The sequence below is a fragment of the Giraffa tippelskirchi genome, chromosome 4 (genome assembly GCF_054371585.1).
Source record: "Giraffa tippelskirchi isolate mGirTip1 chromosome 4, T2T-mGirTip1v1.2.pri, whole genome shotgun sequence".
NCBI classification, from domain to species: domain Eukaryota; kingdom Metazoa; phylum Chordata; class Mammalia; order Artiodactyla; family Giraffidae; genus Giraffa; species Giraffa tippelskirchi.
Window position 1 is genome coordinate 193,349,721 of NC_137278.1, and position 60,948 is coordinate 193,410,668.

Sequence of the window (60,948 nt, forward strand, 5' to 3'; positions counted from 1 at the left end):
AGAATGATCTCAGTTTGTTTCCAAGGCAAACCGTTCAAAAGCACAATATTCTAAGTCTCTACCCCAGCCACTGATGCTGAAGACATTGAAGTTGGCCAGTTCTGTATAGACCTTCGAGAAGAAACATCAAAAAATGATGTCCTTTTTAACATAGGGGATTAGAATGCAAAAGTAGGAAGCCTGAGTCCTAGGAAACTAGATCTATTTTTATATCTAATTACAATGAATCACATAAAATTTTTTGATATTTAAACACTTCCCAAACTTTCAGAAGTCTCAGAAGAATTTTTCAAACTACATATCTAGTTCATATATATATCCCATTCTATACTATCCTTTCTACTTCTTCCTTATCTCTAATTGACCACTGGCAATATTTTCCTTAGTTTTAGACATAATTACACTCTATATTTCCATAGTTAAATATCTGTTGCAAGATAAATATTCCATTGAAATAATTACATCCCTATGTTTTAAATTTGTGATAATCAAATTTTGCTAAAGAATGACTTTCTAAAATAAATATATTCTCTGATGCAGGGATTTCCAGAATTCAAATGGAAAATGTGGATGCCTCAAGTCAACACATATTATTCCTGATGTTTGTACTAGGCAGTTTCATTATATTTCTGAAAAAAAAAAGGTTAATTGCCTTAATAATTAAAGGAATTATTGTGATCAATGTCTTAATATATTCATCCTTTAATAGATATTGGGGAACAAACTTTAATTATTTACTAACTTAAATTACAAGCTTAAATCACTCAACTCTGTATGATTTAAAAAGCATTATGCTATCCCAACATCTGTGAGAAAGGATAAATAAGTTTTGTATATAGAAAATGATAAATCCAAAATTTGTTGTTTTTTTTTAAATTTCAAGAATCAGTACATCAGAGAACATGAAACCAACTCATTAAACTGAATAATGATTTTATATTTATTTTTCTTAATCATTTAAATGAATTTATTTGAATAGATAATTGATGCATTCAGATTGCTCAAACTATGAGCTATGGAATAATGAGCAAAGTCTCTTTACTTATCTTATTTCCTGTTCCCGTAGTTTCCTTGTTAGAGGTAAATACATAACTAGTTTCCTGGATAACTATGAATAATGGTTCTGTTTCTTTATATTTTAATGTAAAAAGTATCTTGCTGATTGTTCCATATCAGTACTTAAAGAGCTGTCTCATTTTTTGTAAAAGATTGCAAGTATTGCACTACGTCCCTGGAGAAGGAAATGACAACCACTCCAGTACTCTTGCTTGGAGAATCCCACGGACCAGAGGAGCCTGGTAGGCTACAGTTCACAGGGTTGCAAAGAGTCGACATGACTGAGCGACTTCAATTTCACTTTCATTTTTTCATTGCACTAAATGGATGTGCCAAAATTTATTAAACCAGTATATTTCAATGAGTATTTAGGTTTGCCCCAGAGTTTTGTAATTATAGAAAAACTTTGCAGTGAGAAGAACTTAATGTATTAAGGGTTATTTGCCATACATCTCACCTATATGGGAAATATCCATGAATGTAATTTCTGTGTCAACAGATGTATATATTACATTTTAATTGATATTTATTGTTTAAATAGAGATTATACACTTATTATATCCAAATAGCAATGTTAAAGGGTGACACTTTCTCACATATTTGCCATAGAAACATGTTAGCAATCTTTTTGATTTTACCAATAAAATATGTACTGAAAAAACTTCTGTTTTGTGTCATTAAATTACAATTCTCTATTATCCGAGCATCTCTTGAAGGCATCTATTTTATTTAAATTATTTGTTCACATCTTTGTGGATTAATATCACAAACAATTCTGAGCAAAAGAAAGCAGACACATAATAGTTTATCCTATAAAATTCCACTTATTTATATAGAGTGAAATGAGATAAATCAAAACTCTGATATTAGAAATTAGGACAAGAATTATACAGTGTGAACTTGCTCCCAGAAGGAATAGTAATTGATAATAAATATTAGTTCCCATGATGAGGAATTATTCCTGGAGATAATGTACAAGGGGCATTTCTCAGTTGATGATAACATTTTATTTGATAATCTGAGTGTGAGTTACAAGGGTGTTGTATTTATTTCTTGGGGATGGCATAATAAAGTGTCACAGCTTAGTTGCCTTAAAAAAACAGAATTTTTTTTTATAGTTTTATGGATAGCAGTTCAAAATAAATCAGGTGTTGGCAGGAACAAGTTTTGTGAGACTCTGATAAACCCTTCATTGCTTCTTCCCAGCTTTTGACATTTCTTGTCACTTCTTGGTTTGTCCGTGTGTCACTATGGTCTTTTCCCTTGATACTATACAACATTTTTCTTTTGTGTCACTGTACATATACACCTCTTTTAATAAATATCCCCATCATATTTGATTAGGCCTTTCCTTAATGGCATCTACAAAAATTCTAATTCCAAATAGGACTCTTTGACCTATTTTATCTTGAATACAGAGAGCATCACTACGTAAAAAGCTAGTGGAGGTGATGGAATTCCAGTTGAGCTATTTCAAATCCTCAAAGATGATGCTGTGAAAGTGCTGCACTCGATATGCCAGCAAATCTTGAAAACTCAGCAGTGGCCACAGGACTGGAAAAGATCAGTTTTCATCCCAATCCCAAAGAAAGGCAATGCCAAAGAATGCTCAAACTACCGCACAATTGCACTCATCTCACATGCTAGTAAAGTAATGCTCAAAATTCCCCAAGACAGGGTTCAGCAATACGTGAACCGTGAACTTCCAGATGTTCAAGCTGGTTTTAGAAAAGGCAGAGGAACCAGAAATCAAATTGCCAACATCTGCTGGATCATCGAAAAAGCAAGAGAGTTCCAGAAAAGCATCTATATCTGCTTTATTGACTACGGCAAAGCCTTTGACTGTGTGGATCACAATAAACTGTGGAAAATTCTGAAAGAGATGGGAATACCAGACCATCTGATCTGTCTCTTGAGAAACCTGTATGCAGGTCAGGAAGCAACAGTTAGAACTGGTCATGGAACAACAGACTGTTTCCAAATAGGAAAAGGAGTACGTCAAGGCTGTATATTGTCACCCTGCTTATTTAACCTATATGCAGAATACATCATGAGAAATGCCGGGCTGGAAGAAGCACAAGCTGGAATCAAGATTGCCAGAAGAAATATCAATAACCTCAGATGTGCAGATGACACCCCTCTTATGGCAGAAACTGACAAAGAACTAAAGAACCTCTTGATGAAAGTGAAAGAGGAGAGTGAAAAAGTTGGCTTGAAGCTCAACGTTCAGAAAACTAATTTCATGGCATCTGGTCCCATCACTTCATGGCAAATAGGTGGGGAAACAGTGGAAACAGTGTCAGACTTTAATTTTGTGGCCTCCAAAATCAATGCTGATGGTGATTGCAGCCATGAAATTGAAAGACGCTTACTCCTTGGAAGGAAGGTTATGACCAACCCAGATAGCATATTTAAAAGCAGAGACATTACTTTGCCAACAAAGTCCTTCTAGTCAAGGCTATGGTTTTTCCAGTGGTCATGTACGGATGTGAGAGTTGGACGGTGAAGAATGGATGCTTTTGAACTGTGGTGATGGAGAAGACTCTTGAGAGCCCCTTGGACTGCAAGGAGATCCAGCCGCTCCATCCTAAAGGAGATCACTCCTAGGTGTTCTTTGGAAGGACTGATGTTGAAGCTGAAACTCCAATACTTTGGCCACCTCATGCGAAGAGCTGACTCATTGGAAAAGACCCTAATTCTGGGAAGGATTGGGGGCCGGAGGAGAAGGGGACGACAGAGGATGAGATGGTTGGATGGCATCACTAACTCAATGGACATGGGTTTGGGTAAACTCCGAGAGTTGGCGATGGACAGGAAAGCCTGACTGCTGTGATTCATGGGGTCGTAAACAATGGGACACGGCTGAGTGACTGAACTGAGCTGAACTGAATGATTTATTTGGATTTCTTTATGAGTGCTGTATTTGCATAAAATTTTGTTTACGAAAAGACACCATTTAAATTAGAAAAATTAAATATTAGGAGTAAATACAATAAAAAATGAAAATGCTATGTAGAAAATTATAAAAATTTCATAAATATTGAAAAAGATCTAAATTACTAGAGGCATAGCTCTTAACAAAGCATAGAAAGATTTAATAATGTTAATTATGTTGCCTCTCCCTAAAGGGTTTGGAAGTTTAGAGAAACTAAAACAAATCCTAACTTTATTTTTTTCCTGGAACTTAATCATTTAATTCTAAAATATCTATGGTAAGACAAAGAGCCAACAAGAGCCATGGTATTTCCAAAGTTAAAGAATAAGAGAATTTGGAATGATAAATGCTAAGCTACATAGTATGAAAATAATAATTTAGACCGTTTGATATTGAATCAGGGAGAGGTGAATTGACCACTGGAACAAAAGAGAAGCATGGCAATGCATAGTGAGACTCACCGAATATGTAAAATTAGAAGAGAACTGCTATTGATCAAGCAACGTCAAAACCAGAAATAGCTGGAGCTTGCATGCTCCCTCTGAAAGGACATACTTTTTGAAAATTAGCTTTATTGAGGAATACTTGACACCCAATACATTGTGGATATTTAAACTGTAGAATGAGCTACCCTGGAGGCTCAAATGGTAAAGAATCGGCCTGTAATGCAGAAGACCTGGGTCCGATCCCTGGGTTGAGATGGTCCCCTGGAGGAGGGCATGGAAACCCACTCCAATATTCTTGCCTGGAGAATCCCCATGGACAGAGGAGCCTGTGGGCTACAGTCCAGGGTCACCAAGAGTCAGACATGACTGAGCAACTAAGCACAGCACAAACTGTAGTATATTACGTATGACACATATTCATACCTGTGAAATTATTGAAACAAGGATGGTATGAATATTTCTGTTACTCCAAAAAATTTGCTTGTGTCTCTTCACAAACCCCTCCTTGCCACTCGTTGCCCACCTTCAACACCACATAACCACTGATATGCTTTCTGTCACTTTAGATTGGTTTGCATTTTCTAGAAATTTATAAATGGAGAAGTATACAGTATGTACTTTTTCTGACTTCTTTCGCTCAGCATCATTATTTAGATGTTCATTCATGTTATTGGATATCAATAGTTCATTCCTTTTCATGGCTGAGTAACATTTCACTGTACAGTTATACCATCTTTGGTTTATCCATACACCTGCTGTTGGAGTATTGGGGGAGGTCTTCAAGAGGTCGTAACTACTAGTTGACTCACAAACAGCATCATGCAACTGGAAGCTCCTCTGTCCTTGGAATGTACACCGGCACACTGTTCCTAAAGTAGGAACCATTTCATTTTCAAGGATGCAGATCTGAGAGAGCAATGGGTTGTTGAGAGCATCTTGACAGTATACATGCCTGAACCCAGTTAGAGCCTATTAATACATTTTTGAAATTTTTTGGAGTGATAGCAAGAAACACCAACATTAAGAAGAAACAAATAGATCAAATGAACAACCTGATCTTCCACTTTACAGAACCTCTAAAAGAAGAACAAAGGCCAAAGGTTATCAATGGAAGGAAATAACAAATTGAAGGAGAAATAAATGGAGATAGAAAAACAATATAAAAGATCAAGAAAACTAAGAGCAAACAGAAACCTTCAAAAAATACAGTATAAATCATATTTCTAAGCATATTCATATAGCATATAGTAGTGGTGTCCCTGCATTAGCCTGTAGGCACGTTGACAACTGGGCCCTTGAAAGGTGGTTGCTGTACTGTGCTGTTCATAGTCGTTCAGTCATGTCCGACTCTTTGTGACCCCAGAGACTGTGGCTTGCCAGGCTCCTCTGTCCATGGCGATTCTCCAAGCAAGAATAATAGAGTGGGTTTCCATACCCTCCTCTATGGGATCTTCCTAATCTAGAGAGCGAACCCAGGTCTCCCACATTTTAGGCAGATTCTTTACCATCTGAGCCACCAGGGAAGCCCTGAAATGTGGGTATTCAAATTTGACTTTTAATTAGTTAAAAATAAGGAATATTTTAATATTGGTTCCTAATTCACACCACATAGAACAGATGTGGAACATATCTAGCATCACTGAAAATTCTCTAACCAAATAGAACTCTCTTTGCCATGAGTAGAAGTCAATAAGCAAAGATTTGAAAATCCTTATATGGTTTTAAATTTGGTCATAAATGTCTGAATAACAGATTAATCATAGAAACGACCACAATGAATGTTCAAAAATTTTACAAGAATTACAAGATAAATATAAAACCAAATGTCTGTCTTGTGAAGTATTGACTGCCTTACACGCTTACCTTACAAATGAAATAAAACAAAACAAAGTAGAAATCCAAGCTTACATCACAAGAAAGTAAAAATAAAAAGCTAAAGTTAGGTGAAATTAAAACCAAATGAAGTAGAAGGAAGAAAACAATAATTAGTGCCAAATCAAGACAAAGGACTAAATTGCAATAGGAAGAAACAACAGGACCACATGTAAGCGTCTGCCTGCAATGCAAGAGACCTGGGTTCAATCCCTGGGTTGGGAAGATCCCCTGGAGAAGGAAATGGCAACCCACTCCAGTATTCTTGCCTGGAGAATCACATGGAAGGAGGAGCCTGGTGGGCTACAGTCCACGGGGTCGCAAAGAGTCGGCCACGACTGAGCGACTTCGCTTTCGCATTAACTTTTCAATCTTATTGAAAGTATTTAATAAGATTGATAAAATACTACTGAAAAAAATTGAAAAGGGCGAATTTCCAGGTGATTCAGTGGTAAGGACTCCATCCTCTCACTGCTGATGGCCAAAGTTCATTACCTGTTCGGGGAAGTAAGACCCACAAGACATGAGGTGAGGCAAAAAGACTTTTTTTTGAGAGGAATCAAATCCTTTACTTGTATAATAAATAAAGGGATAATGTGTAGTTTTTGCAGATATTAAACAGATAAAAAGCAATATTATGAATACATTTTAGTGTCTACATAAAATAGAAAAATCCTAAAATACAAATTACCAAAATAAAGCACAGCAAATAGAAATCTGAGTAAACCTAACATATATTGTAAAGACATTAAGTTCATTATATAAACCTTTCTACAAAATAGTTCTAGATGCTCAGTTGGCATTGGTAGTGAATAATAATACTTAAAAATGTAGCAGTACACTTTCACAAAGTTTCAGGTAAAAGAAAGAGAGACATATTTCCTAATAATAGCTTTTGTAACAACCTGTCAAGTACATAACATAACTGAAAACTCAGTTAAATCTCTTTGTGAATGTAGATGAAGAAAACTAGCTTAATCTAGATATAGCATATGCATTGATTTTTGAAAAAAATGGACAACACAGTTGATCACTGTAATTTTATTTCAGAAGTGCAAGATTGGTTTAATATTGGTTTAATGGAAGAAATAAACGCAATTTACTTGATAATCGTTATACAAAGAAAACATTTACAATTCCAACTGATGGAAAATAATACACATGTAACATCAACATCAATTAATTATAAAATTTGTTTGAAAAGTGAGAATATTATGGTTTCAAATGAGAAACATATGACAAACAAAACCTTAAGATAAAACTCATATTAAAGGATGAAATATTGAAATCTCTTCCTTGACTAAGAAGAGTTAGATACAGAACCTTTACTCTACCTTCTATTCAACATTGGAAATTAAATTGTAGCTTATGAAAATAGTCAAGAAAAAAAATAATTGCATCCAGAAAAAAGACATGAACAGCTGCTGTATAAAAATATACAAATCTCATATAAAATCCATAAGAATAAATATTTGAAATGATGGAATTAATACAAAAAGTCAGAGAAATTATTGACTATACGACCAACATGTAAACCTCAATATATTACTCTTTACTGCACCAAAAATTACTAAAATGTTTAAAATAAGAGTGCCATTTACAAAATCATGAGTATGAAACACCCATGTATATTTAATATCTCAAAATGGAGAAACACAAAATCTGACAGGGAAAAGTTAAAGAAAACCTAAGTCATGGAAGCATAAAGCATATTGACTGAAACAGCCAATATTGTAAAGATGACTCTCTTCACAAATTATTTTAAAGATTAAATGCATTCCCAAGAAGTTTCTTTTAAACAGATTTATTGAGGTACAATTTACACACCATAAAATCCATCTTTTTAAACTGTATAAATCAGTGATTTTAAATATGTTCACAGTTTACAACCATCACCACTATCAAAATCTAGAAAATATTCATCACTGATCAAGTAGCAGCCATCTCCTTTCTCATCTCCCCATACCTCTTGGTAATTGCTAAACTACTTTTGTCTTTGTTCTCACATGTCAAATTTTTTTGGTATTTCATGTACAGAGACTCAGAAGACGTGACATTTTAGAAAGTTTGAATGCCATAAACATATTGTCGAGTAAAAAAGGCTAGACACAAAAGGAGTGATGTCTATACTTTTTGGTGTGCCTATTACATTTCAACAGTTTTAAAATTAATTTATTTTTTATTGAAGGATAATTGCTTTACAGAATTTTGCTGTTTTCTTTCAACAGTTTTTGAAAACAATATTAGAACAAATAACATAATTCATTTCAAAATTTATGTAATCATACCATTATTTCCTTTTCATAAAAGATAAAGTTATTCAACAGCATCCAAACTCACTTTTTAATTCTCAAGCTTATGCTTGCAATTATATGGATTTGGAATCTGACAGCCTTCTGCTTTTATGCCCCATTCGGACAGTACAGCACAGTTATGTTCACCAGGTGAAGAGTCTATTATCCTGTTATGAAGAAAAAAAGCACAATTCTGTTATAGTCTATGAAGACAACACATGAAACAATAGTATTTCTATGTAACTGTAATAAAAGATATTTAGAAAATGGATAATGATGTTTTTAATAAAATTTCAGCAAGAGTTTGTTATTAGGAAAATGGGGTACAGTGTAGCCTATTATTGAACATTTATATCAACATTTTATTTACATTCAACATCTTCTTCAGCTTTCTATAATTCAATGAAAACAAATGTATTCATATATTAATATTTCTTTTTTGTATTTTTCCTCCTCTATATAGCATTCTTTTTAAAAACTTACTGTAGTTTGAAAGTTGAACCATTTAGCCACATCCATGGATGACCACGGCGTTCACGAAAGACTGGAATCCATGATAGAATTTGCAGGGACATCAGAAATTTCTAGCCCAAAATAAAGAATTTTCACTTAAATATCATTATGAAATATTTTTATTAATTTAAAAAATGCAAGTCAGAAGATGCATTCTTTCATAGGATCTTTAGTTCTTTGAACAAAATGAGTATGTTAGATTCTACATCTAGCACTATAATACATAAAAGTTGATTACATCAAAGCCTTTGACTGTGTGGATCACAGCTGTGAAAAATTCTTAAAGAGATTGGAATACCAGAGAAATTGGTATTTCTTACCCTCATTACCTGCCTCCTGAGAAATCTGTATGCAGGTCAAGTAGTGACAGTTACAACCAGACATGGAACAATGGACTGGTTCCAAACTGAGGAATGAGAACATCAAGGCTGTATATTGTCACCCTGCTTATTTAACTTATATACAGAGTACATCATGTGAAATGGCAAGCTGGATGAAGCACAAGGTGGAATCAAGATTGCTGGGAGAAATCTCAATAACCTCAGATATGCAGATGACACCACCCTTATGGCAGAAAGCGAAGAAGAACTGAATAGCCTCCTGATGAAAGTGAAAGAGGAGAGTGAAAAAGCTGTCTTGAAACTCAACATTTGAAAAACAGAGATCATGGCATCTGGTCCTATCACTTCATGGCAAATAGTGGGGAAAACAATAGGAACAGTTACAGCCTTTTTTTTGTGGGGGCTCCAAAATCACTGCAGATGGTGGCTGCAGCCCTGAAATTAAAAGATACTTACTCCTTGGAAGAAAAGCTATGACTGACATAGACAGCATATTAAAAGCAGAGACATTGCCGACAAAGGTGTGTCTAGTCAAAGCTATGATTTTTCCAGAAGGCATGTATGGATGTGAGAGTTGAACCATAAGGAAAGCTGAGTGTGAAGAACTGATGCTTTTGATCTGTGATGTTGGAGAAGGCTCTTGAGAATCCCCTGGACTAAAAGGAGGTCAAACCAGGCAATCTTAAAGGAAATCAGTCCTGAATATTCATTGGAAGGACTGATGCTGAAACTGAAACTCCAATACTTTGGCCACCTGATGCAAAGAAGTGACTCATTTGCAAAGACCCTGATGCTGGGAAAGATTGAAGGCAGGAGGAGAAGGGGATGACAGAGGATGAGATGGTTGCATGGCATCACCAACTCAAAGTACATGAGTTTGAGCAAGCTCCGGGCGTTGGTGATGGACAGGGAAGCCTGGCGTACTGCCGTCCATGAGGTCTCAGGGTTGAACATGACTGAGCGACTGAACTGAACTGAACTTAGTTCTTTGAATAGAACGCGTATGTTAAACTCTAAATGTAATACTAAAATCATTAAAGTTGGAAGTGGGAATCTTTAATATTGGCATAAATATTAACCATGTCTATACTTCTGATTCAAGATTAATTCAAACATTTATACTTAACAGTTTCACTGTTTTCTAATGTTAATAAGCAAAATTCTTTTTTTTTTTTTTTGAGGACCATTTAATAAAGGGAGTATTTAAAAAGACATGAATTAGTTGTAGAGATCCCACAAAGGAATACACTTGATATACCATCTTGGGGATATTGACAGCTGTGAATTGTATCTAACATTAAGCCTGAGGGATAAGAAGGTGGAGTAATTAAATAGAATACGTGCAGTAAGGAAAATTCTGACTCATGTAATTTAGTTTTTACTCATGTCAAAACTAACATAACAAAACTTTAAATAAGTTTTAAGATTCTGTGAAGTTCTTTTTTCTGTATACTGTGAGTATATCATTGCGTTTCTCTACTATTATATGTTCCTCAGAATTTCGGTTTTAGAAGAAAATTAAGGGAATGAAGTTGAGAAAATAAGTGACATGAGAGTCGAACATTTGGTGTACTGAGTCTGACACCATTCTTTGACTAGATACACCCCAAAGCTATCGATTTCTGTGGAATCCAGTGGATGAGACAAGGGGTCAGAGAATCATTTCTCTCTGTGACTCCCTGCTCAGTTCAGCTGTAGACACGGGAACTAATGAAAGACACAGGAAAGGAGAACCCTACATGGCGGGAAGAGAAAAGTGAAGAGGTTTGAGACTCTCCAGCAGCCCCAATCCTCTGTAATCTCTAACCACTTCTCCATGATGAGAGAACCAGGTGGGAGGTGCGGGAACAATGATTACCAGCATCCTGTATCCTCCCCACGAACAGATGAAAGTGACCTAGGCCTCTTACTTCCCAACGCCCAATACCTAACCTAACTGTTGGAGGTGGCACGGGTAAAGCATTCCTCCTGTGTTGGGAGAATCCTGTAGGTAACACAGGTGAGCCTTACAAGGTGATCCATCAGAACACCTGCTATCAAGGAGCAGAAGAACTGGAATTTACCAAACGTGCATCAATGGGTTTAAAATGAAAATAAGGTATCATAAAGTCATATTCCAATGTTTAATGGAATATTAACAGAACTTAAAATAAGCAAACTACAAATATGTACAAAAACACAAGTGAGTTCTAACAAATATAACATCGACTGAATCAAGCCTTAATAAAGTGTTGGAAACATTTAATATCTTACCATTTCCTCTTCATTATCTATGTAAAGCAGAGTAGAATTCTTAGTAGTGCAGGACATCAAACTCCCATTCAATGTTTCTTTTTCCAAACTAATAGAATAGCAATTGTTGTAATATGCAAACCACTCTTTTGGACAATGACCCCAGTGAAATTCTGGAGAATGATTATGAATTAGTATTCAAAGGCAATTTGAATTTTAAAAAACAAAAGTTAACTTACATGTATGCATAGCTATAAAAATGTATGTGTATATATATATGCATATATATACATATATATATACACACACACACATATATATATATAAAACAAAGCTATGCACTCTCAAGGCTGGTACATATGAAACAAATCTCACTCATACATTCACAGCATTAGTCTCTCATACCCCAATTTATGTCTCCATATAAAACAAACATATAAAAATATCTCCTCTTTACACATCCTAAAAATCAAGAAATGAAACTTCTATTTTAGAGAAGCCAAATTATTTCTTTTACCATATCACAGCATCCGAAAATTGGAGTCAATTTCCAAAAATGGATATGGTGATCATATTGTTGCATAGGGGAAAGCATTCTCCCATAATCATTATTTAGGCGTGTTTGTTGCCTGATTTTGTAATTTATCTTCTACCTCTAAATCTTTTCTTATTTTCACTAGTCTAAGATAGAGACAAAATACAAATTCTATTTATATCAGAGCTTTAAAATCATTATGTACCTTTCTGGAGTCTTGCTATTTGAGAGGAGTTATTCTGTTCCCGTTTTCCAGTAGCTACAAAATCAATCATTATAAAAATTACCATTGTTCTATATAAATCAAAATGATTTCAGTTTGTGAGTTTGAAATTCAGTTTATTTTTTAGGATTAGAGTAGTCTGGAATAGAGCTGATTTTACCAAGAAAAATTAATTAGGTAATGAAGATTTGATGGAAAAAATATTTTAAAAACCTAAAGGAACAGATTTTATCACCTCTTGCCAATCTCAAAAATTAATTTGTGTTTCTCAATAAGATCTTTCAATCTCCTAAAGCATGCTTTTGAGTTCTAAAATCAGAATATACATAGACATACACTCTGTAATTATCCTGTGTTGTATATATTTCACAAATTCCCAATAACATTCTGCATTTAATCTAATTGCATGTATTTTAATGATAGGCACATTCTATAATATTATGAAATGTTTAGAGGACTGACCATCATCAAAGTGAAAAGTTCCCTTAGAGTTTTTCAAAAGTGTACTTACAGGAATTAACAGCGATCATTGTCACCATAGTGGACATCAAGACAAGGCAGATGATTCCCAGGATCCCAGCAATGAACTTTTCTGGAGGTGATGGTGAACCTGCAGGGAGAGAAAAGGCAACAGTGAGAAAGGAGTGTAGGAGTGATGGGGACAGTTGGTTAGATTTTACATACATGAGAACCCATATGAACAGGGATTTATGGATATAAACTTGGATCCCAACCCATTTCTACCACTGTAGTCTTTCTCTAATATATGTTGCATTTTCAGCAAATATAATGCTGAATGAGTTGTTGATCAAAGGCTTCAAATTATAGCAATGCCAGGATAAAAGTAGTCTTCCGATTTCACATTAGAATACCATAACCAACTTTAAGCTCCCTTTCTCAAAATTAAAATTATGCGAGCTTTTCCCCTGATCTTCCTCCACACCTCTGCACCCCAACCGCACATCCCAGAACAGTTCAATTGTGTGACTAGTAAGTATTTCACCTTTGGAATGGTAGTTCTTGTCATTCTCATGAAGATTCGGAGAAGCATTTTGAAGAGTTAGCTCTGCATACGTTAATGCCTGCTCAGTTATTGGACTGGAACTTTTAGAAATCTTAGGTTTCATTTGCTGTCTCTTTGAGCTCTTGACTGCCTTCAGTTCTGCATAGGTTACTCCTTGGTTATTCATCTCTGCAGGTTGAGTGAGGTCAAGGACCATGCTCTAAGTGAACTGAGGAATCAGTGGTGTATGTGAGATAAGAACCTTAGTATAATAAGATGGGTGGGGCAAAGAGTTTAGTGCTCACTTTGCAGCTGAACAAACGTAAAGCCTGCTTCTAAATTCCTTAGTACTTTAAACAAGCCTTTCGTGATAGAATATTTTTTTAAAAGAGATATTATGTATTTGACAACACATTATTGGTTGAAACAATGAAAAGCAATAATGTAGGGAGCAATAAAGAAGTTCGTGGCTAATAATATCATCATTGAAGATTCCACAGAAATATTTTAATATCATCATAGTGCTTGTATTAAAATTAAGATGTTCTATTAACAAGAGAGATTCACCTATATTTATAATAATTTTGAAATTTAATAATGATTAAAAACTGAGTTCTTTAAAGATGAGGCGAGAGTAATGTTGGCATATACGACAATCTCCTGCACTAAATTACATTATTTGGTGACTTACATTGATCAATGGAAAGGGGTACCAAATGGTCTTTATTTTGAATGGTTGAAGAGTTCTGAGAAATCAATAAAAATTGAGGAAATGTTTCATATATTGTAAAATGTTACATGACACACTAATCATATATAAACTAAACAATATGAAAAATAAAACAACAGAAAAAGAGTGAAAAATACTTATTGTACACAAGTTGTTGATGAGTGGTTTAACGGCTAATATTTGACCCCACAAAATAATAAACAGGTATATGTCATTTATGGAAGACACCATTGATTCAAACTTCTAGAAAGATCCTATAGATGTTAAAATTAGTAAAGGTCATTTTAGTTGTATAACTTATGAAAAATCCAGATAACATAACAATAATTCAGACAGTTGATGCGGTAGTCAGAAATATCTGGAAATTTATTGCAGCTTTTAAATTTATACAATGTGACCTTCAAAAAGTTATTTAGTATCTAGTAATATATTATAATCTAAAATGGAAATAAGGTCATGTAATATATAATGCATGTAACACTGAGCACTCAAGCTGGCACTTACAAGTTCTCAATAATTGTCAGTTTTATTTATTATTTTAGTCATCATTTCTATGGTACTATTTCTGATTTATATCAGTTAGTGTCTTTAATTAGTTTAGCATATCATTTATGCAATGTTTGATTTTTTAAAAAATACTTTCATTACTTAAAGTTAAGTTTAAATTAGCCTTTAAGAAGTTACCTCAACCTGATTTTTATTACAAATTTGGGTTGTTGTATTCAGTCTAATACAGCAATGAGAAATTATGTTTGGCCTTTGCTATACAAAGAATTCCTTTCCAAGAATCTATTTATAAAGGTTGAGCAAAAAGATATTAACATATTATTATACAAAAAACTTACTTTCTACTGATCATAAAATCCCAAACTAATTGTTCCCTGTCATGAGGTCTTTGGGTCTCACTTAATATCATATACAAACCCATATATGCCTGTGTGTATGCACTTGAGTAACATTCTACAGACAATAATTTGAATACTTGGAGAAATGGTCCATCATATTTGATATTTTATGATTGCTTTTGACTTCAAATTATTTAAAAAAAATGATGTTCTACTCTGATTTTGCCATATATACACTGTACTTCAGTTGCATCACATTTAATATTCGTTAGTTCCCACTAAGTGAGATGGACTAACAGAGAGACAGGAGAGGAGAGACACATACCTTCTGTTGGCCAGAAAGTCGTGCGTCCTTTAGTGGGGAGGTCAGGTTACTCTCATAAAAGAGGCCTGCTATAGCTGGGGAAGAAAAGGAGAAACTTAAAAACATAAGTCCAGGATAAGAATAAGCAATGTCTGCGACCTTCACAGACTGCCCTGTGAAGGCTCAGAGTGAAGCAAGAATGGAAAAAGTTGATTTGTCATCAATGTGTCACTTCAGGTTTGAACAGGAAATCCTCACACTTAGGCTAGTTGAAGAGAGTTTAGCTCATCACACACCTCCAGAAAATAGGAGACTTTGGACTGCATTTAAAAGCACAAATGGATCTCTAAGTGTGCTATTTAGATTTTCCATTTTGAAATGCCTCTGAGAAATTGTTACCATATTCTATAAGATCTGAGGAAGTGGAGGTTTAATCACCTATGCAGGTATCTTGTTTCCATCTCAGTCACATACACCACAAAGTTAGAACACCTCGTTTTACTTTAAAACTAGGTAGAGAAATCTTAGCAGTAAATACACCTTTCCTACACATCCATTGTTATTTCATTTCTATTGCCATAGAAAATTTTCTAAAAATCATAATCCCATTTTCAATGGGCATTTAAGGATATTTGTTACTAACTATTCTGCAGACTTGCTACATTTCCAGCCATATTGTACCTGGCACAAAGACTATCATTTTCAAAATACCATTTCTTTTCTCTGCCCTACTTCTTTTATTCAGTTTTATTCTTATTAAATAAAAAATTTAATCTTCAGACTTTTTCGGACAAAAACACATGCCCTTGAAAGAATAAATAAGAATACCATATTAATAAAATATACTTCCATGACAAAGGTTGAAATATTAAATAAATAATCATTATGGCATTCATGAATTCATCATCTAATCATGACTAGTTGGATTTTACTAGAAATATCTGATGTAACAACATAGATTCAAGTACTATGTACAGTTTAAGAAAAGATAATTTTTAAAAATATCACCTAATTAAACAATGGCAGGGAGATGAAGAGAAGACGTCAACCACAAGATAAACAGAACATTCAAATGAAAATGACAAGAAAGGACATGTAATAATGCTCATGTAAGACAAAATAGTCTTTAAAGGAAAGTTCATAATGAAACATAAAGAAGAGCATTGTATAATGATAAAGGGATCACTACATGAAGAAGATATTACACTTGCTAATATATGACCTCAATATATTAATGGCTTCCTAGGTGGTACCTGTCTAAAGAATCTGCCTATCAATGCGAGAGACACAAGAGGTATGAATTTGATCCCTGGGTCTGGAAGTTCCCCTGGTATAGGAAATGACAACACCTAAATACATAAAACAAACACTAAGGATATAAAAAGAGACATTAAAGGGAACACAATAAGACTAGGAGATCTTAACACCCCATTGACATCAATGGACAGATCTCCCATATATAAAATCAATAAGGTAACCAAGATTCTTAATGACACAATAGAACAGCTGAACTTAATTGATGTCTACAGGACTTTTTGCATACAAAAACCCCAGAACACACATCGTTATTAAGTGCACAGGAAACATTCTCAAGGATAGATCACATTCCAGGACACACAACAGGCCTCAAGAAATGTAACAGATAGAAATTATTTCAAATATCTTTTCTGACTGCAACTGTATGTAACAGAAATCAACCACAGAAAGAAAAAGAAAAATAAAGAGAATTACATGGATACTACAAACATGATACTAAACCAATGGGTAAATGGTGACATGAAAGAGAAAGTCAGAGGATGTGAGGGTGATCTGGTTGTGACATCTGTCACCCCATTGATCTCTGGGGGTGACTCAGCTGATCTGGCTGGCTATCTGGGTGTCCCTTTCCTCCCTCATCATTACATGTGTGTCCCTCTCGAAGCTGCACACTTGATTGAAGAGGACAACCATCCCTGATAGAGGAGGACTTGTCTTCAGTCAAGGGTATCTAGTGGAACAGATCATTTTGATTCTGATGCTTTTAATGGGCAACTTTCAAAACCATTCTACATTTTAAGCTTTTCAATTATAGCTCACATTTTTTATTGGAAGCCAATATCTGTTTCTCCAGTCAATTTAAAGAGAACACAAAGAAGACATAGAAATCTGCCATTATTCAAATCAGTCAACCCAATATTGTATATATTTACTATATTGCATCAATCAGTGTGGCTATCCTCAGTATGTGCTTAAACATATAGGGTGATATTTATGTACAGTTTGATATTTTTTATTTTTATCTATAAATCATCAAGTAATCTATGTTTAGAGATTTTAGATTCAGTTATTGACTCTTCCCTACCCTCATGTGTCTGAAGAGGCTTTGATTTTTCAAGTTTGTGTTGGCTGCTAAAGCTCAAGTTTGGTTTGATCTATGAAATGATGATAAAATTTGGCATTTTAGTTCTCTATGATCCTTGCCTGACAGAGTGTGAAGTAAATGAGATACTGGAACCAGCGGAAACTTTCTGAGTGGGAATATTGAATGTTATTTGATCATTCAGTTCAGTCCCACAATTGTGTCTGACTCTTTGCGACCCAATGAACCGCAGCATGCCAGGCCTCCCTGTCCATCACCAACTCCCGGAATCGACCCAAACCCATGTCATTGAGTCGGTGATGCCATCCAACTATCTCATCCTCTTTCATTCCCTTATTCTCCTGCCCTCAATCTTTCCCAGCGTCAGGGTCTTTCCAAATGAGTCAGCTCTTTGCATCAGGTGGCCAAAGTATTGGAGTTTCAGCTTCAGCATCAGTCCTTCCAATGAACACCCAGGACTGATCTCCTTTAGTATGGACTGGTTGGATCTCCTTGCAGTCCAAAGACTCTCAAGAGTCTTCTCCAGCACTACAGTTTGAAAGCATCAATTCTTCAGAGCTCAGTCTTCCTTATGGACCAACTCTCACATGCTAACATGACTACTGGAAAAACCGATTGTGACCCCATGGACCTCTGTAAGCAGAGTGTTGTCTCTGTCTTTTAATATACTGTCTAGGTTTGTCATAGCTTTGCTTGTCATCAGTTCAGTTCAGTTGTTCAGTCGTGTCCGACTCTTTGTGACCCCATCCACTGCAGCACACCAGGCCTCCCTGTCCATCACCAACTCCCGGAGTTTACCAAACTCATGTCCATTGAGTCGGTGATGCTGTCCAACCATCTCATCTTCTGTCAACCCCTTCTCCCCACGCGTTCAATCTTTCCCAGCATCAGGGTCTTTTCCAGTGAGTCAGTTCTTCCCATCAGGTGGCCAAAGTATTGGAGTTTCAGCTTCAGTATCAGTCCTTCCAACGAATATTCAGGACTGATTTTCATTAGGATGGACTGGTTGGATCTCCTTGCAAGGGACTGTCAAGAGCCTTCTCCAACACCACAGATCAAAAGCATCAATTCTTTGGCACTCAGCTTTCTTTATAGTCCAACTCTCACATCCATACATGACTCCTGGAAAAACCATAACTTTGACTAGATGGACCTCTGTTGGCAAAGTAATGTGTCTGCTTTTTAATATGCTGTCTAGGTTGGTCATATTTTGTCTTCCGAGAAGCAAGCGTCTTTGAATTTCATGGCTGCAATCACCATCTGCAGTGATTTTTGAGCCCAGAAAAGTAAAGTCAGCCACTGTTTCCACTGTTTCCCCATCTATTTCCCATGAAGTGATGGGACCAGATTCCATGATCTTAGTTTTCTGAATGTTGTCTTTTAAGCCAACTTTTTCATTCTCTTCTTTCACTTTCATTAAGAAGCTCTTTAGCTCTTCTTAATTTCCTGCCATAAGAGGGGTGTCATCTGCATATTTGAGGTAATTAATATTTCTCCTGGCAATCTTGATTCCAGCTTGTGCTTCCTCCAGTCCAGCATTTCTCATGATGTATTCTGCATATAAGTTAAATAAGCAGGGTGACAATATACAGCTTTGACATACCCTTTTCCTGAATTGGAACCCATCTATTGTTCCATGTCCAGTTCTAACTGTTGCTTCATGATCTGCATACAGACTTCTCAGGAGGCAACTCAGTGGTCTGATATTCCCACCTCTTTCAGAATTTTCCACAGTTTATTGTGATCCACATAGTCAAAGGCTTTGGTATAGTCAACAAAGCAGAAGGAGATGTTTTTCTGGAACTCTCTCACTTTTTTGATGATTCAACAGATGTTGGCAATTTGATTTCTGTTTCCTCTGCCATTTCTAAAACCAGCTTGACAATCTGGAATTTCGTGGTTCACGTACTGTGGAAACCTGGCTTGGAGAATTTTGAACATTATTTTACTAGCATGTGAGATGAGTGCAATTGTGTGGTAGTTTGAGCATTCTTTGGGATTGGAATGAAAAGTGACCTTTTCCAGTCCTGTGGCCACTGCTGAGTTGTCCAAATTTCCTGGCATGTTGAGTGCAGGACTTTTGCAGTATCATCTTTAATGATTTGGAATAGCTCAACTGGAATTCCATCACCTCCACTAACTTTTTTTGTAGTGACGCTTCCTGCCGGACACCTGCTCCAACTGGTCAGGGTTCCCTCAGAATGGACAGCGTCGGCGATAAGAATGAGAAGACACAGCTAGTCGTGGTGTTTCCAAGTGTCTTCTGACTTTATTGTTTTTAAGACAACTTTTAAACTTTTAGTTGTACATAGAAACAAATGTAAAGTGTAGAGTCATGCAAAATGAGATCAATGGGTCAGCAGTTTTTGACCCTTATCGGAACCAGGACACTGTTTGCGTTTCTTAGTTACAAAAAGTTTAAAGTTGTTTACATCATCTTTGGGCCTGGAGGCCTGCTAACATCCTGTGACTCCTTTATTGATAAGGGTTGATCAGCCAGAATAATTTTGTATCAGGCACAGAAAGTACCAGAGTTACATTTTGTAAAGAATACAGGCACAGCAGATTATGACAAAGAAAGAATTTATAAACTCAGAGTTTCAAAGTAAAACCTATTTCTCTGTAATCTATCTTATGCCTTGAGCCTAACAGAAAAGAATGTGGTCCCATAAAGTCATGGCACAGCAAGCTGAGACAATGTAGCACACAGGTCAGTGCTTAGCAAAATCACCAGCTGAATTAACAATTGCCTTATTATTTGTATTAAAGCTAAACTTCTACTTATATAAATTTCTAACTATTATGTTTTTATTATATAGGCTAGATACGTGAAGAATAAAAACATAGTGAGTAAATATAGACTAAGTAAAGTAATATTTTTTATGTTTTCTAATAAGCCCCTTTTTTCACGAAGGGCTCTGTGCCCATTGGGGCTTTCTGTGTGGAGGCTCTCAATGTTGTTTATTGTTAAGGATCAGTCAAGCACATTAATTCCAAGGGCACAGGTACATTTATTAAGCAAACCAATATGCTAGCAAGAAGAATTTAGATTAGCTTACTCTATATCCCAGATAATTTTATTAGGGTGCTACCATTCAGGGGCCTTGTTGATTGAGGTTTCAGAAAGACCTATTTTAGAAGAGAATCAGAATAGGCCTTTTGTCTAAGTCACAGAAAATAAGAAGAGGTTTATTATAATAAACGTCAGAGAAACAGATATCATCTTTAAGGTGAGCGCTGAGGCAGCCTTCCGAGAATCCCTGAGGCCTGAGAAGCCGTGCTCAATCAGTCCTTTTCCTCATGACTCTGTCATGGGAGGGATCTCGTGAGCTGGCTCCCGGCAGAGTCCTAAAGCCCACTTGACTTTGCATTCCAGGATGTTTGGCTCTAGGTGTGTGATCACACCCCCGTGATTATCTTGGTCATGAGGATTTTTTGTATAGTTCTTCTGTGTATTCTTGCCACCTCTTCTTAATATCTTCTGCTTCTGTTACTTGTCATAGCAAGCATCTTTTAATTCCATGGCTGCAGCCAACATCGGCAGTGATTTTGGAGCCCAAGAAAATAAAATCTGTCACTGTTTACACTTTTCTGTTTCTATTTACCATTAAGTGACAGGACTGGATGCCACGATCTTAGCATTTTTAACAATGAGTTTCAAGCCAGCTTTTTCACTTTCTTCTTTCACTCTCATCAAGAGGCTCCTTAGTTCCTCTTTACTTTCTTCCATTAGAATGGTATCATCTGTATTCCTGAGGTTATTGATATTTCTCCTGGCAATCTTGATTCCATCTTGGGATGCATCCAGCCTTGCATTTCACATGATGTACTCTGTGTATAAGCTAAATAAGCAGGGTGACAATATACAGCCTTGACATACTTCTTTCCCAATATTGAACCAGATCATCGTTCCATGTCCAGTTCTAGCTGTTGCTTCTTGACTTGCACACAGGTTTCTCAGGAGGCAGGTAAGGTGGTCAGGTACTCCCATCTTCTTAAGAATTTTCCAAGGTATGCTGTGACCCACACAGTCAAAAGCTTTAATGTAGTCAATGAAGCAGAACTGGATGCTTTTTAGGAATTCCCTTGCTTTCTCCATTATCCAATGAATGTTGGCAATTTTATCTCTGGTTCCTCAGCCTGTTTGAACCTAGCTTGGACATCTGGCAGTTCTTGGTTCATGTACTGCTAAATCCCCGCTTGAAGGATTTTGGGCATAACTTTACCAGCATGTGATGTAAGTGCAATAATACGGTAGTTTGAGGACTTCTCAGATGGCACTAGTGGTAAAGAACTTGACTGCCATAGCAGGAGACATAAGAGACACATGTTACATCCTTGCTTAAGGAAGATACTTTGGAGGAGGGCCAGAATACTGGCCTTCATACTGGCCAGGATACTGGCCTGGAGAATCCTAATGAACAGAGGAGCCTGGCGGGTTGTGGTCCATAGGCTCGCAAAAGTCAAATATGACTGAAGTGACTTAGCAGGCAGCAGACAGGAGTTTGAACATTCTTTGGCATTTCCTTCTTTGGGATTGGAATAAAAACTGACCTTTTCTTGAAGATATCTCTAGTCTTTCCTTTCTATTGTTTCCTCATTTCTTTGCATTGTTCATTTAAGAAGACTTTTCTTTCTTCCCCCTACTTGCTATTCTTTGGAGCTCTGCATTCGTTTGGGAATATTTCCATTTCATCCTTGCCTTTCACTTGTCTTCTTTCTTCAGATATTTGTAAAGCATCCTCAGACACCACTTGGTCTTATTGCATTTCTTTTCCTTGGGGATGATTTTGGTCACTACCTCCCGTACAGTGTTATTAGTTTCCATTCATAGTTGTTCAGGCACTCTATCAGAACTAATCCTTTGAGTTTATTTGTCACCTCTACTATACAATCATAATAAATTTGATTTAGGTCATACCTGAATGGCCTAGTGCTTTTCCCTACTTTCTCCATTTAAGCCTGAATTTTACAATAAGGAGTTCATGATCTGAGCCACAGTCAGTTCCAGGTCTTGATTTTGTTGACTGTGTAGAACTTCTCCTTTTTGAACTGCAGAGAACATCATCAATCTAAATTCAGTATTGACCATCTGGTGATGTCCATGTGTAGAGTCGTCTCTTAGGTTGTTGGAAAAGGGTGTTTGCTATGACTAGCATGTTCACTTGACAGAACTCTGTTAGCCTTTGCTCTGCTTCATTTTGTACTGCAAGGTCAAACTTGCCTGTTATTCAAGTATTCTTGCCCTGAGTATCCCAAGAACCCTAAAAAAAGGCAAAAAAGATATGACACCAGAAGATGAGACCCAAGTTCAGAAGGTGTCCAATATGCTACTGGGGAAAAGTGTAGAGAAATTACTAATAGCTCCAGAAAGAATGAAGCAGCTAGGTCAAAGCAGAAACGATGCTCAGTTGTGGATGTGTCTGGTGGTGAACGTAAAGTCTGATGTTGTATAGAACAATATTACCCAGGAATCTAGAATGTTAGGTCCATGAATCAAGGTAAATTGAACGTGGTCAAGCAGGAGATGTCAAGATTAAATATCGGCATCGTAGGAGTCAGTGAACTAAAATGGACAGGTATGGGTGAATTTTACTTTTGTGTGTTAACTGCTTAGTCATGTCTGACTCTTTGTGATCCCATGGACTATAGCCTACCTGGCTCCTCTCTCCATGGAATTCTCCAGGTAAGAATACTGGAGTGGGTTGCCACTTCCTTCTCCAGGGGATATTCCTGACCCAGGGATCAAACCCATGTCTCCTGCATTGCAGGCACGTTCTTTACTATCTGAGCTGTAGGGAAGTCCTGAATTTAATTTGGCTGACCATTATATCTACTACTGAGGCCAAGAAATGAAGGGGCCCTCACAGTCAAAAAAAGAGTCCAGAAAGTAGTACTTGTGTACAACCTCAAAAATGACAGAATGATCTCAGTTTGTTTCCAAGGCAAACCATTCAAAAGCACAATATTCTAAGTCAATGCCCCAACCACTGATGCTGAAGACATTGAAGTTGGACAGTTCTGTAAAGACCTTCTAGATGTAACACCAAAAAATGATGTCTTTTTTAACATAGGGGATTAGAATGCAAAAGTAGGAAGCCTGATTCCTAGGAAACTAGATCATTTTTATATCTAATTACAATGAACCACACAATAATTTTTTTATATTTAAACACTTCCCAAATTTTCAGAAGTCTCAGAAGAATTTTTCAAACTACATATCTAGTTCATGTATATATCCCATTCTATACTATCCTTTCTACTTCTTCCTTATCTCTAATTGACCACTGGCAATATTTTCCTTAGTTTTAGACATAATTATACTCTATAATTCCATAGGTAAATATCTGTTGCAAGATAAATATTCCATTGAAATAATTATATCCATATGTTTTAAATTTGTGATAATTAAATTTTGCTAAAGAATGACTTTCTAAAATAAATATATTCTCTGATGCAGGGATTTCCAGAATTCAAATGGTAAATGTGGATGCCTCAAGTCAACACATATTACTCCTGATGTTTGTACTAGGCAGTTTCATTATATTTGTGAAAAACGTTTACTTGCCTTAATAATTAAAGGAATTGTTGTGATCAATGTCTTAATACATTCATTCTTTAATAGATATTAGGGAACAAACTTTAATTATTTACTAACTTAATTACAAGTTTAAATCACTCAACTCTGTATGATTTAAAAAGGATTATGATATCCCAACATCTGTGAGAAAAGATAAATAAGTTTTATATATAGAAAATGATAAATCCAAAATTTGTTGTTTTTTTTTAAATTTCAAGAATCAGTAAATCAGAGAACATGAAACCAACACATTGAACTGAATAATGATTTTATATTTATTTTTCTTAATCATTTATTTGAATTTATTTGAAGAGATAATTGATACATTCAGATTGCTCAAACTATGAGATATGAAATAATGAGCAAAATCTCTTTACTTATCTTATTTCCTATTCCCCTAGTTTCCTTGTTAGAGGCAAATACATAACTAGTTTCCTGGATAACTCTAAATAATGGTTCTGTTTCTTTATATTTTAATGTAAAAATATCTTGCAGATTGTTCCATGTCAGTACTTAAAGAGCTATCTCAGTTTTTGTAAAAGATTGCAAGTATTGCAGTAAATCCCTGGAGAAGGAAATGGCAACCCACTTCAGTACTCTTGCTTGGAAAATCCCATGGACGGAGAAGCCTGGTAGGCTATGGTTCACAGGGTTGCAAAGAGTCGGGCATGACTGAGCGACTTCAATTTCACTTTCATTTTTTCATTGCACTAAAAGGATGTGCCAAAATTTATTAAACCAGTATATTTCAATGAGTATTTAGGTTTGCCCCAGAGTTTTGTAATTATAGAAAAACTTTGCAGTGAAAAGAACTTAATATTTTAAGAGTTATTTGCTATACATCTTGTCTATTTGGGAAATATCCATGAATGTAATTTCTGTGTCAACAGATGTATATATTACATTTTAATTGATATTTATTGTTTAAATAGAGATTATACACTTATTATATCCAAATAGCAATGTTCAATGGTGACACTTTCTCACATCGTTGCCATAGAAGCGTGTTAGCAATCTTTTTGATTTTACCAGTAAAATATGTACCAAAAAAACTTCTGTTTTGTGTCATTAAATTACAATTCCCTATTACCTGAGCATCTCTTAATGGCATTTACTTTATTTAAACTATTTGTTCACATCTTTGTGGATTAATATCACAAACAATTCTGTGCAAAAGAAAGCAGACACATAATACTTTATACTCTAAAATTCCACTTATTTATAAAGAATGAAATGAGATAAGTCAAAACTCTGATATTATAAATTTAGGACAAGAATTATACAGTGTGAACTTGCTCCCAGATGGAATAGTAATTGATGATAAATATTAGTTTTCATGATGAGGAATTATTCCTGGAGATGATGTACAAGGGGCATTACTCAGCTGATGGTAACATTTTATTTGACAATCTGAGTGTGAGTTACAGGGGTGTTGTATTTATTTCTTGGGGATGGCATAATAAAGTGTCACAGCTTCTGACATTTCCTGTCATTTCTTGGTTTGTCCCTGTGTCACTCTGGTCTTTTCCCTTGATACTCTACAACATTTTTCTTTTGTATCACTGTAAATATACCCCTCTTTTTATAAATAGCCCCATCATATTTGATTAGGCCTTTCCTTAATGGCATATACAAAAATTCTATTTCCAAATAGGACTCCTTGACTTATTTTAACTTGAATACATCTGCAATGACCCCGATTCCAAAAATGGTCATATTTACAAGCGTGGGAGTTAGGATTTCAGCAAATATATTATTTGGTAACACAATTTAACTGATAATAATTGTAAAAAATAGTAATATGTATGATGAACTATGGACAGAGTTTCGTGACATTGTACAGGAGACAGAGATCAAGACCATCCCCACGGAAAAGAAATGCAAAGAAGCAAAATGGCTGTCTGAGGAGGCCTTACAAATAGCTGGGAAAAGAAGAGAAGCGAAAAGCAAAGGAGAAAAAGAAAGATATTCCCACTGAATGCAGAGTTCCAAAGAATAGCAAGGAGAGATAAGAAAGCCTTCCTCAGCGATCAATGCAAATAAATAGAGGAAAACAACAGATTGGGAAAGACTAGAGATTTCTCCAAGAAAATTAGAGACACCAAGGGAACATTACATGCAAAGATGGGCTCGACAAAGGACAGAAATGGTATGGACCTAACAGAAGCAGAAGATATTAAGAACAGCTGGCAAGAATACACAGAAGAACTGTACAAAAAAGGTTTTTATGACCCAGATAATCATGATGGTGTGATCATTCACCTAGAGCCAGACATCCTGGAATGTGAAGTCAAGTGGGCCTTAGAAAGCATCACTACGAACAAAGCTAGTGGAGGTGATGGAATTCCAGTTGAGCTATTTCAAATCCTGAAAGATGATGCTGTGAAAGTGCTGCACTCGATATACCAGCAAATTTGGAAAACTCAGCAGTGGCCACAGGACTGGAAAAGATCAGTTTTCATTCCAATCCCAAAGAAAGGCAATGCCAAAGAATGCTCAAACTACCGCACAATTGCACTCGTCTCACACGCTAGTAAAGTAGTGCTCAAAATCCTGCAAGCCAGGCTTCAGCAATATGTGAACCGAAAACTTCCAGATGTTCAAGCTGGTTTTAGAAAAGGCAGAGGAACCAGAGATCAAATTGCCAACATCCACTGGGTCATCAAAAAAGCAAGAGAGTTCCAGAAAAACATCTATTTCTGCTTTATTAACTATGCCAAAGCCTTTGACTGTGTGGATCAGAATAAACTGTGGGAAATTCTTCAAGAGATGGGAATACCAGACCATCTGACCTGTCTCTTGAGACACCTGTATGCAGGTCAGGAAGCAACAGTTAGAACTGGACATGGAACAACAGACTGGTTCCAAATAGGAAAAGGAGTACATCAAGGCTGTATATTGTCACCCTGCTTATTTAACCTATATGCGCAGTACATCATGAAAAACGCTGGGCTGGAAGAAGCACAAGCTAGAATCAAGATTTCCAGGAGAAATCTATAACGTCAGAAATGCAGATGACACCCCTCTTATGGCAGAAACTGAAGAAGAACTGAAGAGCCTCTTGTTGAAAGTGAAAGAGGAGAGTGAAAAAGTTGGCTTAAATCTCAACGTTCAGAAAACTAAGATCACGGCATCTTGTCCCATCACTTCATGGGAAATCGATGGGGAAAGAGTGGAAACAGTGTCAGACTTTAATTTTGTGGCCTCCAAAATCAATGCTGATGGTGATTGCAGCCATGAAATTAAAAGACGCTTACTCTTTGGAAGGAAGGTTATGACCAACCTAGATAGCATATTTAAAGGCAGAGACATTACTTTGCCAACAAAGGTCCATCTAGTCATGGATATGGTTTTTCCAGTGGTCATATATGAATGTGAGAGTTGGACAATGGAGAAAGCTGAGTGCTGAAGAATTGATGGTTTTGAACTGTGGTGTTGGAAAAGACTCTTGAGAGTCCCTTGGACTGCAAGGAGATCCAACCAGTCCATCCTAAAGGAGATCAGTCCTGGGTGTTCATTGGAAGGACTGATGTTGAAGGTGAAACTCCAATACTTTGGCCACCTCATGGGAAGAGTTGACTCATTGGAAAAGACCCTAATGCTGGGAAGGACTAGGGGCCGGAGGAGAAGGGGACGATAAAGGATGTGATGGTTGGATGGCATCACTAACTCGATGGACATGGGTTTGGGTAAACTCCACGATTTGGTGATGGAGAGGGAGGCCTGGCTGCTGTGATTCGTGGGGCTGCAAATAGTCGGACACGACTCAATGAATGAACTGAAGTGAAATGAATGATTTATTTGGATTTCTTTATGAGTTCTGTATTTTCATAAAATTTTGTTTAAGAAAAGATAGCATTTATGTTAGAAAAATTAAATATTAGGAGTAAATACAATAAAAAATGAAAATGCCATGTAAAAAATTATAAAAATTCCATAAATATTAAAAAAGGTCTAAATTACTAGAGACCTTTGGTTTATTCATACATCTGCTGTTGGAGTATTGGGGGAGGTCTTCAAGAGATCATAACTACTAGTTGACACACAAACAGCATCATGCAACTGGAAGCTCCTCTGTCCTTGGAATGTACACCGGCACACTGTTCCCAAAGTAGGAGCCATTTCATTTTCAAGGATGCTGATCTGAGAGAGTAATGGGTTGCTGAGAGCATCTTGACAGTATAGATGGCTGAACCCAGTTAGAGCCTATTGATAAATTTTTAGGAATGATAGCAAGAAACACCAACATTAAGAAGAAACAAAGAGATCAAATGAAAAACCTGATCTTCCACTTTACAGAATCTCTAAAAGAAGAACAAAGGCCAAAGGTAATCAATGGAAGGAAATAACAGATTGAAGGAGAAATAAATGGAGATAGAAAGACAATATAAAAGATCAATAAAACTAAGAGCAAACAGAAAACTTCAAAAAATACACTATAAATCATATTTCCAAGCATATTCATATAGCATATAATTGTGGTGTCACTGCATTAGCCTGCAGGCAATTTGACTACTGGGTACTTGAAAGGTAGGTGCTGTACTGTACTGGGCTGTTCTTAGTCGTTCAGTCGTGTCCGACTCCTTGTGACCCCAGGGACTGTGGCTTGCCAGGCTCCTCTGTCCATGGGGTTTCTCCAAGCAAGAATACTAGATTGGGTTGCCATGCCCTCTTCTACGGGATCTTTCTAATCCAGAGTGCGAACCCAGGTCTCCCACATTGTAGGCAGATTCTTTACCATCTGAGCCACCAGGGAAGCCCTGAAATGTGGGTATTCAAATTTGACTTTTAATTAGTTAAAAATATTGAAGCTGAAACTCCAATACTTTGGAAAAGGGTTAATTTCCAGGTGGTTCAGTGATAAGGACTCCATCCTCTCACTGCTGATGGCCCAGGTTCAATACCTGTTTGGGGAAGTAAGACCCACAAGCCATGAGGTGAGGCAAAAACCTTTCTTTTCAGAGGAATCAAATCTCTTACATGTATAATACATAAAGGGATAATGTGTAGTTTTTATAGATATTAAGCAGATAAAAAGCAATATTATGAATACATTTTAGTGTCTGTATAAAATAGAAAAATCCTAAAATACAAATTACCAAAATAAAGCACAGCAAATAGAAATCTGAGTAAACCTAACATATATTGTAAAGACATTAAGTTCATTATATAAACCTTTCTACAAAATAGTTCTAGATGCTCAGATGGTATTGGTAGTGAATAATAATACTTAAAAATGTAGCAGTAGTCTTTCACAAAGTTTCAGGTAAAAGAAAAAGTGAAATATTTCCTAATAATAGCTTTTGTAACAACCTGTCAAGTACATAACATAACTGAAAACTCAGTTAAACCTCTTTGTGAATGTAGATGAAGAAAAATAGCTTAATCTAGATATAACATATGCATTGATTTTTTTAAAAAATGGACAACGCAGATGATCACTGTAATTTTATTTAAGAAGTGCAAGATTGGTTTTATATTGGTTTAATGGAAGAAATAAAGGTAATTTACTTGATAATCATTATACGATGATAACATTTACCATTCCGACGGAGGGAAAATAATACAAATGTAACATCAACATCAATTCATTATAAAATTTGTTTGAAAAGTGAGATTATTATGGTTTCACATGAGAAACATATGATGAAAAAAACCTTAAGATAAATCTCATATTTAAGGATGAAATATTGAAATCTCTTCCTTGACTAAGAAGAGTTAGATACAGAACCTTACTCTACCTTCTATTCAACTTACGAAACTAAATTGTAGCTTATGAAAATAGTCAAGAAAAAATATAATTGAACCTAGAAAAAAGACATGAACAGCTGTTGTATAAAAATATACAAATCTCATATAAAATCCATAGGAATAAATATTTGAAATGATGGAATTAATACAAAAAGTCAGAGAAATTATTGACTATATGACCAACATGTAAACCTCAATATATTACTCTTTAATGCACCAAAAATTACTAAAAATTTTAAAATAAGAGTGTCATTTACAAAATCATGAGTATGAAACAACCATGTATATTTAATATCTCAAAATGGAGAAACACAAAATCTGACAGGGAAAAGTTAAAGAAAACCTAAGTCACGGAAGGATAAAGCATATTGACTGGAATAGTCAATATTGCAAAGATGACTCGCTTTACAAATTATTTTAGATATTAAATGCAGTCCCAAGAAGTTTTTTTTAAACAGATTTATTGAGGTACAATTTACACACCATAAAATCCATCCTTTTAAACTGTACAAATCAGTGATTTTAAATATGTGCACAGTTTCCACCCAACACCAGTATCAAAATCTAGCAAATATTCATCACTGATCAAGTAGCAGCAATCTCCTTCTTCATCTCCCCATACCTCTTGGTAATTGCTAAACTACTTTTGTCTTTGTTCTCACATATCAAATTTTTTTGATATTTCATGTAAAGAGACTCAGAAAACATGACATTTTAGAAAGTTTGAATGCCATAAACATATTGACAGGTAAAAAAGGTTAGACACAAAAGGAGTGATGTCTATAGTTTTTGGTGTGCCTATTATATTTCAACAGTTTTAAAATTAATTAATTTTTTATAGAAGGATAATTGCTTTATAGAATTTTGCTGTTTTCTTTCAACAATTTTTGAAAACAATATTAGAAAAAATAACATAATTCATTTCAAAATTTATGTAATCATAACATTATTTCCTTTTCATAAGAGATAAATTTACCCAACAGCATCCAAACTCACTTTTTAATTCTCAAGCTTATGCTTGCAATTATATGGATTTGGAATCTGACAGCCTTCTGCTTTTATGCCCCATTTGGATAGTACAGCACAGTTATGTTCACCAGGTGAAGAGTCTATTATCCTATTATGAAGAAAAAAAGCACAATTCTGTTATAGTCTATGAAGACAACACATGAAACAATAGTATTTCTATGTAACTGTAATAAAAGATATTTAGAAAATGGATAATGATGTTTTTAATAAAATTTCAGTAAGAGTTTGTTATTAGGAAAATGGGCTACAGTGTAGCCTGTTTTTGAACATTTATATCAACATTTTATTAACTTTCAACATCTTCTTCAGCTTTCTATAATTCAAAGAAAACAAATGTATTCATATATTAATATTTCTTTTTTGTATTTTTCCTCCTCTATATAGAATTTATTTTAAAAACTTACTGTAGTTTGAAAGTTGAACCATTTAGCCACATCCATGGATGACCACGGCCTTTACGAAAGACTGGAATCCATGATAGAATTTGCAGGGACATCAGAAATTTCTAGCCCAAAATAAAGAATTTTCACTTAAATATCATTATGAAATATTTTTATTAATTTAAAAAATGCAAGTCAGAGGAGGCATTCTTTCATAGGATCTTTAGTTCTTTGAACAAAATGAGTATGTTAGATTCTACATCTAACACTATAATACATAAAAGTTGATTACAACAAAGCCTTTGACTGTGTGGATCACAGCTGTGAAAAATTCTTAAAGAGATTGGAATACCAGAGAAAGTTTTATTTCTTACCTGCCTTACCTGCCTCCTGAGAAACTGTATGCAGGTCAAGTAGTGACAATTAGAACCAGACATGGAACAATGAACTGGTTCCAAACTGGGGAAGGAGTACATCAAGCCTGTATATTGTCACCCTGCTTATTTAACTTATATACAGAGTACATCATGTGAAATGGCAAGCTGGATGAAGCACAAGGTGGAATCAAGATTGCTGGGAGAAATCTCAATAACCTCAGATATGCAGATGACACCACCCTTATGGCAGAAAGCGAAGAAGAACTGAATAGTCTCCTGATGAAAGTGAAAGAGGAGAGTGAAAAAGCTGTCTTGAAACTCAACATTTGAAAAACAAAGATCATGGCATCTGGTCCTATCACTTCATGGCAAATAGTGGGGAAAACAATAGGAACAGTTACAGCCTTGTTTTTTGTGGGGGCTCCAAAATCACTGTAGATGGTGGCTGCAGCCCTGAAATTAAAAGATACTTACTCCTTGGAAGAAAAGCTATGACCAACCTAGACAGCCTATTAAAAGCAGAGACATTGCCGACAAAGGTCCGTCTAGTCAAAGCTATGATTTTGTCAGTAGGCATGTATGGATGTGAGAGTTGAACCATAAGGAAAGCTGAGTGTGGAGAACTGATGCTTTTGATCTGTGATGTTGGAGAAGGCTCTTGAGAATCCCCTGGACTAAAAGGAGGTCAAACCAGGCACTCCTAAAGGAAATCAGTCCTGAATATTCATTGGAAGGACTGATGCTGAAACTGAAACTCCAATACTTTGGCCACCTGATGCAAAGAACCGACTCATTTGAAAAGACCCTGATGCTGGGAAAGATTGAAGGCAGGAGGAGAAGGGGATGACAGAGGATGTGATGGTTGGATGGCATCACCAGCTAAATGTACATGAGTTTGAGCAAGCTCCGGGCGTTGGTGATGGACAGGGAAGCCTGGCGTACTGCAGTCCATGGGGTCTCAGAGTTGAACATGACTGAGCGACTGAACTGAACTTAGTTCTTTGAATAGAATGACCATGTTAAACTCTAAATGTAATAATAAAATCATAAAAGTTGAAAGTTGGAATTTTTAATATTGCCATAAATATTAACCATGTCTGTACTTGTGATTCAAAATTAATTCAAACGTTTATACTTATCAGTTTCACTGTTTTCTAATATTAATAAGGAAAATTCTTTTTTTTTGAGGATCATTTAATAAAGGGAGTATTTACAAACACATGAATTAGTTGTAGAAATCCCATAAAGGAATACACTTAGTATACCAACTTGGGGATATTGACAGCTATGAATTGTATCTAACATTAAGCCTGAGGGATAAGAAGGTGGAGTAATTAAATAGAATGCGTGCAGTAAGGAAAATTCTGATTCATGTAATTTAGTTTTTACTCTTGTCAAAACTAACATAACAAGACTTTAAATAAGTTTTAAGATTGTGTGATGTTCTTTTTTCTGGATACTCTGAGTATATCATTGCGTTTCTCTACTATTATATGTTCCTCAGAATTTCAGCTTCAGAAGAAAATTAAGGGAACGAAGTCGAGAAAATAAATGACATGAGAGTCGAAGATTTGGTGTTCTGAGTCTGACACCATTCTTTGACTAGATAAACCCCAAAGCGATTTATTTCTGTGGAATCCAGTGGACGAGACAAGGGGTCAGAGAATCATTTCTCTCTGTGACTCCCTGCTCAGATCACCTGTAGACTCAGGAACTAATGAAAGACACAGGAAAGGAGAACCCTACATGGTGGGAAGAGAAAAGTGAAGAGGTTTGAGACTATCCAGCAGCCCCAGTCCTCTGTAATCTCTAATCACTTCTCCATGATGAGAGAACAAGGTGGGAGGTGCGGGAACAACAATTACTGGCATCTTGTATCTTCCCCACCAACAGATGAAAGTGACCTAGGCCTCTTACTTCCCAACGCCCAATACCTAACCTAACTGTTGGAGGAGGCACGGGTAAAGCATTCCTCCTGTGTTGGGAGAATCCTGTAGGTAACACAGGTGAGCCTTACAAGGTGATCCATCAGAACACCTGCTATCAAGGAGCAGAAGAACTGGAATTTACCAAATGTGCATTAATGGTTTTAAAATGAAAATAAGGTATCATAAAGTCATATTCCATTGTTTAATGGAATATTAACAGAACTTAAAATAAGCAAACTACAAATATGTACAAAACCACAAGTGAATTCTAACAAATATAATATCGACTGAATCAAGCCTTAATAAAGAGTTGGAAACATTTAATATCTTACCATTTCCTCTTCATTATCTATGTAAAGCAGAGTAGAATTCTTAGTAGTGCAGAACATCAAACTCCCATTCAATGTTTCTTTTTCCAAACTGATAGAATAGCAATTGTTGTAATATGCAAACCACTCTTTTGGACAATGACCCCAATGAAATTCTGGAGGATGATTATGAATTAGTATTCAAAGGCAATTTGAATTTAAAAAAAAAAAAGTTAACTTACATGTATGCATAGCTATAAAAATGTATGTGTATATATATATGCCTATATATATATATAGACACATGTATATATATATATATATATAACATAGCTTTGCACTCTCAAGGTTGGTACATATGAAACAAATCTCACTCATACATTCACAGCATTAGTCTCTCATACCCCAATTTATGTCTCCATATAAAGCAAACATATAAAAATATCTCCTCTTAACATGACTTAAAAATCAAGAAATGAAACTTCTATTTTAGAGAAGCCAAATTATTTCTTTTACCATATTACAGCAGCTGAAAATTGGAGTCAATTGCCAAAAATGGATATGGTGATCATATTATTGCATGGGGGGAGGATTCTCCCATAATCATTATTTAGGCATGTTTGTTGCCCGATTTTGTAATTTATCTTCTACCCATAAATCTTTCCTTATTTTCACTAGTCTAACATAGAGACAAAACACAAACTGTATTTATATCAGAGCTTTAAAATCATTATGTACCTTTCTGGAGTCTTGCTGTCAGAGAGGAGTTATTCTGTTCCTGTATTCCAGCAGCTACAAAATTGATCATTACAAAAATTACCATTGCTCTAAATAAATCAAAATGATGTCAGTTTGTGAGTTTGAAATTCAGTTTATTTTTTAGGATTAGAGTAGTCTGGAATCAAGCTGATTTTACCAAGAAAAATTAATTAGGTAATGAAGATTTGGTGGAAAAAATACTTTAAAAACCTAAAGGAACAGATTTTATCACCTCTTGCCAATCTCAAAAATTAATTTGTGTTTCTCAATAAGATCTTTCAATCTCCTAAAGCATGCTTTTGAGTTATGAAATCAGAATATACATATACATACACTCTGTAATTATCCTGTGTTGTATATATTTCACAAATTTCAAATAACATTCTGCATTTAATCTAATTGCATGTATTTTAATGATAGGCACATTCTATAGTATTGTGAAATGTTTAGAGGACTGACCATCATCAAAGTGAAAAGTTCCCTTAGAGTTTTTCAAAAGTGTACTTACAGGGATTAACAACGATCATTGTCACCACAGTGGACATCAAGACAAGGCAGATGATTCCCAGGATCCCAGCAATGAACTTTTCTGGAGGTGATGGTGAACCTGCAGGGAGAGAAAAGGCAACAGTGAGAAAGGAGTGTAGGAGTGATGGGGACAGTTGGTTAGATTTTACATACATGAGAACCCATATGAACAGGGATTTATGGATATAAACTTGGACCCCAACCCATTTCTGCCACTGTAGTCTTTCTCTAATATATGTTGCATTTTCAGCAAATATAATGCTGAATGAGTTGTTGATCAAAGGCTTCAAATTATAGCAATGCCAGAATAAAAGTAGTCTTCCGATTTCACATTAGAATAACATAACCAACTTTCAGCTCCCTTTCTCAAAATGAAAAATATGGGAGCTTTTCCCCTGATCTTCCTCCACACCTCTGCACCCCATGTGCACATCCCAGAACAGTTCAATTGTGTGACTAGTAAGTGTTTCACCTTTGGAGTGGTAGTTGTTGTCATTCTCATGAAGATTCGGAGAAGCATTTTGAAGAGTTAGTTCTGCATACGTTAATGCCTGCTCAGTTATTGAACTGGAACTTTTAGAAATCTTAGGTTTCATTTGCTGTCTCTTTGAGCTCTTGACTGCCTTCAGTTCTGCATAGGTTACTCCTTGGTTATTCATCTCTGCATTTGAGTGAGGTCAAGGACCATGCTCTAAGTGAGCTGAGGAATCAGTGGTGTATGTGAGATAAGAACCTTAGTATAATAAGATGGGTGGGGCAAAGAGTTTAGTGCTCACTTTGCAGCTGAACATACATAAAGCCTGCTTCTAAATTCCTTAGTACTTTAAACAAGCCTTTCAAGATAGAATACTTTTTTAAAAGAGATATTATGTATTTGACAACACATTATTGGTTGAAACAATGAAAAGCAATAAGGTAGGGAGCAATAAAAAAGTTTGTGGCTGATAATATCCTCACTGAAGATTCCACAGAAATATTTTAAAATCCTCACAGTGCTTGTATTAAGATGTTCTATTAACAAGAGAGATTCACCTATATTTATAATAATTTTGGAATTTAATAATCATTAAAAACTGAGTTCTTTAAAGATGAGGCGAGAGTAATGTTGGCATATACAACAATCTCCTGCACTAAATTACATTATTTGGTGACTTACATTGATCAATGGAAAGGGGTACCAAATGGTCTTTATTTTGAATGGTTGAAGAGTTCTGAGAAATCAATAAAAATTGAGGAAATGTTTCATATATTGTAAAATGTTACATGACACAGTAATCATATATAAACTAAAGAATATGAAAAATAAAACAACAGAAAAAGAGTGAAAAATACTTATTGTACACAAGTTGTTGATGAGTGGTTTAACGGCTAATATTTGACCCCACTAAATAATAAACAGGTATATGTCATTTATGGAAGACACCATTGATTCAAACTTCTAGAAAGATCCTATAGATGTTAAAATTAGTAAAGGTCATTTTAGTTGTATAACTTATGAAAAATCCAGATAACATAACAATAATTCAGACAGTTGATGCGGTAGTCAGAAATATCTGGAAATTTATTGCAGCTTTTAAATTTATAAAATGTGACCTTCAAAAAGTTATTTAGTATCTAGTAATGTATTATAATCTAAAATGGAAATAAGGTCATGTAATATATAATGCATGTAACTCTGAGCACTCAACCTGGCACTTACAAGTTCTCAATAATTGTCCGTTTTATTTATTATTTTAGTCATCATTTCTATGGTACTATTTCCGATTTATATCAGTTAGTGTCTTTAATTAGTTTAGCATATCATTTATGTAATATTTGATTTTTTCAAAAATACTTTCATTACTTACAATTAAGTTTAAATTAGCCTTTAAGAAGTTACCTCAACCTGATTTTTATTACAAATTTGGGTTGCTGTATTCAATCTAACACAGCTATGAGGAATTATGTTTGGCCTTTGCTATACAAAGAATTCCTTTCCAAGAATCTATTTATAAAGCTTGAGCAAAAAGATATTAACGTATTATTATACAAAAAACTTACCTTCTACTGATCATAAAATCCCAAACTAATTGTTGCCTGTCATGAGGTCTTTGGGTCTCACTTAGTATTATATACAAACCCATATATGCCTGTGTGTATGCACTTGAGTAACATTCTACAGACAATAATTGGAATACTTGGAGAAATGGTCCATCATATTTGATATTTTATGATTGCTTTTGACTTCAAATTATTTTAAAAAAAACAATGTTCTATTCTGATTTTGCCATATATACACTGTACTTCAGTTGCATCACATTTAATATTCGTTAGTTCCCACTAAGTGAGATGGTCTAACAGAGAGACAGGAGAGGAGAGACACATACCTTCTGTTGGCCAGAAAGTCGTGCGTCCTTTAGTGGGGAGGTCAGGTTACTCTCATAAAAGAGGCCTGCTATAGCTGCGGAAGAAAAGGAGAAACTTAAAAACATAAGTCCAGGATAAGAATAAGCAATGTCTGCGACCTTCACAGACTGCCCTGTGAAGGCTCAGAGTGAAGCAAGAATGGAAAAAGTTGATTTGTCATCAATGTGTCACTTCAGGTTTGAACAGGAAATCCTCACACTTAGGCTAGTTGAAGAGAGTGTAGCTCATCACACACCTCCAGAAAATAGGAGACTTTGGACTGCATTTAAAAGCACAAATGGATCTCTCAGTGTGTTATTTAGATTTTCCATTTTTAAATGCCTCTGAGAAATTGTTACCATATTCTATAAGATCTGAGGAAGTGGAGGTTTAATCACCTATGCAGGTATCTTGTTTCCATCTCAGTCACACACAGCACAAAGTTAGAATACCTCACTTGACTTTAAAACTAGGTAGATAAATCTTGGCAGTAAATACACCCTTCCTTCACATCCATTGATATTTCATTTCTATTGTCATAGAAAATTATCTAAAAATCATAATCCTATTTTCAATGGGTATTTAAGGATATTTGTCACTAACTATTCTGCAGACTTGCTACATTTCCAACCATATTGTACTCTTGAACAATGACCATCATTTTGAAAATACCATTTCTTTTCTCTGCCCTAGTTCTTTTATTCAGTTTTATTCTTATTAAATAAAAAATGTAATCTTCAGACTTTCTCTGAGAAAAACACATGCCCTTGAAATAATAAATAAGAACATTATATTAATAAAGTATACATCCATGACCAAGGTTGAAATATTAAATATATAGTCATTATGGCATTCATGAATTCATCATCCAATCATGACTAGTTGGATTTTACTAGAAATATTTGATGTAACAACATAGATTCAAGTACTACTATACAGATCAAGAAAAGAATTTTTAAAAATATCACCTAATTAAACAATGGCGAGGAGATGAAGAGAAGACATAAACCACAAGATAATATAATGATAAAGGGATCAATACATGAAGAAGATATTACACTTGCTAATATATGACTCCAATATATTAATGGCTTCCTAGATGGTACCTGTCTAAAGAATCTGCCTATCGATGCAAGAGACACAGGAGGCATGAATTTGATCCCTGGGTCTGGAAGTTCCCCTGGTGTAGGAAATGACAACACCTAAATACATAAAACAAACACTAAGGATATAAAAAGAGAAGTTAAAGGGAACACAATAAGAGCAGGAGATCTTAACCCCCCATTGACATCAATGGACAGATCTCTCACATATAAAATCAATAAGGTAACCAAGATTCTTAATGACACAATAGAACAGCTGAACTTAATTGATGTCTACAGGACTTTTTGCGTACAAAAACCCCAGAACACACACTGCTTTTAAGTGCACATGAAACATTCTCAAGGATAGATCACATTCCAGGACACACAGCAGGCCTCAAGAAATGTAGTGGATAGAAATTATTTCAAACATCTTTTCTGACTGCAACAGTATGTAACTAGAAATCAACCACAGAAAGAAAAAGAAAAAGAAAGATAATTACATGGATACTACAAACATGATACTAAACCAATGGATAAACGATGACATGAAAGAGAAAGTCAGAGGATGTGAGGGCGATCTGGTTGTGACATTTGTCACCCCATTGATCTCTGGGGGTGATTCAGCTGATCTGGCTGGCTATGTGGGTGTTTCTTTCCCCCCTCATCATTCCATGTGTGTACCTCTCGAAGCTGCACACTTGATTGAAGAGGACAACCATCCCTGATAGAGGAGGACTTGTCTTCAGTCAAGGGTATCTAGTGGAACAGATCATTTTGATTCTGATGCTTTTAAGGGGCAACTTTCAAAACCATTTGACATTTTAAGCTTTTCAATTATAGCTGACATTTTTTTTATTGGAAGCCAATGTCTGTTTCTCCAGTCAATTTAAAGAGAACACAAAAAATACACAGAAATCTGCCATTATTCCAATCAGTCAACCCAATATTGTATATATTTACTATATTGCATCAATCAGTTTGGCTATCCTCCGTATGTGCTTAAACATATAGTGTGATATTTATGTACAGTTTGATATTTTTTATTTTTATCTATAAATCATCAAGTAATCTATGTTTAGAGATTTTGGATTTAGTTATTGACTCTTTCCCACCCTCATGAGTCTGAAGAGGCTTTGATTTTTCAAGTTTATGCTGGCTGCTAAAGCTCAAGTTTGGTTTGATCTATGAAATGATGATAAAATTTGGCATTTTAGTTCTCTATGATCCTTGCCTGACAGAGTATGAAGTAAATGAGATACTGGAACCAGCGGAAACTTTCTGAGTAGGAATACTGAATGTTACTTGATCATTCAGTTCAGTCACATAGTCGTCTCCGACTCTTTGCGACCCAATGAACCACAGCACGCCAGGCCTCCCTGCCCATCACCAACTCCCGGAATCTACCTAAACCCATGTCATTGAGTCGGTGATGCCATCCAACCATCTCATCCTCTGTCGTCCCCTTCTCCTGCTGCCCTCAATATTTCCCAGCATCAGGGTCTTTTCAAATGAGTCAGCTCTTTGCATCAGGTGGCCAAAGTACTGGAGTTTCAGCTTCAGCATCAGTCCTTCCAATGAACAGCCAGGACTGATCTCCTTTAATATGGACTGGTTGAATCTCCTTGCAGTCCAAGGACTCTCAAGAATCTTCACCAGCAATACAGTTTGAAAGCAACAATTCTTCAGAGCTTAGTCAGCTAATTCCTTGAGTTTATTTGTCACCTCTACTATATAATCATACTAAATTTGATGTAGGTCATACCTGAATGGCGTAGTGGTTTTCCCTACTTTCTCAATTTACGCTTGAATTTTACAATAAGGAGTTCATGCTCTGAGCCACAGTCAGTTCCAGGTCTTGATTTTGTTGACTGTGTAGAGCTTCTCCTTCTTGAACTGCAGAGAACATCATCAATCTAAAAATCAGTATTGACCATCTGGTGATGTCCATGTGTAGAGTCGTGTCTTGGGTTGTTGGAAAAGGGTGTTTGCTATGAATGGCATTTTCTCTTCACAGAACTCTGTTAGCCTTTGCTCTGCTTCATTTTGTACTGCAAGGTCAAACTTGCCTGTTATTCAAGTATTCTTGCCATGAGCATCCAAGAACCCTAAAAAAAGGCAAATAGATATGACACCAGAAGATGAGACCCAAGATCAGAAGGTGTCCAATATGCTACTGGGGAAGAGCATAGAGAAATTACTAATAGCTCCAGAAAGAATGAAGCAGCTAGGTCAAAGCAGAAACGATATTCAGTTGTGGATGTGTATGGTGGTGAACGTAAAGTCTGATGTTGTATAGAACATTATTGCCCAGGAATCGAGAATGTTAGGTCCATGAATCAAGGTAAATTGAACGTGGTTATGTAGGAGATGTCAAGATTAAATATTGACATTGTAGGAGTCAGTGAACTAAAATGGACAGGTATGGGTGAATTTAACTTTTGTGTGTTAATTGCTTAGTCATGTCTGACTCTTTGTGACCCCATGGACTATAGCTCACCAGGCTCCTCTCCCCATGGAATTCTCCATGTAAGACTACTGGAGTGGGTTGCCACTTCCTTCTCCAGGGGATATTCCTGACCCAGGGATCAAACCCATGTCTCCTGCATTGCAGGCAGGTTCTTTACTATCTGAGCTATAGGGAAGTCCTGAGTTTAATTTGGCTGACCATTATATCTACTACTGCAGCCAAGAAATGAAGTATCCCTCATAGTCAACAAAAAAGTCCAGAAAGCAGTACTTGTGTGCAACCTCAAAAATGACAGAATGATCTCAGTTTGTTTCCAAGGCAAACCGTGCAAAAGCACAATATTCTAAGTCAATGCCCCAACCACTGATGCTGAAGACATTGAAGTTGGCCAGTTCTGTAAAGACCTTCTAGAAGTAACACGAAAAAAAGATGTCCTTTTTAACATAGGGGATTAGAATGCAAAAGTAGGAAGCCTGAGTCCTTGGAAACTAGATCTATTTTTATATCTAATTAAAATGAACCTCATAATAATTTTTTTACATTCAAACACTTCCCAAATTTTCAGAGTTCTCAGAAAAATTTTTCAAACTGCGTATCTAGTTCATGTATATATCCCATTCTATACTATCCTTTCTACTTCTTCCTTATCTCTAATTGACCACTGGCAATATTTTCCTTAGTTTTAGACATAATTATACTCTATAATTCCATAGGTAAATATCTGTTGCAACATAAATATTCCATTGAAATAATTACATCCATATGTTTTAAATTTGTGATAATTAAATTTTGCTAAAGAATGACTTTCTAAAATAAATATATTCTCTGATGCAGGGATTTCCAGAATTCAAACGGAAAATGTGGATGCCTCTAGTCAACACATATTATTCCTGATGTTTGTCCTAGGCAGTTTCATTATATTTGTGAAAAAACATTTACTTGCCTTAATAATTAAAGGAATTACTGTGATCAATGTCTTAATACATTCGTCCTATAATAGATACTAGGAAGCAAACTTTAATTATTTACTAACTTAAATTACAAGCTTAAATTACTCAACTCTGTATGATTTAAAAAGGATTATGGTATCCCAACATCTGTGAGAAAAGATAAATAAGTTTTATATATAGCAAATGATAAATCCTAAATATTTTTTTTTAATTTCAAGAATCAGTAAATCAGAGATCATGAAACCAATTCATTGAACTGAATAATGATTTTATATTTATTTTTCTTAATCATTTAATTGAATTTATTTGCATAGATAATTGATGCATTCAGATTACTCAAACTATGAGATAAGAAATAATGAGCAAAGTCTCTTTACTTATCTTATTCCCTATTCCCCTAGTTTCCTTGTTAGAGGCAAATACATAACTAGTTTCCTGGATGACTATAAATAATGCTTCTTGTTGTGGTCCTTTAATGGACCGGAAGAGAAGAGAAGCGAAAAGCAAAGGAGAAAAGGAAAGATATTCTCATCTGAATGCAGAGTTCCAAAGAATAGCAAGGAGAGATAAGAAAGCCTTCCTCAGCGATCAGTGCAAACAAATAGAGGAAAACAACAGATTGGGAAAGACTAGAGACCTCTTCAAGAAAGTTAGAGATACCAAGGGAACATTTCACGCAAAGATAGGCTTGATAAAGGACAGAAATGGTATGGACCTAACAGAAGCAGAACATATTAAGAAGAGGTGGCAAGAATACACAGAAGAACTGTACAAAAAAGATCTTCACGACACAGATAATCACGATGGTGTGATCACTCACCTAGAGCCAGACATCCTGGAATGTGAAGTCAAGTGGGCCTTAGAAAGCATCACTACGAACAAAGCTAGTGCAGGTGATGGAATTCCAGTTGAGCTATTTCAAATCCTCAAAGGTGATGCTGTGAAAGTGCTGCACTCGATATGCCAGCAAATTTGGAAAACTCAGCAGTGGCCACAGGACTGGAAGAGGTCAGTCTTCGTTCCAATCCCAAAGAAAGGCAATGCCAAAGAATGCTCAAACTACCACACAATTGCACTCATCTCACATGCTAGTAAAGTAATGCTCAAAATTCTCCAAGCCAGGCTTCACCAATATGTGAACCGTGAACTTCCAGATGTTCAAGCTGGTTTTAGAAAAGGCAGAGGAACCAGAGATCAAATTGCCAATATCCGCTGGATCATCGAAAAAGCAAGAGAGTTCCAGAAAAACATCTATTTCTGCTTTATTGACTATGCCAAAGCCTTTGACTGTGTAGATCACAATAAACTGTGGAAAATTCTTCAAGAGATGGGAATACCAGATCATCTGACCTGTCTCTTGAGAAACCTGTATGCAGGTCAGGAAGCAACAGTTAGAACTGGACATGGAACAACAGACTGGTTCCAAATAGGAAAAGGAGTCCGTCAAGGCTGTATATTGTCACCCTGCTTATTTAACTTATATGCAGAGTACATCATGAGAAACGCTGGGCTGGAAGAAACACAAGCTGGAATCAAGATTGCTGGGAGAAATATCAATAACCTCAGATATGTGGATGACACCACCCTTATGGCAGAAAGTGAAGAAGAACTAAAGAGCCTCTTGATGAAGGTTAAGGAGGAGAGTGAAAAAGTTGGCTTAAAGCTCAACGTTCAGAAAACTAAGATCATGGCATCTGGTCCCATCACTCCATGGGAAATAGATGGGGAAACAGTGGAAACAGTGTCAGACTTTACTTTTTTGGGCTCCAGAATCACTGCTGATGGTGACTGCAGCCATGAAATTAAAAGACGCTTACTACTTGGAAGGAAGGTTATGGCCAACCTAGATAGCATGTTTAAAAGCAGAGACATTACTTTGCCAACAAAAGTCCATCTAGTCAAGACTATGGTTTTTCCAGTGGTCATGTATGGATGTGAGAGTTGGATGGTGAAGAAAGCTGAGCGCCGCAGAATTGATGCTTTTGAGCTGTGGTGTTGGAGAAGACTCTTGAGAGTTTCTTGGACTGCAAGGAGATCCAATCAATCCATCCTAAAAGAGATCAATCCTGGGTGTTCATTGGAAGGTCTGATGTTGAAGCTGAAGCTCCGATACTTTGGCCACCTCATGCGAGGGGTTGACTCATTGGAAAAGACCCTAATGCTGGGTAGGATTGGGGGCGGGAGGAGAAGGGGACGACAGAGGATGAGATGGTTGGATGGCATCACCGACTCGATGAACATGGGTTTGGGTAAACTCCGGGAGTTGGTGATGGACAGAGAGGCCTGGCGTGCTGCCATTCACGGGGTCGCAGAGAGTCGGACACGACTGAGCGACTGAACTGAACTGAACTGAATGACCGGAACTTGGGGGTACAGAATCGACCGATAAGAAAAGAAGGAAGAAAAGAGGCTGATATTCCCTGGTTTACACAGTATGCCAATCTAACTCTAGGACAAAGAGCTAGCACCGTCTACGTAGGCTCAGGGCGCCCTCTCGAAGAGGTCTTGAAAGCCCGGGCAAATAAGTAGACACGGTGGACACCTGTGCTCCGTGGAAACAGCCTGAAATGGAGAGAGGGAGAGAGTGAGAGGCAGAGAGTGAGAAAGAGAGAGAGAGAGAGAGAATGAGGAAAATGAGGAAAGACCCGGTGACCATTGCTCTAGTGGAACAAAGGCATTTATTAAGCATATTGTAGGCATATATATACTCTTACCAGATAGCCCTTTTTAGCAGAGATAGGGATCAAAAGTCTAACAAGTCATCTAGAAAGCAGGAGGTTAGAATTATTCTCTAGAGTGAGGGTTGTAACAGTTACTTTACATATCAGAAAGGAGGAGACTTGTAAATGGCTGCTGTTCACCATATGGAATTTCCATACGAATGAGATACATGAATTTCTATTATCCCCGAAAGCCAGCTTGCCAGCTCTCTGGCACCTGTATTCAGGTACTGTTAAGGAACATAGAATTCATGCAAGACTGAAAACAGCACACAGGAAGCCTCCTATTAAATGTATCCTGACAGTTCTTTTTCTTTATATTTTAATGTAAAAAGTATCTTGCTGATTGTTCCATATCAGTACTTAAAGAGCTGTCTCATTTTTTGTAAAAGATTGCAAGTGTTGCACTAAATCCCTGGAGAAGGAAATGGCAACCCACTGCAGTACTCTTGCTTGGAAAATCCCATGGACGGAGGAGCCTGCTAGGCTATGGTTCCCAGGGTTGCAGAGAGTCGGACATGACTGAGCGACTTGAATTGCACTTTCACTTTTTCATTGCACTAAATGGATGTGCCAAAATTTATTAAACCAGTTTATTTCAATGAGTATTTAGGTTTGCCCCAGAGTTTTGTAATTACAGAAAAACTTTGCAGTGAAAAGAACTTAATATAAGAAGTGTTATTTGCTATACATCTTACCTATATGGGAAATATCTATGAATGTAATTTCTGTGTCAACAGATGTATATATTACATTTTTGTTGATATTTATTGTTTAAATAGAGATTATACACTTATTATATCCAACTAGCAATGTTCAAGGGTGACACTTTCTCACATCATTGCCATAGAAGCGTGTTAGCAATCTTTTTGATTTTACCAATAAAATATGTACCGAAAAAACTTTTGTTTTGTGTCATTAAATTACAATTCTCTATTACCTGAGCATCTCTTGATGGCATTTACTTTATTTAAACTATTTGTTCACATTTTTGTGGATTAATATCACAAACAATTCTGAGCAAAAGAAAGCAGACACATAATAGTTCATTCTAAAATTCCACTTATGTATAAAGAATGAAATGAGATAAGTCAAAAATCTGATATTAGAAATTTAGGACAAGAATTATACAGTTTGAACTTGCTCTCAGAAGGAATAGTAATTGATAATAAATATTAGTTACCATGATGAGGAATTATTTCTGGAGATAATGTACAAGGGGCATTTCTTAGTTGATGGTAATATTTTATTTGATAATCTGAGTGTGAGTTATAGGGGTGTTGTATTTATTTCTTAGGGATGGCATAACAAAGAGTCACAGCTTAGGTGCCTTAAAACAAAAGATTTTTTTTTTTGTTATACTTTTGTAGGCTAGCAGTTCAAAATAAATCAGGTGTTGGCAGGACCAAGTTTTGTGAGACTCTGGTAAATCCTTCATTGCTTCTTCCCAGCTTCTGATATTTCTTGTCATTTCTTGGTTTGTCCCTGTGTCACTCTAGTCTTTTCCTTTGATACTATACCATATTTTTCTTTTGTGTCACTGTACATATACCCCTCTTTTTATAAATAGCCCCATCATATTTGATTAGCCTTTCCTTAATGGCATATACAAAAATTCTATTTCCAAATAGGACTCCTTGACCGATTTTAACTTCAATACATCTGCAATGACTCCGATTCCAAAAATGGTCATATTCACAAGCATGGGAGTTAGGATTTCAGCAAATATACTTTTTGGTAACACAATTTAACTGATAATAATTGTAAAAATTAATAATATGTATGATGAACTATGGACAGAGGTTCGTGACATTGTACAGGAGACAGGGATGAAGACCATCTCCATGGAAAAGAAATGCAAAAAAGCAAAATGACTGTCTGAGGAGGCCTTACAAATAGCTGGGAAAAGAAGAGAAGCAAAAAGCAAAGGAGAAAAGGAAAGATATTCCCATCTGAATGCAGAGTTCCAAAGAGTAGCAAGGAGAGATAAGAAAGCCTTCCTCAGTGGTCAATGCAAAGAAATAGAGGAAAACAACAGGTTGGGAAAGACTAGAGATCTCTCCAAGAAAATTAGAGATACCAAGGGAACATTTCATGCAAAGATGGGCTCGATAAAGGACAGAAATGGTATGGACCTAACAGAAGCAGAAGATATTAAGAACAGCTGGCAAGAATACACAGAAGAACTGTACAAAAAAGATTTTTATGACCCAGATAATCATGATGGTGGGATCACTCACCTAGAGCCAGACATCCTGGAATGTGAAGTCAAGGGGGCCTTAGAAAGCATCACTACGAACAAAGCGAGTGGAGGTAATGGAATTCCAGTTGAACTATTTCGAATCCTGAAAGATGATGCTGTGAAAGTGCTGCACTCGATATGCCAGCAAATTTGGAAAACTCAGCAGTGGCCACAGGACTGGAAAAGATCCGTTTTCATCCCAATCCCAAAGAAAGGCAATGCCAAAGAATGCTCAAACTACCACACAATTGCACTCATCTCACATGCTAGTAAAGTAATGCTCAAAATTCTCCAAGGCAGGCTTCAGCAATATATGAACCGTGAACTTCCAGATGTTCAAGGTGGTTTTAGAAAAGGCAGAGGAACCAGAGATCAAATTGCCCACATCTGCTGGATCATTGAAAAAGCAAGAGGGTTCCAGACAAACATCTATTTCTGCTTTATTGACTACGCCAAAGCCTTTGACTGTGTGGATCACAATAAACTGTGGAAAATTCTTCAAGAGATGGGAATACCAGGCCATCTGATATGTCTCTTGAGAAACCTGTATGCAGGTCAGGAAGCAACAGTTAGAACTGGACATGGAACAACAGACTGGTTCGAAATAGGAAAAGGAGTCCGTCAAGGCTGTGTATTGTCACCCTGCTTATTTAACCTATATGCAGAGTACATCATGAGAAACGCTGGGCTGGAAGAAACACAAGCTGGAATCAAGATTGCCGAAAGAAATATCAGTAACCTCAGATATGCAGATGACACCCCTCTTATGCAGAAAGTGAAGAAGAACTGAAGAGCCTCTTGATGAAAGTGAAACAGGAGAGTGAAAAAGTTGGCTTAAAAGTCAACGTTCAGAAAACTAAGATCATGGCATCTGGTCCCATCACTTCGTGGGAAATAGATGGAGAAACAGTGGAAACAGTGTCAGACTTTATGTTTTTGGGCTCCAAAATCACTGCTGATGGTGATTGCAGCCATGAAATTAAAAGACGCTTACTCCTTGGAAGGAAGGTTATGACCAACCTAGATAGTATTTTTAAAAGCAGAGACATTACTTTGCCAACAAAGGTCCATCTAGTCAAGGCTATGGTTTTTCTAGTGGTCACGTATGGATGTGAGAGTTGGACGGTGAAGAAAGCTGAGCACTGAAGAATTGATGCTTTTGAACTGTGGTGTTGGAAAAGACTCTTGAGAGTCGCTTGGACTGCAAGGAGATCCAACCAGTGTATCCTAAAGGAGATCAGTCCTGGGTGTTCATTGGAAGGACTGATGTTGAAGCTGAAACTCCAATACTTTGGCCACATCATGTGAAAAGTTGACTCATTGGAAAAGACCCTAATGGTGGGAAGGATTGGGGGCAGGAGGAAAAGGGGGCGACAGAGGATGAGATGGTTGGATGGCATCACTAACTCGATGGACATGGGTTTGGGTAAATTCTGAAATTTGGTGATGGACAGGGAGGCATGGCTGCTGTGATTCATGGGGTCGCAAAGAATGGGACACGACTGAGCGACTGAACTGAACTGAACTGAATGATTTATTTGGATTTCTTTATGAGTGCTGTATTTTCATAAAATTTTGTTTAAGAAAAGATTCCATTTATATTAGAAAAATTAAATATTAGGAGTAAATACAATAAAAAATGAAAATGCTATGTAGAAAATTTTAAAAATTTCATAAATATTAAAAAAGATCGAAATTACTAGAGACATAGCTCTTAAGAATGCATTGAAAGATTTAATAATGTTAAATATGTGGCCTCTCCATAAAGTGTTTTGAAAGTTTAGATAAACTAATCCTAACTTTATTTTTTTCCTGGTACTTAATCATTTAATTCTAAAATATCTATGATAAGACAAAGAGCCAACAAGAGCCATGATATTTCCAAAGTTAAAGAATAAGAGAATTTGGAATGATAAATGCTAAGCTACATAGTATGAAAATAATAATTTAGACCATTTAATATTGAATCAGGGAGAGGTGAATTGACCCCTGGAACAAGAGAGAAGCATGGAAATGCATAATGAGAGTCACCAAATATGTAAAATTAGAAGAGAACTGCTATAAATCAAGCAATATCAAAACTAGAAATGGCTGGAGCTTGCATGCTCCTTCTGAAAAGACATACTTTTTGAAAATTAGCTTTATTGAGGAATGCTTGACATCCAAAACATTGTGGATATTTAAACTGTAGAATGAGCTACCCTGGAGGCTCAAATGGTAAAGAATCGGCCTGCAGTACAGAAGACCTGGGTCCGATCCCCAGGTTGGGATGGTCCCCTGGAGGAGGGCATGGAAACCCACTCCAAAATTCTTGCCTGGAGAATCCCCATGGACAGAGGAGCCTGTGGGCTACAGTCCATGCTCACAAAGAGTCAGACATGACTGAGCAACTAAGCACAGCACAAACTGTAGAATATGACGTATGACACATATTCATACCTGTGAAATTATTGAAACAGGGATGGTATGACTATTTCTGTTACTCCAAAAAATTGGCTTGTGTCTCTTCACAACCCCCTCCTTGCTGCTCTTTGCAGACCTTCAACACCACATAACCACTGATATGCTTTCTGTCACTTTAGATTGGTTTGCATTTTCTAGAAATTTATAAATGGAGAAGTATACAGTATGTACTTTTTCTGACTTCTTTCGCTCAGCATCATTATTTAGATATTCATTCATGTTATTGGATATCAATAGTTCATTCTTTTTCTTTGCTGAGTAACATTCTGCTGTACAGATATACCACCTTTGGTTTATCCAGACATCGCTGTTGTAGTATTGGGGGAGGTCTTCAAGAGGTCATAACTACTAGTTGACACACAAACAGCATCATGCAACTGGAAGCTCCTCTGTCCTTGGAATGTACACCGGCACACTGTTCCCAAAGTAGGAGCCATTTCATTTTCAAGGATGCAGATCTGAGAGAGCGATGGGTTGTTGAGAGCATCTTGACAGTATACATGCCTGAACCCACTTAGAGCCCATTAATACATTTTTGAAATTTTTTGGAGTGATAGCAAGAAACACCAACATTAAGAAGAAACAAAGAGATCAAATGAACAACCTGATCTTCCACTTTACAGGACCTCTAAAAGAAGAACAAAGGCCAAAGGTAATCAATGGAAGGAAATAACAGATTGAAGGAGAAATAAATGGAGATAGAAAAACAATATAAAAGATCAAGAAAACTAAGAGCAAACAGAAAACATCAAAAAATACACTATAAATCATATTCCTAAGCATATTTATATAGCATATAGTAGTGGTATCACTGCATTAGACTGTAGGCACGTTGACAACCGGGCACTTGAAAGGTGTGTGCTGTACTGTGCTGTGCTGAGTCGCTCAGTCGTGTCCGACTCCTTGTGACCCCAGGGACTGTGGCTTGCCAGGCTCCCCTGTCCATGGGGTTTCTCCAGGCAAGAATACTAGAGTGGGTTGCCGTGCCCTCTTCTACGGGATCTTTCTAATCCAGAGAGTGAACCCAGGTCTCCCACATTGTAGGCAGACTCTTTACTATCTGCGCCACCAGGGAAGCCCTGAAATATGGGTATTCAAATTTGACTTTAATTAGTTAAAACTACTGAAGGTGAAACTCCAATACTTTGGAAAAAGGTTAATTTCCAGGTGATTCAGTGGTAAGGACTCCATCCTCTCACTGCTGATGGCCCAAGTTGAATACCTGTTTTGGGAAGTAAGACCCACAAAGTATTAGGTGAGCCAAAAACCTTTTTTTTGACAGGAATCAAATCTTTTACATGTATAATAAATAAAGGGACCATATGTAGTTTTTACAGATATTAAGCAGATAAAAAGCAATATTATGAATACACTTTAGTGTCTATATAAAATAGAAAAATCCTAAAATACAAATTACCAAAATAAAGCACAGCAAATAGAAATCTGAGTAAACCTAACCTATATTGTAGAGACATTAAGTTCATTAAGTTCATAAACCTTTCTACAAAATAGTTCTAGATGCTCAGATGGCATTGGTAGTGAATAATAATACTTAAAAATGTAGCGGTACTCTTTCACAAAGTTTCAGGTAAAAGAAAAAGACAAATACTTCCTAATAATAGCTTTTGTAACAACCTGTCAAGTACATAACATAACTGAAAACTCAGTTAAAGCTCTTTGTGAATGTAGATGAAGAAAAATAGCTTAATCTAGATATAGCATATGCATTGATTTTTTTTAAAAAATGGACAACACAGATGATCACTGTAATTTTACTTCAGAAGTGCAAGATTGGTTTTATATTGGTTTAATGGAAGAAATAAAGGTAATTTACTTGATAATCATTATGCAATTAAAACATTTACCATTCGAACTGATGGAAAATAATACAAATGTAACATCAACATCAATTGATTATAAAATTTGTTTGAAAAATGAGAATATTATGGTTTCATATGAGAAACATAAGATGAAAAAAACCTTAAGATAAATCTCATATTTAAGGATGAAATATTGAAATCTCTTCCTTGACTAAGAAGAGTTAGATACAGAACCTTTACTGTACTTTCTATTCAACTTTGGAAGTTAAATTGTAGCTTATGAAAATAAGTCAAGAAAAAAAATAATTGCACCTAGAAAAAGGACATGAACAGCTGCTGTATAAAAATATGCAAATCTCATATAAAATCCATAAGAATAAATATTTGAAATGATGGAATTAATACAAAATTCAGAGAAATTATTGACTATAAGACCAACATGTAAACCTCAATGTATTACTCTTTACTGAAAAAATTACTAAAATGTTTAAACTAAGAGTGTCATTTACAGAATCATGAGTATGAAACACCCATGTATATTTAATATCTCAAAATGGAGAAACACAAAATCTGACAGGGAAAAGTTACAGAAAACCTACGTCATGGAAGGTAAAGCATATTGACTGAAACAGCCAATATAGTAAAGATGACTCTCTTTACAAATTATTTTAAATATTAAATGCAGTCCCAAGAAGTTTTTTAAAAGATTTATTGAGGTACATTTTACACATCATAAAATCCATCCTTTTAAACTGTATAAATCAGTGATTTTAAATATGTTCACAGTTTACAACCATCACCACTATCAAAATCTAGAAAATATTCATCACTGATCAAGTAGCAGCCATCTCCTTTCTCATCTCCCCATACCTCTTGATAATTGCTAAACTACTTTTGTCTTTGTTCTCACATATCAAATTTTTTTGATATTTCTTGTAAAGTGACTCAGAAAATATGACATTTTAGAAAGTTTGAAAGCCATAAACATATTGTCGAGTAAAAAAGGCCAGACACAAAAGGAGTGATGTCTATACTTTTTGGTGTGCCTATTATATTTCAACAGCTAGCATTGAAACATGTATATTATCATCTGTGAAACAGAGCACCATTCCATGTTCGATGCATGAGACAAATGCTCAGGGCTGGGGCAATGGGATGACCCAGAGGGATGGGATGGGGAGGGAGGTGGGAGGGGGGTTCAGGATGGGGAACAAATGTAAACCCATGGCTGATTCATGTCAATGTATGGCAAAAACCACTACAATATTGTAAAGTAATTAGCCCCCAACTAAAATAAATAAATTTATTTAAAAAAATTAATTTATTTTTTATTGAAGGATAATTGCTTTACCGAATTTTGCTATTTTCTTTCAACAGTTTTTGAAAAGAGTATTAGAACCAATAACATAATTCATTTCAAAATTTATGTAATCATAACATTATTTCTTTTTCACCAAAGATAAAATTACTTAACAGCATCCAAACTCACCTTTTAATTCTCAAGCTTATGCTTGCAATTATATGGATTTGGAATCTGACAGTCTTCTGATTTTATGCCCGATTGGAACAGTACAGCACAGTTACGTTCACCAGGTGAATAGTCTGTTATACTATTATGAAAAAAAAAAAAGCATAATTCTGTTATAGTCTATGAAGACAACTCATGAAACAATAGTATTTCTATGTAACTGTAATAAAAGATATTTAGAAAATGGGAAATGATGTTTTTAATAAAATTTCAGTAAGAGTTTGTTACTCGGAAAATGGGCTACAGAGTAGCCTATTTTTGAACATTTATATCAACATTTTATTAACTTTTAACATCTTCTTCAGCTTTCTATCATTCAATGAAAACAAACATATTCATATATGAATATTTCTTCTTTGTATTTTTCCTCCTCTATATAGCATTCATTTTAAAAACTTACTGTAGTTTGAAAGTTGAACCATTTAGCCACATCCATGGATGACCACGGCCTTCACGCAAGACTGGAATCCATGATATAATTGGCAGGGACATCAGAAATTTCTAGCCCAAAAAAAAGAATTTTCACTTAAATATCATTATGAAATATGTTTATTAATTTTAAAAATGCAAGTCAGAGGATGCATTCTTTCATAGGATCTTTAGTTCTTTGAACAAAATGAGTACGTTAGATTCTACATCTAGTACTATAATACATAAAAGTTGACTACACCAAAGCCTTTGACTGTGTGGATCAAGGGAAATTGGTATTTCTTACCTGTATTACCTGCCTCCTGAGAAATCTGTATGCAGGTCAAGTAGTGACAGTTAGAACCAGACATGGAACAATGGACTGGTTCCAAATTGGGGAAGGAGTACATGAAGTCTGTATATTGTCACCCTGCTTATATAACTTGTATACAGAGTTAGTTAGGTAGTTCAGTTGCTCAGTCGTGTCCGACTCTTTGCGACCCCGTGAATCGCAGCACACCAGGCCTGCCCATCACCAACTCCCGGAGTTTACCCATGTGAAATGGCAAGCTGGATGAAGCACAAGCTGGAATCAAGATTGCTGGGAGAAATCTCAATAACCTCAGATATGCAGATGACTCCACCCTTATGGCAGAAAGCGAAGAACAACTAATAGCCTCTTGATGAAAGTGAAAGAGGAGAGTGAAAAAGCTGTCTTGAAACTCAACATTTGAAAAACAAAGATCATAGCATCTGGTCCTATCAGTTCATGGCAAATAGTCGGAAAAACAATGGAAACAGTTACAGACTTTTTTTTCTTGGGTTCCAAAATCACTGCAGATGGTGGCTGCAGCCCTGAAATTAAAAGATACTTAATCCTTGGAAGAAAAGCTATGACCAACCTAGACAGCCTATTAAAAGCAGGGACATTGCTGACAAAAGTCCGTCTAGTCAAAGCTCTGATTTTTCCAGTAGGCATGTATGGATGTGAGAGTTGAACCATAAGGAAAGCTGAGTGTGAAGAACTGATGCTTTTGGTCTGTGATGTTGGAGAAGACTTTGAGAATCCCCTGGACTAAAAGGAGGTCGAACAGCCAATCCTAAAGGAAATCAGTCCTGAATATTCACTGGAAGGACTGATGCTGAAACTGAAACTCCAATACTTTGGCCACCTGATGCAAAGAAGTGACTCATTTGCAAAGACCCTGATGCTGGGAAAGATTGAAGGCAGGAGGAGAAGGGGATGACACAGGATGAGATGGTTGAATGGCATCACCAGCAAAATGTACATGAGTTTGAGCAAGCTCCGGGCGTTGGTGATGGACAGGGAAGCCTGGCGTACTGCCGTCCATGGGGTCTCAGAGTTGAACATGACTGAGGGACTGAACTGAACTGAACTTAGTTCTTTGAATAGAATGAGTATGTTAAACTCTAAATGTAAAACTAAAATCATAAAAGTTGAAAGTTGGAATTTTTAATGTTGCCATAAATATTAACCATGTCTGTACTTCTGATTCAAAATTAATTCAAACATTTATACTTATCAGTTTCACTGTTTTCTAATGTTAATAAGGAAAATTCTTTTTTATTTTTTGAGGACCATTTAATAAAGGGAGTATTTACAAAGCCATGAATTAGTTGTAGAGATCCCACAAAAGAATATACTTAGTATACCAACTTGGGGATATTGACAACTGTGAATTGTATCTAACATTAAACCTGAGGGATAAGAAGGTGGAGTAACTGAATAGAATACATGCAGTAAGGAAAATTCTGATTCATGTAATTTAGTTTTTACTTTTGTCAAAACTAACCTAACAAGACTTTAAATAAGTTTTAAGATTCTGTGATGTTCTTTTTCTGGATACTGTGAGTATGTCATTGAATTTCTCTACTATTATATGTTCATCAGAATTTCAGTTTTAGAAGAAAATTAAGGGAATGAAGTTGAGAAAATAAGTGACATGAGAGTCGAAGATTTGGTGTTCTGAGTCTACACCATTCTTTGACTAGATACACCCCAAAGCTATCAATTTCTATGGAATCCAGTGGACGAGACAAGGGGTCAATCATTTCTCTCTGTTACTCCCTGCTCAGTTCAGCTGTAGACTCAGGAACTAATGAAAGACACAGGAAAGGAGAACCCTACATGGCGGGAAGAGAGAAGTGAAGAGGTTTGAGACTATCCAGCAGCCCCAATCCTCTGTAATCTCTAATCACTTCTCCATGATGAGAGAACAAGGTGGGAGGTGCGGGAGCAATGATTACCGGCATCCTGTATCCTCCCCACCAACAGATGAAAGTGACCTAGGCCTCTTACTTCCCAGCGCCCAATACCTAACCTAACTGTTGGAGGTGGCATGGGTAAAGCATTCCTCCTGCGTTGGGAGAATCGTGTAGGTAACACAGGTGAGCCTTACAAGGTGATCCATCAGAACACCTGCTATCAAGGAGCAGAAGAACTGGAATTTACCAAACGTGTCTTAATGGTTTTAAAATGAAAATAAGGTATCATAAAGTCATATTCCATTGTTTAATGGAATATTAACAGAACTTAAGCAAACAACAAATATGTACAAAAACACAGTTAATTCTAACAAATATAATATCGACTAAATCAAGCCTTAATAAAATGTTGGAAACATTTAATATCTTACCATTTCCTCTTCATTATCTATGTAAAGCAGAGTAGAATTCTTAGTAGTGCAGGACATCAAACTCCCATTCCATGTTTCTTTTTCCAAACTAATAGAATAGCAATTGTTGTAATATGCAAACCACTCTTTTGGACAATGACCCCAATGAAATTCTGGAGAATGATTATGAATTAGTATTCAAAGGCAATTTGAATTTTAAAAAACAGAAGTTAACTTACATGTATGCCTAACTATAAAAATATATGTGTGTATATATATATGCATATATATATATGAAACATAGCAATGGACGCTCAAGGCTGGTACATATAAAACAAATCTCACTCATACATTCATAGTGTCAGTCTCTGATACCCCAATTTATTTCTCCATATAAAGCAAACATATAAAAATATCTCCTCTTTACATGTCCTAAAAATCAAGAAATGAAACATCTATTTTAGAGAACCCAAATTATTTCTTTTACCTTATTACAGCAGGCGAAAATTGGAGTCAGTTGCCAAAAATGGATATGGTGATCATATTGTTGCATAGGGAAAAGCATTCTCCCATAATCATTATTTAGGCATGTTTGTTGTCCAATTTTGTAATTTATATTTAACTAAGATGTGCAAAACATATACTTTAAAAACAAAATTGTTAAAAATCAAAGACTTAAATAAATGGATGGAAAGATATATCATATTTCCTTTATGTCACATGTGAAAATTAACTGAAAATGGATGAAGTATAAACATGAAGAAGTAAAAAGAATGCTTTAGATAACATAGGTGAAAGTTGTGATCCTGAATTAGGCAATGGTTTCTTAGACATGATACTAAAAACCTCTGTTTTAGAATAACAATATTTTTTATCTCTCATAGCAGGATAAAATTAGAGTCAATTGCCTATAATGGATAAGGTGATCATATTGTTGAATAGGGAGAAAGCCTCTCTTATGATCATTATTTAGGAATATTTGCTGCCTGATTTTATAATTTATGTTCTACCCCAAAATCTATTTCTATCTTCACTAGCCTAAGAGAGAGACAAAATGCAAAGTATATTTATATTAGAAGTTTGAAATCATTATGTACCTTTCTGCAGTCTTGCTATTGGAGAGGACTTATTCTGTTCTGATATTTGAGTACCTAGAACAAAATGGAAGTAATCTTTTAAAATATTAACATTGATTTAAATAAATCACAATAATTATAGTTTTTAGTTTAAACATGGTGTTTTTAGGATTTAGGATGATCTGGATAAAATTGCTTTAAGAATAATTAATGAGGCAATGAAGACTGCTGCTGCTGGTGCTGCTAAGTCGTGTGAGTTGTGTCCGACTCTGTGCGACCCCATAGATGGCAGCCCACCAGGCTCCTCTGTCCTGGGGGGTGTATATTTCAAAAACCTTACAGAAGAGACTCCATCACCTCTTACAATACTTGATTCAAGCAATCTCAAGAATTAATTTGTTTTTCTCAATAAGGTGTTTAAGTTTCCTAAAGTATATCTTTGAGTTATGAAATCAGAAAATATCTGTGTATATATTTAATTTTCCCTACAATCATTCTGTAATTTATACTTTGCACAAGCTCAGAATAACCATTCAATACTTAGGCTAATTGCACACATTAAAATAAGAGTTCTATTACATAATAACATGAAATTTTAGAGGCACTGACGATCATTAAAATGAAAAGTTCAATCATAATCTTTCAAAACTTGACTTACGTGGAATAAACGTTATCACTCTCACTATAGTATACATCAAGACAAAACAGATGATTCCCAGGATCACAACAATGAGCTTCTCTCGAGCTGACGGTGAATCTGCAGGGAGAGAAAAGGAAACACTGAGAAAGGAGTGATGGAGACAGTTATTTTAAAAGAACAAAGATCCCACATCCGTGAGAACTCAAAGACATCAACTTGGACCCCAAAACAATATCTACCATTGCAATCCTCCTCCCAGAATATACCATTCCTTTTTCAGTGAATATAAGGCTTCACAAGTTGTAGATCAAAGACTACAAATTACAGCAATGCCTGGGTAGGTAGTCCTATAGGAGGGCACGGCACCCTTCTCCAGTATTCATGCCTGGAGAATCCCCATGGACAGAGGAGCCTGGTGGGCTACAGTCCATGGGGTTGCAAAGAGTCAGACACAACTGAGCAACTAAGCACAGCACAGCACATATGTCATACTAGAATATTGTATTTCAAACTCCAGCTTTAAGCCTCATTAATAAAAGCATGTAAGCAGGTAAATGCTTTACACTTGCAGTGGTAGTTCCTGTCATTCCATTGACATAACAAAAGGCATTTTGAAAGTTTAATTCCACGTAGGTTTTCCTCCTGCTCAGCTGCTAAAATTGATCTTTTCACGATCTTACCTCTCATTTGCTCTCTCCTGCTGTCCTTATCCAGACTTGGTTCTGAGTAGCTTTCCTTTTGGTTCTTCATCTCCGTGGCTGTTTAATGTCAAGGATGGTGCTCTATGGAAACTTTACATAAGTAGTTGATAAATGGTGTATAAAATCACAAGAAGCCTTGCAGAGTTAAACTGGGTGATGTGTGAGATCAGTTAACAGCACTCATTTAGCAGCTGAGCAAATCCAAGTCTGGTTCTCATTTCAGTAGACCTTTAGACAACTGTTTCATGATAGAGTAAGTAGTTTTAAAAATAGCATTTGGTGTTTAATAGCCAAGAGTGGTGGGCATGGGTGGGAGGTGAGAGGGAGATTCAAGAAGGAGGTGACATATGTACACCTACGGTTAATTCATGCTGATGTATGACAGAAATCAAACCAATATTGTAAACCAGTCATCAATCAGTTAAAAACAAATAAATATAAAAAATATATAATATTCTCTGTTTGACATAAACATTGCTTATTTATTGGAACAATGAAAATTAGTAGAGTAATGAAAAAGTTCATGAATAGTAATATCCTGATCAATTGAAAGTCAAATTTCACAGAAACACTTTAAAACTGTTATAATAACTTTGTTCAAATTAAAAGTCCATATTGGAAAAAAATGCACCAATTATATAGATAAGTTTAAAATCCATTAAAAGTTAAAGACAGCTTTCTAAAGGTGAAGGAACAGCAGTATTGGCATATATGGTACATTCTGCACTAAACTACTTTAATTGGGACATTCATTTATGAAAAGGGAATGAGATGATATCAAATAATTCTCTTTTGAGTGATTGTGGAACTCTAAGAAATCATTAAAAAAATTGAAGAAATATTTTACATGGTAAAAATGATACATGACATATTAAATTCTCCAAAACTTTTTATCATATAAAGGCAAAATGATGTTAAAATGTCATTAAATAAACACTTATTTTACATGAGTAATTGACAATTGACAATGGCTAAGATATGAAATCATAAAATGATAAGAAAAAGCATACATCATTTATGGAAGAACAATGCTGGTACAAACTTCCAGGAAGATCCTGAGGCTGTTAAGTCAATGAGGGTAGCTTTAGTTGTATCAGCAATTATAATAAGTCAATAATGTGCCTTAATAATTCAGTCAATGGATTCTGTAGTCTGTGTAATCTACAATTAATTCTGGTTTTGAAATTTACAATGTATGACCTTTAAAAGTTATTTAGCAAACAAGTTTACTCATCTGAAATGAGAATGAAAATAAGTATGATATAAAGCATGTAAAACACCTGATATTAAATTTGACTTTTATTTGATTTCTTATTTTAATACAATTGCCATGGTATTATTCACATCAGACAATATAATCTGTTAGACAGAAATCTCCATTTTAGTATGATTTATCTTTTATCAGTATTATGGTCAAGTTTTTATAAAGCATTTGATTGTATATAATTGAGTTAATCCAGCATTTTACTGGAGGTACCACACTGTGATTTTTATTTTAACTAGATCTGTGAAGGATTCTATTAGCCATTCACAGTTCTACGAATCCATTTTAAGAATCTATTTTTAAGGGCTGAGTTAAATATTTAATAATATATCTAATTATATGTCTACAGATGACAAAATACAATGTTAACTGTTCCTTGTCCTGATGCTCATGATACTTCACTTTAAATTGATTGATTAACAAACTCAGTTATACATGTATGTATTCACTTGAATAATGTCTGCAGGCAAGAATTTGAACAGTTTAAGAAATCTTCCCAAACACTTCATATTTTATTCTTACTTTCTCCCAAAATTAAAATATCAAAATATCGAATACAGATACCAGTATCTCTTTAATTGGTTTGCTTAGCAATTGTCCCTAAGTCGAACCACACTGGCATTTGTAATCTCCTGCTAAATGAGATGAGGAATTAGGAAGGAGAGGGAAACACATACCTTCTGCAGGCCAGAGTCCTGCCTCTTCTCATGAGTGGCCAGGTTACTGCGATAATCAAACAATGTCTGTGGTCTTCACAGACTGTCCTGTGAAGGCCCCGAGTGAAGCAATAGTGGAAAAAGTACATTTCTCATCACCGTGTCACTGAAACAGGAAATTCTTACACCTGGGTATTTTGAAGACAGTTTATCTCATCACACAGCTCCAGAATATAGGAGACTTTGGATATGCAGTGTATCAGTTAGTTTGTCCTTTGGCGAGTACCTCTGAGAATTCATTTCACTTTCTAAAAGATATCGGGAGGCAAAGGACATGATCACCATGCCGTTAACTAGCTTTCATTTCATTCGTCAATGCCGAACGCTTACGCCTTGTCAAGAGTAACTTCAATGTTTAAGTTTTACTTTTAGATAAGCTTGCTAAATCTAGGCATTATTTATTTCTTTTCCTTATAATCTCATTGTGTCATTTCTATTATAATGGAGGAAACCATAATTCCATTAACAGTAAATATTTAAGGATACTTGGCCCTAATTCAGAAGAGTTACTTCCGGGAG

At 35.8% G+C, this 60,948-nt stretch overlaps 3 protein-coding genes across 5 annotated transcripts; all 3 read right to left on the reverse strand.

Annotated features, from left to right (window-relative positions):
• Positions 1-7,335: 7,335 nt before the first annotated feature.
• Positions 7,336-13,681, reverse strand: LOC145544500 (NKG2-A/NKG2-B type II integral membrane protein-like). The gene is made up of 6 exons (XM_081587416.1): positions 13,451-13,681; positions 12,959-13,057; positions 12,430-12,483; positions 11,711-11,862; positions 9,087-9,187; positions 7,336-8,770 (listed from the first exon to the last, which is right to left on the reverse strand). The coding sequence occupies exons 1-6, from the start codon at positions 13,665-13,667 to the stop codon at positions 8,653-8,655; spliced, it is 741 nt and encodes a 246-aa protein (XP_081443542.1). The 5' UTR covers positions 13,668-13,681; the 3' UTR covers positions 7,336-8,652.
• Positions 13,682-28,047: 14,366 nt separating this feature from the next.
• Positions 28,048-36,027, reverse strand: LOC145544501 (NKG2-A/NKG2-B type II integral membrane protein-like). The gene is made up of 6 exons (XM_081587417.1): positions 35,801-36,027; positions 35,309-35,407; positions 34,780-34,833; positions 34,066-34,217; positions 31,453-31,553; positions 28,048-31,136 (listed from the first exon to the last, which is right to left on the reverse strand). The coding sequence occupies exons 1-6, from the start codon at positions 35,985-35,987 to the stop codon at positions 31,019-31,021; spliced, it is 711 nt and encodes a 236-aa protein (XP_081443543.1). The 5' UTR covers positions 35,988-36,027; the 3' UTR covers positions 28,048-31,018.
• Positions 36,028-49,302: 13,275 nt separating this feature from the next.
• LOC145544502 (NKG2-A/NKG2-B type II integral membrane protein-like) lies at positions 49,303-60,537 on the reverse strand. 3 transcript variants are annotated; one of them, XR_014081459.1, is made up of 9 exons: positions 60,391-60,534; positions 58,429-58,539; positions 57,767-57,865; positions 57,130-57,183; positions 56,054-56,205; positions 53,389-53,489; positions 52,950-53,070; positions 50,665-50,862; positions 49,303-49,477 (listed from the first exon to the last, which is right to left on the reverse strand). XR_014081459.1 is itself a non-coding variant. In XM_081587420.1 (8 exons), exons 2-7 carry the CDS (start codon positions 58,496-58,498, stop codon positions 52,953-52,955), a joined length of 594 nt encoding a protein of 197 aa, XP_081443546.1. In that variant the 5' UTR covers positions 58,499-58,687; positions 60,391-60,537; the 3' UTR covers positions 50,182-50,862; positions 52,950-52,952. The 3 variants fall into 3 exon arrangements, 2 of the variants coding, with proteins under 2 accessions (XP_081443546.1, XP_081443545.1); XM_081587420.1 differs by lacking the exon at positions 49,303-49,477 and having other exon boundaries at positions 50,182-50,862; positions 58,429-58,687; positions 60,391-60,537; XM_081587419.1 differs by lacking the exon at positions 49,303-49,477 and having other exon boundaries at positions 50,182-50,862.
• Between the last annotated feature and the right edge of the window lie 411 nt (positions 60,538-60,948).

Bases quoted from the DNA above. Each gene is read 5' to 3' on its own strand.
- LOC145544502 (XM_081587420.1), bottom strand. From the start codon at position 58,498: ATGAAGAACCAAAAGGAAAGCTACTCAGAACCAAGTCTGGATAAGGAC. The intron at 57,866-58,428 runs GTAAGATCGTGA...CTCTCCCTGCAG, and splicing joins CAGGAGAGAGCAAATGAGAG to ATTCACCGTCAGCTCGAGAG. The intron at 56,206-57,129 runs GTACATAATGAT...ATCATTCTCCAG, and splicing joins AATAGCAAGACTGCAGAAAG to AATTTCATTGGGGTCATTGT.
- LOC145544501 (XM_081587417.1), bottom strand. From the start codon at position 35,987: ATGAATAACCAAGGAGTAACCTATGCAGAACTGAAGGCAGTCAAGAGC. The intron at 34,218-34,779 runs GTACATAATGAT...ATCATCCTCCAG, and splicing joins GACAGCAAGACTCCAGAAAG to AATTTCATTGGGGTCATTGT. The intron at 31,137-31,452 runs GTAAGTTTTTAA...TCTTCATAATAG, and splicing joins GGTTCAACTTTCAAACTACA to GATAATAGACTCTTCACCTG.
- LOC145544500 (XM_081587416.1), bottom strand. From the start codon at position 13,667: ATGGTCCTTGACCTCACTCAACCTGCAGAGATGAATAACCAAGGAGTA. The intron at 13,058-13,450 runs GTGAAATACTTA...CTCTCCCTGCAG, and splicing joins CAAGAACTACCATTCCAAAG to GTTCACCATCACCTCCAGAA. The intron at 12,484-12,958 runs GTAAGTACACTT...TTGATTTTGTAG, and splicing joins AATGATCGCTGTTAATTCCT to CTACTGGAAAACGGGAACAG.